General features: G+C 33.8%; 2 protein-coding genes across 2 annotated transcripts; one reads left to right on the forward strand and one right to left on the reverse strand.

Annotated features, from left to right (window-relative positions):
- Window positions 1-14,050: 14,050 nt before the first annotated feature.
- LOC141683670 (uncharacterized) lies at window positions 14,051-14,593 on the forward strand. Its single transcript, XM_074488419.1, has one exon. The coding sequence runs from the start codon at window positions 14,051-14,053 to the stop codon at window positions 14,591-14,593; it is 543 nt and encodes a 180-aa protein (XP_074344520.1).
- Window positions 14,594-37,705: 23,112 nt separating this feature from the next.
- On the reverse strand, window positions 37,706-40,266 carry LOC141686857 (uncharacterized). The gene is made up of 6 exons (XM_074491950.1): window positions 40,183-40,266; window positions 39,765-39,852; window positions 39,607-39,662; window positions 38,652-38,722; window positions 38,065-38,253; window positions 37,706-37,964 (listed from the first exon to the last, which is right to left on the reverse strand). Exons 4-6 carry the CDS (start codon window positions 38,687-38,689, stop codon window positions 37,778-37,780), a joined length of 414 nt encoding a protein of 137 aa, XP_074348051.1. The 5' UTR covers window positions 38,690-38,722; window positions 39,607-39,662; window positions 39,765-39,852; window positions 40,183-40,266; the 3' UTR covers window positions 37,706-37,777.
- Between the last annotated feature and the right edge of the window lie 31,823 nt (window positions 40,267-72,089).

A 72,089-nucleotide genomic window follows, 5' to 3' on the forward strand; every position in this document is an offset into this window, starting at 1 on the left:
GAGCGAGTAAAATTTTTAAGAATCGCGAGAGGAGCCGAGTGGTAAAAATAAACGAGATTAATAGACATAAAGGATCGTGAAAAGAAAACGAATTTAATGAATACTCGTACTTTATTAAAATGACGAGAGTAAAGCGAGTCGTGGAAATCGATTATAAGCATTGCGTATTTACCAAGTGACGATAAATACGATTAGAATCTAACGGAACGATAATGTTCTTGATTATAGATTTTCGTACTAACTCGAGAGCTCCCTCCACCTCAAAACACCCCGACAATTTTACGAACCCTACTTCATATACTGTTATGTTGTGAAGAGTGTTTTACTGTCTTTCGTAGAAATGTCATATTTTTACATGATAGTAAAATATGAGATTTTACGTATTGATATTGATTGAGATTACGATGCATATATCGTAGAATATATTAACGCTACTGAATAAGTGTGATGTATAAATTATAATACCGAGAGCCGGTCAGCTTTTATAAATTATAAATCCGGGAATCATCTCGGATATGTTTTAGACGATTAAAAGTCCGTAATTACTTTATTCCAAGGGACTCGATGTCCTCTTGCGAAGTATTAATTACTTCATATTTATTTTAAAATGATTTTCAAAGATCGTATTCCCTTAACTCTATTTAATTACTCGAACAAATAATATTATTTCAGATATTCATTTAAGAAGGAAGAAGTATTCTCTAACTGTTATTTTATTTTAATATTTTATATTTATTAAAGATTAATTTAATTACTTAAACATAAATTGGTTGAGAAATATTAATTCAAATAATATTTTAAAAAATGGAATTATTCGAGGTTTAAATATTTCATTATTATTATTTAATTATTAAATATTTATTAAATGATTTAATTGATTTAAAAATCATTTTAATACTTTCGGATCATCGAAAATATTATCTTGACGTATTTTAAATATTTTAAATATTGTGTTAAAAAATACCCCCTTAAATATTTATCTGTTCGCAACGGTCAACCCACATTATCATAGTACTTCCTATGAAAATTCTCGGAAGTACATATATATACATATGAGATGAGTTGTGCCTATCAACAAAAAAAATGATTGAGGAACTTCGAATTAATTCTTGTTCCAAATTTACGATATTCCAGTAGCACGAACAACCAGTGCATATCTGACATATCTATTTCTCGCAGCGGTAGCTTTTGTAGCTGATGGTAGCTTTAACGGAGGTGATAATGCATTGTAAGCATTTAGCTACCCAATCATATGTGGTTCCTTCTTGTAGTAAGTCAATTTAATAGTAGAGAATGTTATTTATATCCATCCTCTGAATCGTGGAACTTCAATCATACAACATTTTTGCAATCATACAACTGTTTTTTTTTCGTTGTCTGAAAGGTAGTTTTTTCGTTGTCTATCCAACACTCGTGTGATCGAAGGTTGGACAACGGTTGTTTATACACTTGTAATAAGCGAGACTCAACAACGTTTTTTAATACTGGTTACAATCAAGAATTCACAACGGGTACTCTATACTAACCATTGTTAGGAAATTCTTTAAACAACTGTTTCTTTATTCAACTATCGTCTACCTAACTTAACAACAATGATTTTGTAGAAAAACCATTATTATTAACTTATTCGATATTTTCATAAACAACAGTTTATAAATTTCTTTTAACTAGTTAAAATTGTTGTCATTAATATTTTTTTAAAAAAGATAATGGTGTAAATGATTTAAACCATTGCAAAAAAATATGAAAAGACAACAGTTTTTTTTAAAAAAATATGTGCACTGAGACATACAACAGTTTTCATCATTTTTTAAGTGGGTTTCACACAACTGTTTACAAAATTAATCTCATTATTTAAAATAAATCAATTTTAAAATAAAATAATATTATAATAATTCAATTGTAATATGACAATTGAAATTTAATTTATAATACAAAGATTTTGTACAAGAATTACAACTATAACTTAAAATCTATTTCTAAACATGCTCATTAAGGTACACAATAACTAATTTGCAACATTCACACTAGTCAATCAATGCAGCCATCCTGTGTGGCCAGGTTTACTCTCCTGTGTTGGCACTCCTCCTCTGTCTATCACTCGTCTGTCTATCACTGATTTCCTTCTCTCTCTCGGTGCTTCCAACTCTCTTTTTGTACCCTTTCCTAGTCCGGCAGAATATGGGGACCAACTCTATGTAGGCTTGATGCACGGGTAAATTCAGTTGTGCCACTGCTGATTGTGGCTCGGGAACTATCGAATATGCTGACACTGGCGCAATTCCTCCAGCCACTCTAGCAGAGTTCACGCTAACCCTAAACCCTTTCATAAGAAATGAAGAAATATCCTACAGCTAGCGGAGATTATATGAACATTAAAGTCAGGCACCTACTTTACCATCTTTTCTTCATTTTATTCAGAGTTATTCATAAAAAAAAATAGATACTTAAGAAACTCACAACTGTCTTAAGCTCATGCCATTAGCCTAGATCTTTATAACCAGATCAGGGATATACTTACCTCACTAACAGAAAGAGATTGGGGCTGACCTGAGCTCCAGCACATGCCTTAACAAACTAGAACAAAAGAGTTCTTCTCTTCATTCCAGGCTAACAAAAGAAATTATGTAATAAACTTTTTAAGCTCGTGATATTTTAAATTCTTTTTTTGTCACTACTTAAACAAATTGTCATTGACTTTACATTAATCTTACTTCAAAACGAAGCAAAGGGATGAAGCTAGTGCTCACTTTGTATCATGTAAAGTATGTGAGCCATTATTCTGCTTTCATTGCTCATGTCAAGTTATCAACCGTGCACAATCAAATTTGATACATTAAAATAGTGCAAATTATGCATATAGTCTGTACATACCTAGAAATCATGGTCATTTCAAGAATCACAAAACTAGCACATGGTTAGGTTATAAATGGTCGGGGGAGGTATGTTTCTCACGCTATGTAGTCATACTATTTTATTGCATATATGATTTACAGTATTATATAGTTTACTATATAAGTATTATACAAGTATAGGCATATGTATATCATGCCTTTTCCAAAGAGATATAGATCATTAAACCTTGTTAGAGGATACAACGTATAGTCTGTATAAATTTTGAACCATAATAATTATGCAAGGGTAAATTTGGTATGCTAGGTTTATGGAGCCAAGTATCATACATGAACTTTAGTATTATTTACTCGAATATGCAATTATATTCCCCTTTTTTCAATAAAGTATTTTTTTATCGTAGGTAACCCGCAGCCGCTACCCTTCGGGTGCTCACTGGTTAAACCCTACGGGTTCACGTAATAGCCTGCAAACCACGTGAACCAAGGTAAACCGCATTTAAGCGACAGGCTCTGGCTCAGGAGGCATAATCATAAATTCTCCTCCCGTGGAATTCGAACCTTTGACCAAGAGGTTAGTTTTCCTATCTTTAACCAACTGAGCCAACCCTTGCGGGCCTCAATAAGGTATTTGCTTAGCACAAATTTTCACTCCGCTTCTTTAATTATTTCTTCAAGAAGACAATAGCTAGATGGTGAGTGATTGTTCAAGGGAACAGAATTTGAAAAAAAATATTAGAGAACCGGTCATCTTAGGCTCAGGCTCCTTCTCTTCACGATCGGCTACGGGATTCTTCTTGTTGACCTCACCAGCATCTTCCTGTTCTGTCTGTTTTTCGACATCAACGTTCTTCTCACCTTCAACAACAGGCTCTTCATATACCCTGAATAAATAAATGGAAATACGCATTTAAATAGCATTATAATTTTGTAACATAAAATACTAATTCAAATTTCGGAGCAGAGAATAAAGTCCTCAAGGAGCAATGTCATCAGTAGGAGTTCCCCAGTTACCGTGCCTGCACCATCATGCTTACTGAACTCATTTCTAAAAAACAACATTTAAATTATATATATACAATTATATATATCCAAAGTAAAGCCAAATACACAATTATATATATTCACACACAATTAAGCACTTCCTATAACTACCAATCCTAGGAACAGAGAAGTTGATTCCACATCCTGTACAAAAACAATTAAGTACAAATATCCAAAGTAAAGAGAACTGCTTAAATTATAATAACTATTACTATACTCCAACAATTAATCTCATCCTAACAACAAACAATACCAAGTAACCACAATTAGAATCTACCTTACCAAGAAAACTACACAAAATTTTCAACAAAATGAGCGTGTAAGCAACCAAAGATTTATGTAAAAAGCATTAAACACAAAAACAAACAAAACCCATTAACACTAACTAAAATGAGTCATCAAAGAATCAATCTTTATCTCATTTCCACATACCAACAAAAAAAATTGTTTGCTCTAAATTAGCAAGAAACAATAAAAGCCCATTTCAGATCCACACCCAAGAACTCAAATTGCATGTAAAATAGATAAGCGTTTAAAAAGACAAGCTTACCTAGGAGCACCAAAGGTAACAGAGCTAGGGTTTTTGAGAGAGAATTTCGGAGTCCTGAAACACCAACAAATCATGCTTTCATAGAGATAGGGGGAGAAAGGGAAAGAGAGCATCGACAGAGAAAAGACAACGGTAGAGAAATGACCGCCCAATAATTCACTACAGAAGCCATCACTATGTTTCAATTGAAGGCACGCAGATAAGGGGGAAAAGCAGTGGAGATAAGGGGGAGATAAGGGGGGAAATGAAATTTGGAGAAAGGGGGAAATGAAATTTAATGAGAGGGAATGGGAAAATTGGGTTAAAATGTGTAAATAGGTTAATAAATTTTTTAATTTAAAAATATTATTATTTAATTATATTTATCGTATTACAAATTAGTGTAAAAGAATTAACTAAAATTTTTTATTTAAAAATAACAATTATTTTTGTACTTGAATGTTTTTAATATTATATAATTACCTTGTAAATCGAGAACTAATCTCGTTATTTGCAGTGATACTTTTATTAGATTTTTCTAATCCTGACGTACAAGATGAATTTCAAATTTTTTAATTATTTTTTCATATGACTAAAATTGATATAACTTAACATCTGTACGGTTGGATCGTCGAAAAAGTCATTTTAAAAATTAATCTTGTAAATCAGGAACGAGTCTCGTTGTTGAGGGTGGTACTTTTACTGGATTTTTCTAATCCTGACATGCAAGATGAATTTCAAATTTGTTAATATATTTTTCATATAACTAAAATTGATATATCTTAACATCCGTACGGTTGAATCATCGAAAAATCATTTTAAAATTAATCATGTAAATCGGGAACGAGTTTCGTTGTTGGTAATGGTAGTTTTACTGGATTTTTCTAATCATGACGTGCAAGAGGAATTTGAAATTTTTTAATAATTTTTTCATATGACTAAAATTAATATATCTTAACATCCGTACGGTTGGATCGTCGAAAAAAATCATTTTAAAATTAATCTTTTAAATCGAGAACGAGTCTCATTGTCGGTAGGGGTACATTAACAGGATTTTTCTAATCCTGACATGCAAGATGGATTTCAAATTTTTTAATAATTTTTTCATATAACTAAAATTGATATATCTTAAAATCCGTATGATTGGATCGTCAAAAAAAATCATTTTAAAAATTAATTTTGTCAATCGGGAACGAGTCTCGTTGTTAGAAGGGGTACATTAACTGTATTTTTCTAATCCTAACATGCAAGATGAATTTCAAATTTTTTAATAATTTTTTAATATGACTAAAATTTATATATCTTAACATTCATACGGTTGGATCGTCGAAAAAATCATTTTAAAAATTAATCTTGTCAATCGGGAACGAGTCTCGTTGTCGGGAGGCGTACATTAACTGGTTTTTTCTAATCCTGACATGCAATATGAATTTCAAATTTGTTAATATATTTTTCATATGACTAAAATTGATATATCCTAACATCCGTAGAGTTGGATCGTCAAAAATTAATTTTAAAATTAATCTTGTAAATCGGGAACGAGTTTCGTTGTCGGTAGTGGCACTTTTACTGGATTTTTCTAATCCTGACGTGCAAGTTGAATTTTAAATTTTTTAATAATTTTTTCATATGACTAAAATTAATATATCTTAACATCAGTACGGTTGGATCGTCGAAAAAATCATTTTAAAAATTAATCTTGTCAATCGGGAATGAGTCACGTTGTCGGGAGGGGTACATTAACTGGATTTTTCTAATCCTGACATGCAAGATGAATTTCAAATTTGTTAATATATTTTTCATATGACTAAAATTGATATATCTTAACATCTGTATGGTTGGATCGGCGAAAAAATCATTTTAAAATTAATCTTGTAAATCAGGAATGAGTTTCGTTGTCGGTAGTGGTACTTTTACTGGATTTTTCTAATCTTGACGTGCAAGATGAATTTTAAATTTTTTAATATTTTTTTCATATGACTAAAATTAATATATCTTAACATCAATACGGTTGGATCATCGAAAAAATCATTTTAAAAATTAATCTTGTCAATCGGGAACGAGTCTCGTTGTTAGGAGGGGTATATTAACTAGATTTTTCTAATCCTGACATGCAAGATGAATTTCAAATTTTTTAATAATTTTTTCATACGACTAAAATTGATATATCTTAACATCCGTATGGTTGGATCATCGAAAAAATAATTTTAAAAATTAATCTTGTCAATCGGGAACGAGTCTCATTGTCGGGAGGGGTAAATTAACTGGATTTTTCTAATCCTGACATGAAAGATGAATTTCAAATTTTTTAATAATTTTTTCGTATGACTAAAATTAATATATCTTAACATCCGTACGGTTGGATCGTCGAAAAAATAATTTTAAAAATTAATTTATCAATCGGGAACGAGTCTCGTTGTTGGGAGGGGTACATTAACTGGATTTTTCTAATCATGACATGCAAGATGAATTTCAAATTTTTTAATAATTTTTTAATATGACTAAAATTGATATATCTTAACATCCGTATGGTTGGATCGTCGAAAAAATCAATTTAAAAATTAATCTTATCAATCGGGAACGAGTCTCGTTGTCGGGAGGGGTACATTAACTGGATTTTTCTAATCCTGACATGCAAGATGAATTTCAAATTTTTTAATAATTTTTTCATATGACTAAAATTGATATATCTTAACATCCATATGATTCGATCGTCGAAAAAATCATTTAAAAATTTAACTTGTTAACCGGGAATCTCATTTTATACATTAATACTTTTACAATGGTTTCCTTGAAACACCATTGTGTAAAGATAAACTAAGACAACACTTTTTTTATTATAAAACCGTTGTTTAAGCAAATCAGCTTTTTTCAATCTAACGGCTAATATCTAATCTCATTTCAATCAAGGGCAGTCATTCCGACACTTCTGCAATCCGAGTAAAATGTTTACAACCTATCATCAGGTGCCACCTCATCAGGTGGTGCCCATTGAAATTATAAAATAACTATTTTAGACAACTGTTTTATTCCGTTGTATGAAGGTATCTAAGACAACCCTTCTAAAAACTGTTGTATGAATTACACAACGTAATATCTAAAAGCTTGTATGATAGCAACTAAGACAACACTTTTGTTTTAACATAAAACCGTTGTATTAGAATATCATCTATTTTTTGATCTAGCGGCCCATATCAAATCTTATATCAATGAAGGGCTCTCATTTCGCCACCTCATCAATCCTTGTGAATGATTTACCACCTATCACGTGCTGCCACCTCAATACGTGGTACCCACTAAAATTCCTCAGATAACTGTTTTATTCCGTTGTTTGATGGTTTAGAGGACAACCTTTTTGAAAAACTGTTGTCTGAATTACACAATGTAATGTCAAAACTGTTGTCTTTTATCCCTATACGTTAACATAGTAACAACGGTTTGTAATCGTTGTGTTAAAGATCTACAACAACACTATATTTAAAAAACCGTTGTCTAACTCGATGAGATGATACAACTTGTACAACAGTTTAAAAAAGATGGATATCCGTTGTTTGTTCTAGAGCTCACACAACTGTTTTTTCTGTAAAATCAATTCACCGTTGTATGATTTTTTAGGACGACCATTTTTTTTAACCATTGTATGTCAAGTGTTGTCTGATTGCAAATTTCTTGTAGTGAATGCACATGTCCAGTATGTAAATACGGCATGTGTAAGCTTTCATGATCAGTTCACTTTTCCTTTTATGGTTTAAAAGAGATCAATATCAGTTAAAGCTAAAACTTGTATTCATTTTGCAGGTATATAAGGCCTCAATTCTTTTTCAATAACCCTCTTCTTTCGTTCATCCAATTCGTAATAGGCCCGTACACGGATGACCTAGGGAACGTGTTACCTTATGCAGTTGAAGGTGTTGGAGTCCCCGTTGATCCGCTTGCTTTTGCTGGACTCTTAGGTCAGTTTTAAGTCAGAGGCGTGCCTATGTGTAAGCGGGCCTAGTTATTAATGATTATGACACTGTTTAGTAGATAGAGTAGATAGAGGTAATGCTAATCAAAATATTTTGGAGTACTAGATCTAAGATTTAATTTTTCATTTATCTATTCATACAACATGGATCCATTTAAAATTTAAGCGAGATGATTACACGAGTTATGGTTTCGTTGAACTATAAGAAACAGTACAACAGTCACAATAAAGTTATATATTTAAATGAATTGGCTTTACGTAATAGTTCTTCTACTTGGTGAAGGAATGGTGGTAACATCATTGAACTTGTTGCCATATGGAAGACTTGAAGGTGGGCGCATTGCTCAGTCCATGTTTGGAAGAAACACCGCCAGTCTCTTATCTTTCGGGACTTCATTACTCCTTGGCATCGGTGGCCTCAGCGGGAGTGTTCTCTGTTTGGCATGGGGATTATTCGCAACATTCTTCAGGGGTGGAGAAGAGATACCAGCAAAAGATGAGATCACTCCACTGGGAGATGATCGATATGCTTGGGGTCTCGTACTCGGTCTCAAATGTTTTCTTACACTTTTTCCGAATGGGGGAGGGACATTTTCTAGCTCATTCCTCACTGCTCCTTATTTCAGGGATGGTGTGTGAATAGAATCGTCTAATATTGATATATATGTAGCTAATAGTTGTAACAAAGGCACATGGATGTGACCCTGGCCCAACGTTTCTTTGTTTCACTTGTCAGTTGTCTCTGTATATATCAAAGTTTTCTATAGGATTTCCAAAGTTTCTTTTGTTTCACTTGTAAGCTCTGTTATAAAAGTCGCCCGATTTTTCAAAAATCGCCGATAAATCGCTGAAAAATCAGTCAAAAATATTTGTACGATTTGACCGATTTCTGATAAATCGCCGATAAATCATCCAATTTTTTAAAAATCATCCGATTTTTTAAAAATCATCCGATAAATCATAAATCGATATCTCTACCGAATAGTTCCAATTTGCGAAATCTGTAACACTGCTTGTAAGTATAAATATGAAAGTTTTTTATAGCATCTCCAATAGACTCTAACGGGCTGTTGAAATCACTAGGTTTGCTTGGTTCGTGAGTTCATATGTGTATATCACATTTTTCCAAATGAGTTACTTATTAAGTGGTTATCTCGACTAAAGATTTAGTTTCAATACACTTGATAAAAGTAATCAAATGCGTCACAATAAAAAACTCCTCTCAAGCCTAAGAATACATTCCCTGCATAACAAATAAAATTGGCGAATTGATAAATGTAAACATCTATGATGGCCGCTTGATATACCACTATCTTTTTACATAAGCATTGGCATCGGTTTCCGCATCTGCTAACATACACTACACCATATAAGGGCTATTGCAACACCAAGAAAGTGTAGTATAAGACCCCAAATATGTTACAATAGAAGTTTTTGCAATGTTTTTGCTAAAATTCAGTGTTGCATTTGCTACCGTTGCAATAGACCCCTGTAGCAACATTTTTTGGAGTTATTGCAACATTTTCAAAGTATTACAATAATCATTTTGCTGCAACACTTTCCTCTATTTTAGTAACACATTTATGATATTGCAATAGACCTCTGCAACATTTTTTTGTAACATTTATTGGGGTAAAAGTGTTGCAAGAAAAATTTATTGCAACACTTAGCTGCAACATTTTTTTGCATATTGTAATGCTTTTTAATTTTTAGCAACATTTATCTACAACACATAGTTTTCTATTGTAATAATTTCACATTATATTAGAATCACATATGTGCTAACACTTTTCATTATTCCATATTTTACTATCACGTTTTATTTTTCATATAATATCACAAAATTATACGAAAAAAGCATCCACATTCCAAATTTTTCTTACTATCGAATCGAACAAAATAAATACTAATACATCCCAAACAAAGTCGGCTTATTCTACATCATCCTACATCTAGTACTTGAGTCTAAAGCCCAAACATATAATGGCAAATATTCAATAACTTTCACTATTGGCTACAGCTCCCGTGTAAAATTTTAATACAGGCTGAATTGCATTTCAACATAGGAACTTGTATGTCGTTCCCATTCACTTGGCTTCTGTTTCCTTTTCCGACAAGAACCTGTACATGTTTATATATTGAAATTTTGAATTCTTTATGTGCAAGATGCTCAGCTGGTCTTACAAGTCTTTTCCATGGGAGCCTTCCATATTGTTCACAAGCTTTGTGCAGGCCTGCAAGTTCTCGTGGGACAGCTAGGGAGAGTGCACCACTACCTTTTAGAGCAGCATTTCCATCATACATATTCTACAGGAAGGAAACAAAATCACAAAACTTAACAAGTAAAAATGAGTTTCTCAACAGAACTAAAACATGAATATCGATTGTTGCTATATAATTTTGTAATCTCATAAATTATAACTGAGATTTTGTTTCACATTAATGTACATCATATAATTAGTGAGGTTGAATCATTAAAAATGTACATATTACTCCATTATCAATTATCATTACTTTAAATAAAGCCATAACAACAAATTTTCAAGGATACATTTATCCATAATTTTATGTGTGATATGCACTTGCCTTAAGAATGTTATGCGTTAGAGCTGACGGGCCTCTGGATGAGAAACTTGGGATTACACATGTTGGTGTATAATGAACAGATATTTCTGACTTTAATATTATTGCAGTTGGAATCCTGTAAAACTTATTCTGATTAATAAGTTGCTACAAAATAGAAACTGTATATGTAATCAACAATATTTTCTTACCTATCTGACTGTATAAAAGAGAGAATCGCATTTCCTTCCCTGAAACTTACTGCAGTAAGCGGATAAGCCAGATCGGAATAGTCAGTGTTTGGTTCCAGATATAAGTCACCATCTACCAATACCACTCCAAGTCGACCTAAGTTCATAATATTCATTGCCTTTCCAAATGCTTCTTCATCCTTATTGAAGCATAAAACAATTTTCCCTTTAACCTTGCTTGCATCTAATGAACCTGATTGACAGTTTCTGAAGACATCCCAGATATTTAGTAAGGAAAAACTGAGTGTGCATGTATTGATGGCCCAAAGAGTATATTTGTTTTACCTTGATGCACAGTCCTCAGATCCATTAACTTTGGCCAAGACACCATCAATCAGGATTATATACTTGTCAGCAGGATTGGAGCTGAAACTTGGGAAAAGCCTGTGCACCAAAAAAAATGTAAATAAATTTAGATCATATGCAAATAATATTTGGAATAGCTAGTAGCAGTTCAAAATCAACAAAGTGAAGATAGTGAATTCAGTTAAAATTCCGGCTTAAACGATTATATACTATACAAATATTTATCTTGTTCCTTCCTTAAAAAAGAATCAATATTGATTTAATTCCATTTTATATCTTTTCTAAAGGTATGCATAACATAATTTGAAGCTGATCCACTAATAGGGAATAAATCAAACTGACTTATCACTTAAACACATATCAGATACACAAATTTTGCTAACCCAGCTATTTCAAGTTAAAATCAGGATATTTTAGTTGTTAACATATTGGTCCCATTACACATTGTAAACTCAAAAGGGCATATATAAACAGAACACTTATTCATCCCCGCCTCCCATGTGTTCATTTCCTAGAACCAGTTTGGAAGATTTTATACGATAAGTATTACTAGGTGAAGGCAACAGACTGGTTTATGAGAGAAATCCTTTTCCGAGATGATATGTTTACATTCTAATGAGTTACTATAGCATAAGAGGACTTTTTTTATCAAAGGCTATCAGGTTTTTACCCATTGTACGCTGCTATATTATTATAGCAAAAAGTTTATATTCATATTGAACTATCAATTTTTTTTTGAAAACAATTCATATTGAACTATTGTTTATATTATTTAGCTAGCATTGCATTAATATTGTTTTAATTACCCTCAAATTACCTACTAATGTCTTTTTATCAGTATTAGAAAGGCTTTAATTTGCTAGATGATTTTCACTAACTGAAACTATTGTAGTTGCTCTGTATCTTATTAAACTACCATTTAAGGATATGTGGATGACGATTTCGCAGTTTCTTACATCGAGCAGCACAAGAAGCACGTTAGAGTAAAGGATTAAGATAACTAAGAATACAGATATACCATCTACTATTTTCTACATTTGAAAGTCCTTTTCTAATCTTTTATTCAGTCACTTTTATATTTTTCTTATGTCGGATCAGATGGTTAATTTCTCCTTCAATATGCACATGGGAATCAAAAGACTTGCATTAATTCAACTACCATCATGTAGATTCATAGTTAATTTATTTTTGGAAAATAGTCTATTCATTGTCATTTTTATCATGTCATTGTAATTAACTTTGACAAGAAATGTGAATTCTAACACATCCAAGTGAAAAAACAGAGAACCAAATAAAGCATAACTGTTGTGAATTGACTGTCACATGGTCAAATATGTAATAGTAGGGCTAAACTTAGGTGTAGAATTTTTACAATTTGTATTAATTGCATGTCTCCTTTCACTTGCTATAAATATAGCTTGAATCAGTGAATGAAAAATGCACCTAGCGATTCTTTCTCTGCTTCTCATATTGCTCTCTCTCCGGTTAAATATATTAGTTATTTAGCAACTCTTTTATTATTATAACCAGTATTTTATAACACGTTATCAGCACGAAGCCTTGTCGAAACTGAGAGGTATAATTTTAATTTAAATATGCATATATATGAGTAGACGTGGTTACACCCTCTACATATAATTTTTATATATCTATGACCGAAGTAGACGTGGTTATACCCTCTACTAATAATTTAAATATATATGGCCGGAGCACCGCCTATTAAAATTATTTTACGGTACCATTTAATTTTGGGTAATACCGAAGTATAGTGGGAACCTTAATTTATAAATTGCATAACTATCGGATAATAAGTTTTTGCCCCTAACTTACTTATGCAGGATTGTCCATTTTAATTTATTATTGGTCGGAGATAATCTGCATACGCAGACGTCCGTATGGCGGGTGAAAATCCATTTGTCATTTTATATATAAATTTATTTATAATATCAATGATAATAATGATATATACATTGATTATTGCGTATTTATTAACGCACCCGATTAACTAGGATTTTATGTAATATTTACATTGATGAATTAAAATTTGATAATTTTTCGTGTTAATTCAGATTTAGTATGACAAATATTACAAACTTGTCGTTCGTTGCCTTGGACATTTCTGGCGATAATTATTTATCATGGGTATAAGATGTAAAGTTGCACTTGGGTTCAAAGAAATTAAGCGATACAATAAAGGCAGAAAATAAATCCACAGCCGAAGAAAACTTTACCTCTATAATTTTTCTCCGACACCACATGCATGAAGATTTCAAATCTGAGTACTTAGAAGTCGAGGATCCCTTTATTTTATTGGAAAATCTAAAGGATAGGTTCGATCATCAGAAACTAGTTTATCTACCTGCAGCTGAAAATGATTGGGCTAATTTAAGACTTCAGGATTTTAAGAGTGTCCGAGCATATAGCTTTGCTTTGTTCAAAATAAGTTCTAGGCTTATTATTTGTGGTGAGAAAGTTACTAGAAAAAAAAATCGATAAAACACTATCAACTTTTCACCCCAACAATATCAACTTAGCAGAGATGTACAGGGAGCGCAAATTTACTAAGTTCGGGGATCTTCTATCAACTCTCCTCGTTACTGAAAAGAATCATGAATTGGTGATTAAGAATAATCCATCCCGTCCAACAGGATCTGCCCCATTACCTGAAGTAAATAACATGTCATTCCAGCAGAATGTACGTGGAAAAGGGTATAGAGGTGGACGGGGCCAAGGGCGGTACCGTGGACGAGGTCGGAGCCACGGGCATTTTCGTCCATATAACAACTCTGGTCACCGGAAGTGGCAATCTGAATCACAGAGTAAAAGAAAGGCACCACGAGGAGGAAAAACTGAAAATGTTTGCTATAGGTGCGGCATGAATGGGCACTGGACACGTAATTGTCATACCCCAGATCATCTTGTTAAGTTATACCAATCTTCTCAAAAATCAAAAGAGAAAATGGTAGAAACAAATTTCGCCAACAATAACATAGATGATTTCCCGAGAATCACAATTGGAGGAATAAGCATTAATGATCCGAATGAACCTAACGAAACTCCCATATGGGAGGCTGAAGATTAGTTTCATATAATTATTATAGTAGTGTGTATTGTGTGCTTTATTTTGTTTGAACTATGTAGTGTGTTATGTTCTTATCAAATAAATTATATTTCTTAATTATATACAAAATGGACTCTGAAGATATATGCATTGCTGATTATGGTACAACTCATATGATTCTACAGAACCAAAAGTATTTTACCCAAATAACCAAAACCAAAGCTCAAGTCGGAATGATTTCTGGCGTATCTAATATAATCGAAGGTTTTGGAAAAGCTAGTTTTGTCCTACCTAACGGTAACCACATACACATTTCAAATGCATTATATTCTAGTAAGTCTACTAGAAATCTTCTTAGTTTTAAAGATATCCGACTCAACAATTTTCATATCAAAACTACCTTTGAGGCTGATAAAGAATATCTTCTTATTACTTCCGCTAATCCTAGCAACAAGAAAATCTTAGAAAAGTTTCACTCACTTTCCTCAGAATTATATATAATGAAAATTAAAACTATTGAGTCACACAATGTCGTTGCTTCCAAACTCGTAGATCCAAAATCTTTTACACTTTGGCATGAAAGATTAGGTCATCCTGGCGTCTCTATGATGCGTCGTATTATAGAGAATTCTAGTGGTCATCCTCTTAAAGATTTTAAAGTTCTTTCCAACAATGACCTTCCATGTTCAGCATGTTCTTTAGGAAAATTGATTACTCGACCATCCCCTACTAAAGTTTAGCTTGAAAGCCCAATTTTTTTAGAAATGATCCAAGGGGACATATGTGGACCTATACACCCATCATCTGGCCCATTTAGGTACTTCATGGTATTAATCGATGCCTCAACTAGATGCTCTCATATTTGTCTTCTCTCAACTCGTAATGATGCTTTTGCAAAACTACTTGCCCAAATAATCAAATTACGAGCTCAATTCCCAGATCATTGCATTAAGTCAATCCGTTTAGATAATGCCGGCGAATTCACATCTGCAACTTTTGTCGACTATTGCATGTCTGTAAGAATCTCAGTTGAACACTCAGTTCCTCATGTACATACATAAAATGGGTTAGCCGAGTCCTTTATCAAAAGACTCCAACTTATTGCAAGACCGCTGTTGTTGAAAGCAAAATTACCTACATCTATTTGGGGTCACGCAATACTTCATGCTGCTAATATTATTAGGATTAGACCAACTTCCTACAACCAACATTCTCCCCTATAACTGATACTTGGTCAAGTTCCTAATATTTCTCACTTCAAAATTTTCGGAAGTGTTGTATATGTGCTGATTGCTCCACCACAAAGATCGAAGATGGGAGCTCAAAGAAGAATAGATATCTACGTTGGTTTTGATTCCACATCTATAATTAGATATTTGGAGCCTCTAACCGGAGACCTATTTACCGCAAGATATGCAGATTGTCATTTTGACGAGTTTATGTTTCCTCCTTTAGGGGGAGATAAACATTTAAACAAGGTTAATCCTGATATAACATGGAATGCATCAGGATTATATTTTCTAGATCCACATACCGGTCAATGCAAACTTGAAGTTAAAAGAATTATTCATATACAAAATATCGCAAACCAAATGCCTGTCGTATTTAACGATTCTAGAAATATAACTAAATCTAAAATACCTGCAGTAAATACTCCAGCTAGAATATATATACCAATTCAAAAATCAGATACAAAAGAATTGGTTACAGAATCAAAGCCACGCCTGAAGCGTGGTAGATCAGTCGGTACAAAAGATGTTGCACCACGAAAAAGAAAAATAAAGAAAATTGCCCCTGAAGTGGCACATGCTCCAGAAGAAGTAAATACCCTTAAAGTGGTATTATCTCCTGAAGAGATTCCAGTCCCCGAAGATACGGGATTAAACAATCATGAAATTTCAATAAATTATGTGCATGATATGAAATTATGGGATCAAAGTAAAGCAATAATCGATGATGTATTTATGTATTCAGCAGCATTGGATGTAGACATAAATTCTGATCCTGAACCACAAAGTGTGGATGAATGCCATCGAAGAAAAGACTGGCCAAAATGGAAAGACGCAATCCAAGCAGAATTAAATTCATTGCGTAAAAGGGAAGTATTTGGACATGGTGTCCAAACACCAATCAGTGTGAGTCCTATTGGAAATCAATGCGTATTCATAAGAAAATGAAATGAAAAGAATGAAATTATCAGATATAAAGCCCGACTTGTAGCACAGGGGTTTTCTCAAAGGCCTGGCATTGATTATCAAGAGATATACTCGCCAGTGATGGATGGAATTACTTTTTGTTTTATATTAGGTATGGCATCTAAAGAAAAATTGGAAACACGCCTTATGGACATCGTTACTGCATACCTGTATGGTTCACTTGATCGTGAATTTTTTATGAAAATCCCAGAAGGGTTAAAAATGGATGAGTTCAAGAAACCTCGTCATAAATACTCCATTAAACTTCAGCGATCATTGTATGGACTTAAACAATCTGGTCGTATGTGGTATAACAGACTTAGTTGTTATTTACAAAAGAATGGGTATATTAGTAACCAAATTTCTTCATGTGTTTTTATCAAAAAATCACAATCTGGTTTTGTGATTTTTGCTGTATATGTGGATGATTTAAACCTTGTAGGAACATCTACAGAGGTTGATGAAGTTGTCATATACCTAAAGACAGAGTTTGAAATGAAAGATCTTGGAAGGACAAAATATTATTTTGGTATACAAGTCGAGCACTTGTCATCGGGAATTTTCCTCCACCAATCTACATATACATAAAAGGTTTTAAACAGATTTTACATGGATAAATCTCATCCATTAACTACTCCAATGGTGGTTAGATCTTTAGAGCCTGATAAAGATCCATTTCGACCATGAGAAGATGATGAAGAAGTTCTTGGTCCTGAAATCCCATATCTAGGTGCAATTGGTGCACTTATGTATCTTGCAAATAATACAAGGCCAAATATTGCTTTTGCTGTGAATTTATGGCTAGATTTAGCTCTGCTCCGATGGATAGACATTGGAATGAGATTAAACATATATTCCGTTATCTTCGGGGAACAACAGACTTTGGATTATTTTTCCCGAAAAACTCAACATCTCAGTTGATCGGATATGAAGATGCTGGATACTTGTCAGATCCTCATTTTGGCAAATCACACACTAGATATGTATTTACATATTGCGGTGCAGCCATTTCCTGGAAATCCACGAAGCAAACTACAGTAGCAACCTCAATAAATCACTTAGAACTAATTGTAATTCATGAAGCCAGTAGAGAATGTATTTGGTTGCGGTCTATCATCAAGAATATTCAAGAATCATGTGGATTTCCAGACATCACAAGAAGTCCTACTGTCATATTTGAGGACAACACTGCATGCATTGATCAACTCAAGGAAGGATATATCAAAGGGGACAGGAGGAAACACATTTCACCAAAATTCTTCTATACTCATTAGCTTCAAAAGAATGGTGAAATTGATGTAAAACAAGTTCGGTCATGTGACAACCTTGCTGATTTATTCACGGAATCATTACTGAATTCAACATTTGGGAAGTTACGACATAACATTGGAATGCGCCGACTCAAGAATTTGTTTCAACAAAATTCAGCGAATGATTAGTTTTTCCAAGGGGAGATTGTACTCTTTTTCCTTCGTTAAAGTTTTTATCCCACTGGGTTTTTTCTTTGACAAGGTTTTAACGAGGCAGTCTATGATCCATACCACAATGACAATCAAAGGGGAGTGTTGTGAATTGATTGTCACATGGTCAAATATGTAATAGTAGGGCTAAACTTAGGTGTAGAATTTTTATAATTTGTATTAATTGCATGTCTCCTTTCACTTGTTATAAATATAGCTTGAATCAGTGAATGAAAAATGCACCTAGCGATTCTTTCTTTGCTTCTTCTGCTTCTCATATTGCTCTCTCTCCGGTTAAATATAGTAGTTATTTAGCAGCTCTTTTATTACTATAACCAGTATTTTATAATAATAACACTATTGTAGAACTGACCTGATATGCATAGAACTTGATACATTTTCGTTATAGAAAAAAAATGTACAACCTTGAGCAACATACCTATATCATTAAAGCTCTTGGATTCAGGCCAACACCTGATAACCAAACAAATTTCTAAAAATTAATAATCTGAAAATTCTGAAAATCATAAAAACACAACAAAAAAATGAATGCACCTGAATCTACGACTCCAATTATAACATCCACTCATATATCAGTGGAATTCGTGAATGTAGAAGTAGCAAGCAGCTCCTGATTCTCGAGAAAAGACCACGACCTGGTGGTATGGAGTTTCAACATTCTGTTCTGAAACACAGATACTACTCCTGGTACTTGAGCTACCAGGTCAACTTCAGTTTCAGACATGTGAACAACAAATCCTGAAAATCCATATCAAAATTTTTTATTGTCTTTGACCAAAACCATATCTTAATTCCACTAATTGAAAAATTCTACTAATATAACCAAACACAGGAGCTTTAATCAAACAAAAATTAAGAATACATAATCCAATATATAATCAAAAACTTTCACTTGTATACATATATACACATAATAATCATTTATAACAAAAAATAAATGGGTAATCAAACTCTAATCGAAACTTGAATTGAATATTTACCCAAATCTTCGCTCAAATCAGTTCTGGGTTTTGGGGTTTTACTCTAATCGACTTTACCTAATCGACTTTACCTAATCGACTTTACCTAATCGACTTTACCTAATCGACTTTATGGAACAAGGAAATATGTATGGGATGAGTGACATAGATGATTGATTCAGATGGGTGAGAGATGGCTGAGATAGATGAGCGAGAGAGATGGGGGAGAAAGAGACAGTCGAGGTAAAGATGAGCGGCTTAGAGAGAGATTTGCGAGATAGAAATGTGTTGATTTCTAATATAAAATTTAATTTGAGTAAAAAAATATTTGGTGCCAATTGTTATCCCGCTCATTGAAAATTTTCAACTCCCGCTTACAAATTTCAGTCAATTGGATTAGAATGTAGCATGTATTGTAACACTTTTTTAAAAATATTGCAATTCTTTCAAATTATGAAAAAAACTTTTTGTTTGCAACGCTTTCATAATTTTTGCAGCACTTTTTAAAAGTGTTGCAATATACTAGCAACTTTTGTGGATATAGTAACACTTTATGCAACACAAATGCATATTGGGCTTGCAATAAGTCATATATGGTGTAGTGATATCAAGCAAATAAAATTATAGTTGAGCTATTTTGTGAGCAAGGGCTATGCCCCTAGTGTTTCTCATAAATTCCTTTATGGTCGGTTTGGATTCAATCATTTCATTTGAAATGATATATTTGGTCCAAATTTCCAGTTTGCATAAATATAGAATTTGGATTTGAATTTGGGCCAAATTCTACTCCCTTCCCTCCCATTTGTTTAGACTTTTCTTTTTGTGATATTCTCTTCAATTGTTTATATTTCAAATTTTTTCAAAAATAGTAGAGTTTTTATAATTTTTATAATAACTACATCCACTACTTCCCTCCACTATATCCACTTTATACATATAATATTAATCGGTCCCACTACTTTACTCATTTTTTCAACTTTTCTCCACTACTTTTTAATTTTTTTAAACTCCGCGCCCAACCCAAATGTAAACATTTGGGAGGGACGAAGGGAGTACTAATTAAAAAGAGAGCCCAAAAGTGAGAATTTCAAATTACTATTTTGTACTTGACATTTGGAATTAAAAATACCCAAATACTAACCTAAATATTGGGACACTCCCCTCTCCCTCCAAGTCTCTCTCTCTTCCAATTTCGTTACTTCACGAGGTATGTATGTATCCATATGCATATAACATTTAATTAATTTAAATTGTATCACACACATAATTAGTTCGAAGGAGAAATCAGCTTCAGCTTAGAGTTAAGTAAAAATATTTTTAACCTTGATATTTTACTTTTGTTGATTTGTACCCTGTTTATGACAACTAGGTTTGATGATTAAGTTTTTTGATGTAGTATCTTGAATTGAATTAATATTATTATTAAGAGTGAAAATGTGAAAGAAGTTTGTGATGAAAAAATAAGTTTTTATTATTAAGAGCTTCATTGTTACAAACCTTTTTTATTTTGAAAATATATGTTTGAAACCATGACCGCTTAGATCTATTAGTTTACAATTATTATTTCTTCAGTTTCTATTTCTAGTTTTGCAAGTTCAGGAGACAAGAAAGACAACCGATGATTCAACCAACTAGTCAGCAGCCAAATGCTCAAGCTTTCCAGGCTTATTTTAACCACCTGATGAGTGATCTCACATATGTTGTTTTTAACTTGATTATTGTATTGTAGCCGTGTATACATTTATGCGTTTGTAATATTTTGGTGGGTATTAGGTTCTTGCCACTTGCAAAATTATACTTTATTTAGACCTTGGTATTGGATTTGACATAAGTTCCTAAAGTTAAGAAGATTTTCGTAAATTGTGATATTGGTGATGCAGCTCAGAATTCCTAGGGTCTGGATGCAGAAGTTAACGAGTCGGCATTGATTACTGGCATCTGGACTTGATTGTTTTGACGATGATAACTTTTGATGACTGTTTAATCCTGCCCAGTCTGCTACAATGTCTGCACAAATGAGATTAGAAGATGAAATTTAGTGTCCTGTAAATCTTGTAATATGGAGGAAGAAGAAATTAGTGATGTTTTTGTTGCAGAAACAGGTGGACCGAGGATCTGGAAGCTTGAGGAATTTTAATGATTCATGTTAATAGGTTTTAACGGAAGGACTGCAATAGGAAAAAAATCAAAAGTTGAATTACCTGTGAATTTACGTTTATAGTTCAGGGACCTAGAAAAAAAGTGTCTATAGTTCACAGACGTTACAATTAATTATCCTTTAATATTTTGTTACCGTATCATCTCATCCTATTTTTCCTCTTCTTGTCTTGGGGTATCTCTGCCTTTACCAATTTCTTGTTTGTCAATGGCGCGTTCAACCATTAATTTAGTTAATGCTTGAGATTTTTTTACCATTCAAAGCTTATACCTGATATAGCGCATTTTATCAATTTGCCACGACCCTTGTGAATATGCATTATTCTTTTCCAAAGTTAGTCTGTTAATAATTTAATCTCGTGTGCATGAAAATTTGACGGTATATTTCTTGAAGCAGTAGTCATGGCTAATGTAAACATTTCACCAGTGGAGTTGTTCAACTCTACTTCATGCAATACCCAGTACAAGAAATTTCATTATTACCAACGTCATATTTTGTTGGAAAGTCAAGAAAATCTTTTTGTAAATGAGATTCTTAACGGAATACCGACTGAACTGGATCGTCGGAGTAAACGTCGTCGGTAAGTAACTTGCTAGTCGATTTATGTAAAATTTTAACCAAAAAACTATTTGAATTTTGACAACCAAATATGTTGGTGTTAACACACTTTTTTACGATAATGAATCTTTTGTCAAAATATCTTGTTAATCAATTGTGATCACCTTCCTATTTATCATAGTTTCTAATATGATAACGTGCACAAGAATGAAATGTACAGAAACTTTAAAAATTTTATAATGAATTAAATGTATCGTACAAACATTAATTCTAACACAAAAAATCAATAGTACATACAACACTTTCAGGGGTCGTTTGGTTATAGAACACTGTCAGGGGTCGTTTGGTTCGCTAGGTGGTATTGGGTTGAAATAAGGAATCGGGTTAAGCTGGTATAGGTTTGCAACTTGATACTTAATATTACCTGTTTAGTTCAAAAATACGATGAGAATGATAACCTTACACTACAAGAAAACAGGGTAAAACCGACTGGACATAACCGATCGACGTCGATTTGATCACCTTAAAACTGACTGACGTCAGTGGTCGGTTATATGCCAACTAAACGACACTGTATCGATGACGTGGTACACATAAATTAAACCGACCATAGACAGGTGGTCGGTTTTACTGAAAAAAAATGACACCGTTTTGCTGATGTCTCACTTTTAAAACGGACCACATGTAGGTGGTCGGTTATATCCACAAATTCAGCAGGTTAAAACGGACCATATATGGTGGTCGGTTTTGTAGAATAATATAAAATTAATTTAAAGTACAAAAAAAAGTACCCGTTACAGAGAAAACGGTGTCGTTTTATTATTCTACCTAAAACCGACCGCTGACGGTCGGTTTTAACCTATTTTTTTTAATTTTTTTGTTATATCCCTCATTTTTTGATTTTGGGCAAAAAGTTAAAAAAATAGAGGATTGAAGCGGAGGAGATTCAGAAAATTGCAAGTTATTTCCATATTTTGTAATAATGTGTGTGTGTTTATGTTGGTGTATGTATTAAATGTTGTTGTATGTATTTAATGTTTTTATTTTTTTTATATAATGTTTGTTGTGAGAATTGAAGTTTGGTAGTAGATAATTTGTAAGTTAGTTTCATTTATTGTAATTATAGTGTGTGTGTGTGTTTTATGAAATACATGAATAACTATGAGATTAATAATAAATTATTAGTTAAACATATATTTTTTTTAATTTTAAAAAATATTATTGTAGATGGAAACCATTGATCGGAGTTGGATTGGTAATCAATTGCAAAGCGATAAAATTTCATTGACCCCGGAATATAGAATTGGTGCAGAATTTTTTTTAAAATTTGCTAGCGAAAATGGAATGGAAGATGGTACAATGAAGTGTTCGTGTAAACGTTGTAAAAATTTGAATTGGTTAAAGATTGATGATGTTAGATTTCATTTGCTCGCTAAAGGGATGCTTGAGGGTTATACTGTGTGGACGTCGCACGGTGAAAAAGTAGGAAGAAAATGTAGTCAAACATCACATCACCGTTATTATGTTCGGGAACCTTCGAGAGTAGAAGAACTGGTAGATTTGAATACGATGTTACATGATTTAGCCGATGAAAATTATCAATTTTATGAAACTATGGATACGGGAACTATGAATGTAGAAGAAGCTCCAAATGATAATGCTAAAAACTTGTACGAGGTTATTGTTGAAAATGGAGCACCTATTTATCCCAGCAATACAAAGTACATAAGATTAAGCTTTACAACCAAATTATTGGAATTCAAAAATAACTCGAATTGTAGTAATAAAGCTTTTGATAGTTATTATGCAATGAAAAAAATTATGAAGGATTCGAGGGTTGAATATGAAAAAATTGATTTATGTGAGAATGATTGTATGTTATTTTATGGAGATGACAAGGATAAAGTTGTGTGTGATATATGTGGTGAAGATCGTTATTAGGATGTTTCTAGGAAAGATGGTAAAAAAATAGAAAAAAAAATCTTAAGACATTTTCCTTTGATCCCTCGATTACAACGCTTATATATGTCGGCACATACATCCGATCACATGAGATGGCACAAAAATAGAGATGTGAAAGATGGAGAAATAAGTCATCCCGTGGTTGGAGAAGATTGGAAAAATTTTGACCGTAGGTATCCTTCATTTGCTCAAGAGATTGGTAACATAAGGCTCAGTCTTGCGACCGATGGTTTCAACCCTTTTGGCCCTACCGGGAAAAAAACATATAGTGTGTGGCCCGTGGTGATAGTTGTCTAAAATCTTCCACCATCGATGTGTATGAAAAAGCCTTATATGTTCATGACCGATATAGTTCCGGGTCCAAATAGTATTGGAAAAGATATTGACGTTTGTCTAAGGCCTCTCATCGATGAATTGAAGATATTGTGGAATACCGGGGTGAAGACATACGACCAATCTTTGAAACATAATTTTACAATGAGAGCGGCTATTATGTGGACAATTAGTGACTATCCCGCTATGAGTATGATAAGTGGGTGGTCGGGCAAAGGATAGATGTGATGTGAAGTGTGTCTTGGAAGCGTGGAAGGGTTTCAATTAAAATATTATGGAAAATGTAGTTTCTATGGCACAAACCGAATATTCCTTGTATCAAATGATCCACTCCGTCAAAAAAAGTAATTTGTTTGATAATGAAGAAAGAAAATTGTTTCGTGATCGTTCGTCCGATGAGGGTGTTAAGAAATTACTTGATGGTTTAGTTTTTCCACCAACCGGAAAGACTAATTCGAAGGTAATGAGTGTCGGATAAGGGGAAGAGGATCATTGGACTCATGTCCCAATCTTTTACGAACTCTTTTATTGGTCATCACATAGTTTACGATATTCAATTGACGTCATGCATACGTAAAAAAATGTTCTTGAAACCATTTTTTTTACTATTGTCAATGCGGCAAAGTCAAAAGATCATAAAAAAGCATGAGCGGATTGCAAGCATTTTGGGGTGTTACCACATTTGTGAATCGATGAGAAAGGAAAGTCACCTAAAGCACCTTATTCCCTTACTAGAAAACAACGTAAACTTTTGTGTGAATCGATTAGTTCACTAAAACTTTCGGATGGTTATTCCTCAAATATGTCACATTGGTACAATGTTGAGGAGTGTACATTTTATGGATTCAAATTGCACGATTGTCACATTTTTCTTCAAAAATTATTGCCTCTCGCAATTCGTGAACTTCTACCGGCGCCTATTGTCGATGCAATCACGACAATTTTTAACTTTTTCCAAGATTTATATTCATCCGTGGTTACAAAAACCGACTTGGAAATAATGGAAAAATCGGTTATCAAAGCGTTGTGTTAGTTGGAAATGATTTTTCCTCAAAGTTGATTTGATTCGATGGAAGACTTGGTTGTACATTTAGCCGAAGAAATTAGACTTGCTGGACCTGCTTTTTGGCATTGGATGTATCCGATTGAGCGTTTGTTGGGCAAATTAAAATGAAAAGTCGGTAATAAAGCAAGGGTTGATGGGTCAATTGTCAAACGATATATGGAGGAGGAGATTCTTAATATTTGTTCCTTTTATTTTGCCTCTGACACAATCCATAATAAGGTATGTCGTAACGAAGTTTTTTTTGATGTGCAAAATTCCGAGAATTTATAAGTGTTCAAATATCCAATTCAATCTCTTGGAAAGGAAGGAACTCGATACATGAGTGATGATGAACGAGAGTTAGCGGAAAAATTTGTTTTTTTAAACTCTCCTGAAGTTCAGCCTTATCTAATTTTTGTTAATGACACATGCATGGTTTTTGTTAATTTCTGTTTATATTTTAGGAAGTACCAAGATCGTGTTATGCGACAACCCGTGGAAACAACACCTCAAGATTTAGATCGTATTGTCAGAAGTCGATTTGAAACTTGGTTTAAACAAAAGGTATTTATCTATTTTTAATTTTCTTGATTTATTTTTGTTTTAAATTTTTATAATTACAACGTCTCATCGATTTGAATTGTTTTTAGGTTGTTAAAGATGAGATGGAAGGACCTCGTTTTAGGGACTTACTTGAAGGGCCGGTATTAAAAGTTATGACTTTTGAGACTTGTCAAGTTAATTTATATAAATTTTTAACAAAATTTGTATCCAGTTCTGGTATTGTTGTTAAAGGAAATTTGCATGGAAATAATCTTGATTATTATGGTCAACTACAAGAAATTATTAGACTTATTTATCAAGGATGAAATCATGTATATTTGTTCAAATGTATACGGTTTGATAGTGTTGGTAATGGTGTGAGGATTGATAAGAATTGTGTGATTACAATTGATATGAGTTCAAGATTGAAGTCAAATGAGATTTTTATTTTAGCTAGTCAAGCCTCTCAAGTATATTATGCTCCTAGTGTATTGGATCCAAAAGCGAAAATATATACGGTGGTCAAATCTAAAAGTCGCCCAATTGATGAATCTATCGTTGCACAAAATGATATAGAGGACGCTTTTCAGGAAGATAGATCCAATGCATCGACCTCGTTTTCGCTCTTTCTCGATTTTGCACAATATGGACAAATACCGTTTATTCGGCGTACAGAAGAAGAAGAAGACGAAGAAGGTGATTTTAAGGATGACGAAGATGAAAATGAAGGAGAAGAAGAAATAAGTGAAGGTGACAATGAGAATGATGATGATGACGAAGATGATGATGGTTTTGACGATTTTGAATAACGTCATTTGTATTTTAAAGATGATTTTTAGTAAATTTTGTAATGATTAGGATACTTTATTTATAAGTTATAGTAATTTTTTAATGGATTTGTGAATTTTTGGTTTTAATGCTAAATTTTTATGCGTTTACGTCCGGTTAGGGCCAAAAAATCATAATATTTGACCATAATATTTCCCAGAAAACCGAACGTCTCCTTGCCTAAAATCGACCACCTTCTTGATAAAACCGATCATCTCCTTAAAGGGGTGGTCGGTTATAGGAATTAAATTGGCTTCTGAAATAAAACCTACGGCTTTGCACATTTGACCTAGGTCGGTTTTAGCAGTCTTGGTTAAAGTACATTTTTAATACTTATTTTCAACGATCGAACCGTACGGATGTTAACTTCATGTCAAAATATGCTTATGCACAAAAAATTAGCACTTATGAACAAGTACCATTACGTTTTTATAAGTAAATTAACAAATTTATTAAAAATTAAAAAAAAATGAATTCGATGTGAAAAGTATAATTTAAAACGGTATATTTAACAATCGAACCGTACAGATGTTAAATTCATGTCAAAATATGCTTATGCACAAAAAAATAGCACATTTTAACGAGTACCATTACGTTTTTATAAGTAAATTAGCAAATTAAAAAAATGACAAATATAAAATACACATGATTGAACCGTATGGATGGACTAACGCGGTGAAAACGAACAAATGTATGAAAAATTAGGCTTTTTAAAAAACATTATAATCAAAATCATATGGAATATAATTATTTTAGTAAGTATGTCGGCATTCTATAGACATAATAAGTTGAACATACCATTCGATACTATAAGTATAATTTTAAAATTTATTTTTAATGATCGAATCGTAAGGATCTTAACTTCATGTCAAAATAGGTTAATGCACAAAAAAATAGCACATTTGAACGATCACAAATACGTTTTTATAAGAAAATTAGCAATTTTGATTGAAAAAGTGAAATAATTAATAAAAAATAAAAATTATGAAATACAAATGATTGAACGGTACGGATGGACCAATGTGGTAAAAATGAGAAAATGTACCAAAAATTAAGCTATTTAAATAATAATAATCATGTTTTTATAAGATTTTTTTAAATTTAGGGGTTTTTAACCCCTAAACCCTAAATTGATTCGAAGTTAATTATATGTTTTTTGTGTTTGTTAAAGTATTATTCTCACTTAAATTGATGTGTTTCACTTCAAATCAAACTTCATTGATTTTTTCGTTTTTATGTAAAGTTTTGCATTTAAAACATTCGTCGGTTATGTCAATTTGTTGAATATAGGTTAAAGTCATAATTTTTGGGTGTTTCGTCGGTTTGTTTACTTTTTTTTAGGGTTAATTTTTAGGGGTTTGCTCTCGTTAACACATAAAAGTACTCGAAATGGATAATTCTCACTCACTACAAGAAAACAAGTCTAAATACAACCGCACAAAGACAACCGACATCAAATTCAACCGTTTTCGGTTGAATTTAAGGGCGCGGCTAAATTCAACCGCATGCGGTCGTATTTATATACCGTCGTATTTACGCGGTCGAATTTAGTATTAATTACAACCGAATAAATAAAACCGTATTTATATACAACCGTATACGGTTGAGTTTAGGCGTGCTCCTAAATTCAACCGCATTCGGTCGAATTTAGCCTTTCTAATTACAACCGAATAAATACAACCGTATTTATATGCAACCGTATACAGTTGAGTTTAGCCGTGCTCCTAAATTCAACCGTATTTGGTCGAATTTAGCCTTGCCAAAAAATGGAGGGAATTTTCCCGCCAACGAATTATGTACTAAATTCCACCGATTTCGGTCGAATAATTTTTAAAAAACGCTGAATATTTTTTTTAAAAAATATATAATAAAATTTACAAGAAATTTATATTTTAGTTCTTGCAAAATGGATTATTATGGTAGTTAGATATTTATAGTTCAATTAATAATTATAGTTTGAGTTTCAATTTATTTTGTATTTATTTTAAATTATAATCCAACCATATGATATGAAAATTGTCAAAAAGAAAGTTTACGGAAAAATGTAAGTAATTTGAATATTTAAATTTTAACTATTTTTACAAATTGAATTTAGCGGGTGAGATCCTTACACTAAAGTAGTTCGACTAGTGTTTCTTAATAGTGTTTAGACTCATACTGATATTTTGATTTTTTCAAAACTTTTGTGAATGATCCAACCTTACAAATGTCAAAATCTATATATTTTAGTGATATCATAAACTTTTTAGAAAAAAAATAAATTTATTTGGTTTGCTATTTTAACAGTCAACAAGTAATTTGACCAGTATTTCTTAATAGTGTTTAGTCCCATATTAATGTTTAGATTTTTTTTAAAAAAATTTATGAATGATCCAAATATAAGGATAAGAATATCTATATATATTAGTGATATGATAAAAAGTTTAGAAAAAAATAAATTTATTTGGTTTGCTATTTTATCAGTCAACTAGTAGTTCGTCCCATATCGATGTTTCAATTTTTTAAAAAATGTTTGTGGATGATCCAACCTTACAAATGTCAAGAACTATATATTTGAGTGATATAAATAAAAAATTTAGAAAAAACTAAATGTATTTGGTTTGCTATTTTAACAGTTTGACTAGTATTTCTTACTAGTGTTTTGTGACATAACGATGTTTTATTTTTAAAAAAAAAGTTTATGAATGATCCAACCTTATAGATATCAAGATCTATATATTTTAGTGATATTATAATTTTTTTAGAAAAAATAAATGTATTTGGTTTGCTATTTTAACAGTGAACAAGTAGTTTGACTGGTACTTCTTATTAGTATTTAGTCTCATACCGATATTTCTAAAAATAGTGAGTTCTTAAAAATAAATATTAAAATTCAGAATATTATAATATTTGAGGAAAATATTATTAATATTTTTGTCCTATAAAAGTTAACAAATTATAAAATAATAATAATTATTATAATTATAAATATAATTATAATTAAAAAAATTAACACTCCTAAATTCGACCGGATACGATTGTATTTAGAGCCAAGTCAGCAATCCGCATGAATTATATCTAACGGACCAAATTTAACTACTATAACAACGATCCAACGGTTAGAGTTACATTTTATAATAAATATTTATCCACCAAAGCAAAATAAAATTATATATAAAAAGAAACTTAACCCTGAACCCCCCACTCCCCTTACATGTGCGGACCCCCCTATCCCTTCCCTTCCCAGACCTCCCCTTCCCAGACGTCTTCACTGATTCACCAATCGGCTTCGCATCCATCACAACTTTCTCCTCTTCTTTATTCTCCTCCTTTTCGCTTCCGAAAACTTCCTCTTTTTTCGGTTTCTTCTTCTCCGGAGTATTTTGTGTCTCTTCTTCTTCGTCTTCTTCATGAATTAGTTTGATTTGCTTGCGCTTCCGCTTGCTCCGGCGGTGATTGTCGTCGGAAGGAGGCGACGAAGATTATATCATAATTTTAGCGAAAATACCAAACTAGTAACTTGTGACATGGTTAATGTTAAACGAGGGTTCGCGATAATATAATGCCAGGAACATATGTATACATCGCTCCAAAGGTGATAAGACGTGAGCCTTACAATGAAAAAATGATATATATAGCTTTGGAGTTATATTTAACGAACTCATTAATGGTGAACATCCCTACATCGAGAAAGATTATGGTCCTTCGAGGGTACACATTTTAATTCCAAACAATTTTTTTAATCTGAAATTTTGTTCTTTTCCGGCTATTTGGATATTTTTCGGTTTCTGGCGAGTTTTTTTAAAAAAATTGTTGTGCATAAATTCAACCATATATGGTAGTATTTAGAATCTTATTTTTGACCAAATACGGTTGAATTTAATAATTGGGCGGGGTTTTTGAATTTTTTCATTAAATGTAATTATTTGGGCGGGATATTCGAATTTTATCTGAAAAATTAAATTTGACCGGAATCGGTTGTATTTAGCCGGTCATATTTAAGCGGTTGTATTTAGCCGCTTGTATTATTCGGTCGTATTTAGTACTAAATATAACCAGTTTACTAAATTTGACTCGAGCGAATACAACCGGTCCAAAAACCGATCATATTTAGCTAAATACAACAGAAAACGGTCGAATTTAGCTAAATACAACCATTTTTCCTCTGGTTATATTTACCCGTTTTTTTTATTATTAAATTGGATATTTTCACTTCCAATTGAAGTTCATATGATTTTTCAGTTTTCATGTAAAATTTTGAATGTAAAAGATTTGTCGGTTTTGTCAATTTGTTGAATATATGTATAAGTATAAATTTTAGGTTTTTTGTCGGTTTGTTTACATTTAAGTAGAAGTATAAATGTATTTTTAGGGTTAATTTGTAGGAGTTTGCTCTTGTAAACATGATCCGTACTCGAAAATGGATAAATATTGCACTTTATATGTGAGTTTGGAACTTTAATTTGTTGTATATATAAATTAAGTTGATTTAATGGTTTAATTTGCGTAATTAAACAATGCTCTAATTAGTTGTGTTTATTTTTATCGTTAATTTGTGAAATGGATACGTTTATATGCATTTTATAATCATTTTCTGTGATTTTAAATGCTTTTTTATGTGATTTTCAAATCATTTTCATGTAATGTGATTTACTAGCATATGTTTTATATGTAATGTGATTTAATATGCATTTTATGTGGTTTTATATGCATTTTTTATGTGATTTTAAATGTATCGTTAATATGTAAATTTATATGTATCTCTAAGTGATTTTAAATGCATTTTGATGTAATGTAATTTTAAATACATTTTGATATAATATGATTTTAAATACATATTGGCTAATATATTCTTATTATTTATTTTAGGATATTTTTGCTTGGTTGTTGACGTTGATGATGATTAGCCTCGTTGTTTTGGAAATGGCGAGGAAAGGGAAGGGAAAGGATGTTGAGAAGGATAAGGGGAAGAAGGATAAGGGCAAGGGCAAGGCCAAAGCCACTAGTACTACAAAGGGTAAGGGCAAGGCCAAGGGTAAGGGCAAAGGTAGCGTGCATTTGTGGGATGAGCCGACGGATTCAGATTCAGACCTGAATGATCCGACTCGGCACATAACAATTGCGGAGGAGCGAGAATGGCGAGGAAAGCGACCTCGATCACATTCGAGTAGCATATATGGAGAGAAACTGCCATTGAAGCCATATCGCATTGATATCTCCGATGGACAGTAAGTTAAGAAGTTTTTAAATTACATTATTCTTATATGTTTATATTTTTGGTTCATTGTTCAATATTTTTATGTGAATTGTTAATGTTTATTGTTTTCTTTTGTTTAAATATAGTATTGAAGATGATACGGCTAAGAAAACGCTTTTGGCTATGATTCGGGAGAAGTGGCCTCTTGGGCGTTACACTTATACCGATATCGAAGAACGTCACCCGGGTTGGTTGAATGCATGAGTCGAGGAGTTTCAAGTAAGTTAAAAATTCGTTTTTTTGTAATTGTCATTTATTTCTTGATTTTATAATGCATTTATCCTCGTTTTCTTTTTTTTGCAGTTTTAGAAATATTATAGGCATCTTAAGGGGCAAAGTCGTTCAAAAGCCCGAAAAATTGTGGAGATCACATTAAAGTGACAATAAAAAGGACTTTGAACCAGATTAAGAAGAGGGTGTAGCGAAAAGCAAGGGAGTAGGGCGTGAGCAAGTTGTCTTTGAAGCCACCTTATTGGTCCGTTCCTTTTTGGAAGGACCTTTTGGAGTATTGGGAGAAGAACGAAGGACACTTGCACCAGTCATCGGTTAGATCCGCCAACCGAAAACAAGTTGAAAGATTGCATAGTGCTGGTGCAAGGTCATTCAATAAAGTTTGGGAGGTAATATTATTATATTCCATCACACAAACATACATACATGTTCACCATATTTAATATAATTTACTAATTATTAGGACGTGCTAATATAAGTTATTTAATATTTTAAAAGGTAATGACGAAAAAAAATAAGAAAAAGCCGACGAGACTCGAGGTGTGGGATAAATGTCATAGGAAAGTTGGATCCGATCCAGAAAATCACGTCTACACTACACTGGCCGCCATGCGTATTGAGGTAATTTTTATATGCTTTTATGACCATTTTATATGATTTTAAATACATCTTTAATAAGTGAATTTTTATATATTTTCATGTGATTTTAAATGTAATTTTATATGCATTTTTATGTGATTTTAAATGCATCTTTAATAAGTGAATTTATATGTATTTTCATATGATTTTATATGCATTTTTATATGATTTTAAATGCATGTTTAATATGTGATTTTATACATATTTAATATGATTTTAAATGCATTTTTATGTGATTTTATATGCATTTTTATGTGATTTTAAATGCATCTTTAATATGTAATTTTATATGTATTTTAATGTGATTTTAAATGCATTTTTATGTTAATTTATATGCCTTTTTATGTGATTTTAAATGCATCGTTAATATGTGATTTTATATGAATTTATGTGATTTTAAGTGCATTTTTATATGTGATTTTATATATATTTTTATTTGATTTTAAATGCATTGTTAATTGTTTTAAATGAATTTGTAGGAACGATATGCCGCCATTCTGGAGCGCATGCCCGTAGAGGTTACACAAACGGGTGATCGGGATGAGCCGTGGGATTGGTGGATGGAAGCCTTGGAGGTCCCCCAAGGTTCAAAGCCGAAAAAGAATTATGTGGTGGGGTTCCTCAATGCTCGGGCCACCGATCTCTTGCCTACACTTGCTACCCGATACCGAGATTCCATACGGAATGAAGCCGGCTCATCCTCATCCGCTCCAACACAACGTGAAGCCATCCCCGATAATGTACATCTTGCCATCGTGAGGAATGTGCTTACGGAGATCCCTGCTAATCCAAATCGGTTTTCTCGCCAACTTTCCGATGTGGAGATAGCTACATTCGCACGTACCGCTCTCGAGGCCTCGGATCCATCTTCCGATCCTAGCCAAAGGTTGCAATGGAATAACCTTATCGGTGGTGAGATCGTGCATATCATGGGCTCCTTGATTGAAGATATCGTCCAAAAGACAGAAGCTCGTGTTACAAAGGTATAATTTTTGACCCTCTTGTTTATTTATTTGTTTTCAGTCACATGTAAATTTTGTTTCTTCTTTTTAACTAGTTCAATTAAACTTGTGTATCTAGGAAAACAATCGGCGTGCTATGGAAGAAAATAAGGATTACACGTCCGAGGATGAGACCTCCGATGATGAGGACTTTGATGATGGTGGCGGTGATGGCGGCGGTGATGGCGGTGGATCATCCGATGGTGATTTGTCGGATTAGTTTACATTGATCAGTTTTTAGACTATTATAATTTGCTACTTTGATGGTTATGGGATGTAAATTTAATACGTTGTGATGGTTTGATACTCTGTCGGTTATTTGAGATTGCTTATTATGTAATGATATGGTTTGATCCTCCGGTTATCGGAGTTTGTAAATGAGTTCGTTGGATTTAATTACTATTGTTTAATCATTCAATTTACTAGTTTGGTGGAATGATTTTGAGTAGTATAGGTTATTGATTGGATTGGAGATTTGGTTATGAATATTGTTTGGTTGTGAATATTGTTTGGTTGTTTGGTTGTTTGATTTGGTTTTGTATAGGGACTGCAGAAAAACCTGCAATTTTTTTTAAAATCAGACTTTAAAACCGACCGACAATAGATATAACCGACCACTTTTGACCATTACAAAAACCAGAAAACCGACCGTCAGGTGACATAACCGACCACCTTCTTCATAAAACCGATTGTCTTCTTTAGAGGGTGGTTGGTTCTAGGACGGTCGGTTATGACATTTAAGTCAGCTTCTGGTGTAAAACCGACCGATGTGCACACTTTGACAACGGTCGGTTATGAGTTCCAGTCAACTTTTTAAAAATAGACATAACCGACCACCAACGGTCGGTTATGACTCAGTGACGTGGTGACACGTGTGCACACGTGTAACCACGTGTACACAGTGACCCCATATTTCAGTAAAATGCCCAGGCACTTAACCGACCACAGTGTTGGTCGGTTATGAGGGTTAAACCCGACCAAAAGTCATAACCGACCAGGCTAAAACCGACCATGCCCTATGGTCGGTTTTATCCTGTTTTCTTGTTGTGTTACATGTTGTTTGGTTGATAAGCTAATTGGAATCAAAAATCAAAAGACACTTTATTATTTTTTTTGTTAATTTTTTATTTTAATATTAAAAACTAAAATTATACACTATCACTTGGTTTAATCATAATTATTAATAGAGCTTTATTAAAAAAAAATACATAAGGCTAAAAATACTTTTACAGAAATTCTATATTTTTTAAAAAAAATTGCAAAAAAAATGTTTTTGTGCAACTCGATTAAACGAGATGCAACCTTTGACAAATTTATGCAGCTCCATGTAACCCCATCTAACCTCAAATACAACAAAAAAAATCGATTCAATTACTTAAATGTCTGCTTGATTTTGGTTGATTCCATATTTTTGCAAAAATATTCAGAAAAGAGTAAAATTGCATAACAAAAACTAGGAAAATTAATATTTTTGGTAATTTCTCTTATTAAAAAATGAGATTATATATTTTAACCTAATATATAAGAAAATAAAATATACATTTACGTTTTGTATTCGTGAATATTGAAATTTGAGCTAAAAAAGAATCAAACTTTAGTTCAAAAGAAAGGAATGAGTCATGTGTGATAAATGATACAAAATGGTTTGGTTAGCCCATACTCACCTCTCCAAATGGGTTTGTAAAACCTATAACTCATGGATTTGAGCAATGGATTTTAGAATAAAAAATTACAACCAAACACATGGTATGGGTTTTATCCATTCCAACCCCATACCTCATACCCAATATTGTTGAACCAAACACCCTCTCAATACAGTCTTCTAAAACTTAGGACTTCATCAAAATATGTACATATTTTATACAAAACCGGTTCGCCCATTTGATAATGTTTCCAACCTTCATAGTTTCCCCAAACTAGAACTTACTCCTTTGCCACAAAACATTCTTGTACAACCTATATACAGAGGTTAACACATACCAGTATTGTTATATAATAAAGTACCAGAACAAAATTCCTAAATCCACTACCTAATTTAAAGCTACATAAGAAAAGTAAAGATACAAGCATGAATTAGTCAAGTACCTAATTTAAAGGCAAAAGTATTGAATCCAAGCCTCAACTTAAATTCTTAAATCACCTGCAAAATTGTAAATTTAACGGTTCAAAATTGTAAGCACCAAATTAAAAATTATAATAAATAAATGATAAGTGAACAGTAGTATTAACTAAAACTCAAGCCCCTTCTTCAGAATATAAAAGTCGAGACATGTGACTTCCGTATTTTTTTTCTACTTTCACTGCGTGACTCATCCTCATTGCTAACACAAATTAATGAGATTACTAATGTAAATTAAACCAAGTTAATCTGCTAATATATAAATATGAATGGTTGGAAAAATAAGACAATGTGAAGTAAATCGACAAAGTATGATATAAGCTAAGCATCACATAACAAATACAGAGAAAATAGCTAACCACGTCTAGTAGCACTTCCCATACATGTGAAATATTTAAATTCCAATTAACACAAATAATACCATTAGATGGATTAAACCCCAAAATTAACCTTCAGTTAAAAAAGGTTATATATAACAGTTGTATTTGGAGCCACGTCAATGATTCACGTGACTTATATCGACGGATGATAATATCGACCGATGATGATATCAATGGATGATGTATTCAGTATTTGTCACGTCAGTTGATCTTCGATAAGAAAAAGGAAACAGTAACTCAAGGCGGTGAAAGACTTTATCTTAGAAGCATTGTATTAGGTTTCCTTGTTAATAGAATAGGATTCCTTATATATTGTATAGTTGTGCTCTATATAAAGCACAGATTAGGTTCATGCTATAAGAATTGGAACATTGTTATATCTTTCGCATAACCTAGAAGCTCTCAAGGATATTAGTTCATCCTTTCGAGAGAGTACGTTTGTAATCAGTTTTTATCTGCTAATATAAAAATTGTTGATTCTGTTGAAGCTTTGTCGAATTGATTGTATTAACTGTATTTAACCCCCTCTATAGTTGATTAAGGGCCTAACAATTGTATCAGAGCTTGCTGTAGACGTACAAACAATTTAAGATATGAAAATCAATCAACAATGTCAGACAAAGAAGAAGAAACATAAAATCCAAAACCTCCACTCCCAGCCATATCACAGATTAGCAGCAACATGAGTCGGTATGAAGCAATCAAGGTGTGAATCCTGAAGATACATGAATATCCAATCTAGAAAGTCAGAATGGCCATGTGTTTGGAAGCCACATATCCTGAATATCTAAACAGGATTTATGATGGTACTCATAAACCGATAAAGGTAGTTGTTTCTCTTAGAGGAGAACTAGAGAAGATGATAGACAAAGACAGGAAGGACTATACTCCTGGAGATCTCTCATCTATTATGAAGGATGTTATGGTCAGACACATCCTGCACAGCAGTCTTGATAATGTTATGTACAATAGAGTCATTGAATGTAAGATGACAAAAGAGATATAGGATGTTTTAGAAGTAAAGTGTCAAGGTACAACCGCTATCAAGAAGAACAAGAGGACAATACTTACTCAAGAATACGAGCACATTACTAGAATAAAGACCTTAGACATCGGGTAAAAACCGATATCTATGTAAAAAATAGTGATGTCTTCGCGACTAATGTTAAAGATAGTTTTACATAGACATCGGTTTTTACCCGATGTCAAAAGGTACCTCAGACATCGGTTATATATGTAACCGTTGTAAGAATATGCAATTTAACATCGGTTCAAATATGTAACCGTTCTTATAGTTGTTCTATAACACCAGTTTTGATTAACTATATATTGTCAAAAGTCAATTCTAACATTAATTTTTTGTGGAACCGTCATTAATATTCATGTAATAGAGTTCTATAACATCAGTCTTTTTTAACATATATTTGGATTTTTACTGATATTTTTGGTAATATTAGACAATACATTAACCAAAATATCAAAAAACTTAATTTCCAAAGCTGAACGAGTACATATTGAAATTATTACCCAATTGAATTCAAATCAATAAACAAAATAGCCTAGTTTGCACAAATACATCAATTGTTCTAAACAAACTATTACAATAAAGTATTGGCCTTGTTATAAATATTCTGTACTTCACAATATTCAAAAAAGCCTTGGATTTTTTTAGCTGCTGACTGTGATATGCCACCACCCCTTCCAGGATGTCCATTCTCAAATATCTAGAACCACAAGTTCAGACAACAATTCAATACTTAATCTCCTATCTAAGATTTTAACATATAAAAGGACAAAATATAGCCTTAGCCATAATATACTCACAATGGAAGCTCTGGGCAGCGACCTCTTTGGAAGATTCTTACTCGGCTGGATTCTTTACCATGTGCACGCTCAATCCCGACTCTAGATTTAGCAAGGCGTACTCCTGCCAACGAGAGCCAACTCATATCTCGAAGCATAAAATAGCACCATACCATATCAATTTGTAGAATTGGGGACATTATCCACCACCTAAAAGACAGGGAAAGAAAATAAATGAAACCAACACATTTTGTTAATAGGAATTTGTGATTCAACTCAAGTACAAAAATATAACTAAACAGACTCAAATGCAATAACGAGTCCCATAATTAGTAATCTTAGGAGCGAATAAAAACAGTCTCAGATTCTCAATTCTTAAACAATATTTTTCCAGGTGCCTATAATGTTCACAGATGTTTTTCACTTGAACATGTAAACTTGATATCAAGATTTTTATGCAAAAATTACATGCAATATGAAAATATTGCATGAAACTTATTACAGAAGCGCTATTCTTTTTAGGAATGACAATTCTAAATGAAGTGTTTACGGCAGAAGTGTTAAACTTTTCATAAATGATAACTTTAAGTAAAGAGTGGCTAACTCGCCTCAATGAGCTTCGGGTCACAGAAAGAAAAAGCCTCATGTACCATGAAAATTCAGCATTAGACAAAGTAACCTGTTTGGATTTCAAATAGAGTCCATGTACCTATCAGGTTATCACTTTCTACAACAGGTTTGAGCACCTAGATCATGATAATTGCAAGGGAAGAGTAAAGTAAACTCCAAAAACAGGATAAACAGAATAATACAGATACAGTAGACATGGATGGTAATCAACAAAATTCATGATTTTCTACAAAAGCATGGGAATTTAGCCACAAAATTTCAAGACTCACATACGATATGCATAAAATTATGTCGAAGTTGAATTAAACATGTTCTTCTAATTTGCAAAAATCCATTTTTCCAGAGAACCAAGAGGACCCTATCATCTATTTTTTCCTTCCTACCAATGAGAGAGTAAAACACACTGAAAATACCAATGAGAGAATAAAATATAATGGAAATTACCGTATGATGTTCCCTTGCTATGTTCTTACTATTAATATAACAGCTCTCTGCAGTGCACCTTTGTACTCCTTGCTAAGTTCTTTGTCCAAAGTTTTCTATCGCTCAATTGACATTAAATAACTCTGTTTCATTATTTCGGTGAGAAGTAACAGAATAGAACTACAAAGTAAAAGAGCAACCTACCTTTCCTAACACAGCACAACAATCACTGATCACATAACGACTTGGAGAATTATCAGTAGCATCTAATATAGCATCATATCTAAGAAAGTGAAGGAAATGCTATTTCCATTCTTCTAAATTAAAAACAAAGAAGAACCGTCACTGTAACACACACAAAAATGTAAAAGAACCATCTACAATAGACCATAACAAAATAAAATGATCAAGATAAAAAACCATTTAATTAATGTAGCCGCACCTTACTTGATTCCTACAAAACATCAATTAGAAATAGTACACAACCTAGAAATTAAACAAAAACTCTACCTGTCTGTGCAGATTATTAAGCTCCACAACATCGTGATCCAAAATACATAATAGACCTAGAAATAAACGTAACAACAACATGGTTACTTTAGGAAAAACATAATGTGGCCGCAAATACTAGAGTTAAAACATCGAAAATAACAATTACAAAACATTACCAACACCACAGGCGGTGAGATACAAAAGAGCACGCGAGCCCAAACCCCCACCACCAACCACCAATACCGCAGAATTCAACAGATTTGCCTGACTTGTATCCACAAAATAATTAGCATTGCCTTTAAAGCTCTAGTAAGTTCTACATATGTTGAAATAAGAACAAACAAACAACACAATCAAACTCGAGTCACTAACAAAATCAAGTAGAAAAAAAATAAAAATCGAAAAAGAAAACCACCAAGCTTTGTCAAGAAATTGAAGTTTCTCAAAAATGGGGTTGAATTAATCGTAGATACTCTTTAATTAGGGTTTTAATTCGGACTTCTTTCATAGACATGATAAGATGATGATGAAGAATTAAATATTAGTTACAGGGAGATGGTGAGAGAGAGAGATGTGAGAAGGGCGAGAGCGCACCAAGAGAGTGAGAGTTGTGCAAGAGACCAAAAGGAAGTGAGAGGAAAGAGGAAAGGGGGGAATAAATTTTTGGTTAAGAAGGGAGGGTGAAATAACTGTGAAATAAGAGGGGAAGTAAGTCCGAGTCTTTTTTTCAGTTTTTAAAATTAATCAGAGACATCGGCAATTATTTAAACCGATGTCGAAAAAAATTGAAAACGGTTATGTTTCAGAACGATGTCTAATTCATGTTTCTTATTTAAAAAAATAACTATTAACATCGGTTATTTTATTGACCAATGTCTAATAAACACAGTAACATCATTTTAGAAATAACTGATATCTAATATACCTTTGGCATCGGTTGTCTGAGCAATCGATGTATAAGGACCGATGTCTATTGACAGAATTTTAGTAGTTGCACTTTGACTCAAGGGACAATGAGTCCTTAACTGAGATCTATGACAGATTTCAGAAGTTGCTCAATGACTTATCCCTTGTCAATAAAGAATATAATTTAGAGGACTCAAACTTGAAGTTCCTACTTTCTCTTCCTGAAAAGTGGGATTTTAAAGTCACATCAATAAGGGATAACTATCAACTTGATGACACACCTCTAGATGAGATCTATGGAGTTCTGTAAATTTATGAACTAGAGATAGAGCAAAGAAGGAAGCTGAAAAGATCTAAATCTAGAATAGTTGCACTCAAGGTTGAAGAGAAGCCCAAGGAGAAAGCTAGGAGGAAAAGCTACTCTAAAGGGACAGTCATGATTGCAAAGTCAGATACTGAATAATCAAATTCTGATGATGACTCAAATATTGATAATGAATGAGATACGAACAGTGATCATGACAACAATGAAGACTTGGATCAAATGGCTGCCCTACTGATTTTCTAGAAAAGGTTCCAGATCCTCAAACTCTGATAAGAGGAACAACAGAAGAAATACTGATTGGAAGGAATCATGATCTGGAAAACCTGACAAGTCAAATGAGAGATGTTACAACTGCGATGGAATTGGACACTTTGCAGCTAACTGCAGAAAATCCAGAGCTGAGAAGAAACAAGATTTGGTCTCAAAGAAGAGAAACTATGATGATTCATCAGATTCAGATGATGGGATCAATTATGCTCTCATGTAAAATGTTGATGTTGAGGCTGGAAATGCTGAATTAAAGGTACCTCAGACTATTCTTGCTTTTGATACTGATGATATCTATGAATTAAGATCATTTGTTAAGACTTTGCATGTTAGTTATAGGGATCAAACCTTAGAGAATAATAGAATCAAGAGTGAAAACTCTGAGTTAAAGTAAATGAATGATTACCTAGAAATTGACCTGCTTTCCATGCCAAAAATTCAAAAAGAAAGAGATAATATTGTTTATGTTAAGGAAAAATTGTTAGAAAAACATGCCTATCTAGATAATGAGTTAGCTAAAGAAAGAGAAGTTATTAAACTTTGTACTAAGTCACGAAAGACAAGTCAAGAAATTTTAGAGAATGTCTGTTGGGGATCAGGATTAGGATATTCTGCTAGATCTAATTCTGATAAGAAAAGTGGAAAAGAAACTGAGAAAACCGAACCAATAAAAATTGATAGCAAGGTCAAACTGAAGAAGGTTCAAATAAAGACCATTAAGTTTAATCCACGTGCTAATACTGTTAAGTCAATCTACGAGGAAGGTAGAACCTCAGCACCCAGATCAAACTTAATTACTGATAAGAATGAACAAGTTCACATAAAATCAGTAAATATTGGTTCAATGACTCAGAAACAGCTTAAGCAAAAGCTGAAGGACTTACACATGAAAGACAAGAGAAAAAGGTCTAGGAAAAATAGGAATGGCAAGGTAGGTGTTAATAAGAATGGAAATTATGTAACTCCTCCTAATGCACCTAGAAAGACCTGTTCAAACTGTGGTAGCATAATCATCTTGCTAATTCATGCAGGAAGAATAAATAGATAAATGATATTCCTTCCAAATTAGAGTTTAGGAATAAAATAGTTAGTTATAAACCACAAAGTCCTTGTTTTTATTGTGGTAGTGTTTGACACTCTATTTGTACACGTAAATAGTATCACAGTTTGTATTATGATTATTATAAACTAAAACCCTCTTTAGTTAAAGAAAACTCTTGTTCTGCATGTATAAATACTGATAGTAAGAATGTGAACAAAAACTCTGATAAAAAGTCTTCTGCTACATATGTTAACAAACTTAAAAAGGCCAAAGGATCCAAGCAAGTATGGGTCCTTAAAAACACTAACTAATTCAAATTGTTGATTGCAGGGTAACATGAGAAATACTCTAGTCGTGGACAGTGGATGCTCAGGATACGTGACTGGTTATAAAATTCTGCTAACATAATTTGAGGAGAAGGCTGGCCCAAGCATTTCTTATGGAGATGGCAAGTTAGGAAAAATCTTATGATATGGCAAAATCAAAATTGGAAATGTCCTCATTGAAAATGTAGCTCTAATTGCAGGACTCAAGCATAATCTGATTAGTGTGAGTCAAATTTGTGTTAGAGGTTACCATGTCAACATCTATGAGGAGCATTGTGAAATTGTCAGCATGTCTGATGGCAAGATTGCATTGACTGGTGTAAGATATGGTAGTTTATATTAAGCCAGGTTCTTCACAAGTACTGATAAATCAGAAGTTTGTCTACTGAGTAAAGCATCTACGGAAGACAGCTGGAACTGGCATAAAAGACTTTCTCGCCTCAACTTCAACAATATCAATGAACTTTTGAGGAAAGATCTTGTGAGAGGATTTCCCAATGCAGTGTTTACTCCTGATGGCTTATGTGATTCATGCTAGAAAGCCAAGCAAAGGAAAACTTCATTTAAGAGTAAAACTGAATCCTCCGTTCTTGAACCATATCATCTACTTCATATTGATTTCTTTGGTCTAGTGAATATTATGTCAATTACCAAAAAAAAGTATGCACTCATAATTGTTGATGAATATACAAGATACACAAGGGTCTATTTTTTGCACACCAAGGATGAATCTCCATCCATTCTTCTTGATCATGTGAGGGAGTTGGAAAAAGGATCAACATACAAACTGAAGCTCATCAGAAGTGATAATGGAACCGAATTCAGGAATAGCTCTATGGAAGAGTTCTGCAAATCAATGGGATAAAACAAGAGTTTTCTGCTCTTGGAACTCCACAACAAAATGGAGTTGTTGAAAGAAAGAATAGAACTCTGATAGAAGCTGCAAGAACCATGCTAGAAGAAGCAAGATTGCCTACCTACTTCTGGGCTGAGGTTGTGCAAACTGCTTGCTTTACACAAAATGCAACCTTGATCAACAAGCATAGAAAAAATACCATTTGAGATGGTAATGGGAAAGAATTCAAATTTGAAATACTTTCATATTTTTGGTTGTAAGTGTTTTGTTCTCAAAACTCATCTGTAGCAGCTGACCAAGTTTGATCTAAAAGCTGATGAAGGAATCTTTATGGGATATCCATTGTTCATAAAAGCCTTCAGAGTTTACAATCTTAGAACAAGAACAGTCATGGAATCCATACATGTATCTTTTGATGACAAGAAGATAACAGGTCTAGAAGATGCAGATGACCATGATAGATTGAGATTTGAAAAATGAAGTACATTATGCTGAACTTTTAAGTCCTGATCCTGATACAGTAAATCTTGATATCACTCAAAGCTCTAAGGTTCCACAGAATAGTGGAAATTATTCTAACACTAAAGCATATGTTGAGGGGGTGCAACATGACTCAAATCCAAAGACTACTACAAGTAATTCAACTCAAGAAACATCAGTAGAAAAATCATCAGACTCATCTTCCTTAAACTCTCATAAGTCAAAGTCAAATACTGATAACAATGGGAACACTGATACAGGGGGAGCATCAGGAATAATAGTGGTACTAATCAAAGAAATAACATAGAGTTCATGGATCAAGGGGGATGTTCATCTTAAAGGAGTCAATCACTTCCATCTGCATAGAAGTGGTGTAAGAACAAGAAAAGACACTCAAAATGAATGTCTCTACCATTCTTTTCTATCTCAAACTGAACCTAAGAAGGTTGAAGAAGCTCTGCAAGATGCTGACTGGGTCACAGCAATGCAAGAGGAGCTCAGTGAATTTATAAGGAACAAAGTATGACTCTTGTGCCAAGAACAAAGAACAGATCTGTAGAAGGAATAAAGTGGGTGTTCAGAAACAAAACTGACAGTGAGGGAATTATCACAAGGAATAAAGCAAGACCGGTTGCAAAGGGTTACTCACAACAAGAAGGCATTGATTATGATGAGACATTTGCTCCAGTTGCAAGGCTTGAGGAAATTAAAATCTTTCTTACCTATGCTGCTCACAAGAAGTTTAAGGTGTTCCAAAATGGATGTGAAGAGTGCATTTTTAAATGGAGAACTCGAAGATGATGTTTATGTTGAACAACCTCCAGGGTTCATTGATCCAAAGTATCCAGATCATGTCTACTTACTGGATAAAGCACTCTATGGACTGAAGCAAGCTCCAAGGGCCCGTTATGAAACACTTGCTCTATTTCTTCTAGAGAGTGGTTTCATATGAGTTACAAATGAGAAAACTCTATATTATAAATAACATAGTAAGGACTTGTTATTAGTATAGATATATGTTGATGATATCATTTTTGGATCTACTAATGATAAACTCTGCGGGAAATTTGCAAAGCTAATGCAGTCCATGTATCAAATGATTATGATGGGATAATTGAGTTACTTTCTGGGGTTACAAGTTAAACTGACTGATGAAGGGATCTTTATAAATCCAGGAATTTACTCAAAATATTTGCTCAACTGCATCAACCCCCATGGCCACTGCAACCAAGTTAGATTTAAATATTGGTTCTTAGTAGATATAACTAACTACAGAGGTATGATTGGAATACTCCTATATCTGACTGCTAGTAGACCTGATATCATGTATGGTACCTGTCTCTGTACAAGGTTCCAAGTTGATCCTAGAGAACCTTATCTATTAGCTGTAAAGAGAATTTTTAAGTATCTCAAAGGCACTATGAATCTAGGATTATGGTATCCTAGAGATTCACACTTTAAGCTAATTGGATATTCAGATGCTGATTTTGCAGGATGCAAAATAGACAGGAAAAGCACTTCTGGAAGCTGCCAATTTCTAGGTGGCAGATTGGTTTCTTGGTATAGCAAGAAACAAAAGTTAATTTCCACATCAACTGCAGAAGCAAAATACATTACTGCAGGAACCTGTTGTGATCAGATTCTATGGATGAAAATCAGCTACTGGATTATAGGTTAGACTATTCTTCTTTTCCTATATATTATGATAATCAAAGTGTTATTGCAATGACAGGAAATCCAGTGCAACATTCAATGACTAAACACATCAGCATTAGGTACCATTTCATAAGGGAACATGTGGAAGCAGGTACATTGAAATTGGTCTTTGTTCCAACAGATCAGCAAGTAGCAGATATATTCACCAAGCCTCTATGTGAAGCTACTTTCACAAGATTGGTGAATGAATTGGGAATGATATTAGGACAATTCTCAAATTCTCATAATTAAGACTGCTGATATATTGAAGTATGGTATCTTATGATGTGTTAGGACTTGTTAGATGCTGATTATTGTGCTAAACGTTGGTGCCATGATAACATGCAATTATCTTCCCTGATCTTATGTGAAAACTGCATGTTGAACTACTTATTATGCATAAATTCTCTGTTATTAGTTAAACTTGTTTTGACTAATAGATTTTATCACTAGTTAATAAATTCTGATATTGGTCAAATCATTGTTGACTGATAAATCCTGATATTTGTGATTGCATACTGATAAAGGTCAAACTTTGATTGACTATTTTTATGAAGATATTGCTTTAGTCAGTATTGTAATTACAGGGTTGAAGTTAGCCACATATGGGTAATTTTTCATGGTTATAGATGTTTACATGTTGAGTAAGGATATGAAACACGTTCGTTTAAATGCATAACTTTATTCTCGGGAACTGTGCATGCAGTAACACACGTTTACATGATTACTTTTACAATCAATCGTATATTGCCACGTGTCCCATTAAACTGAATTGTGACTAAATTAGTGGAGAGAAGTGTCACATAAAATCAATTTTTGATTTTAGATAATACTTTACTTATTTTCATTATTCTCTCTTGAAAGGCATATGTCATAGCCTATTTATTTATTTGAGGATTTAACTCAACTCAAATAAAAATGTAACAAGTAAATAGTGGTTCTATCGTCAAAGAGATCTCTCAAAGTAACATATGTCAAAGGATTAAGAAACATTGTTCATCTACAGACTTGAGGAATTACTTCACTGGAAGAAGTTCAAGAAATTGATCAAGCCTTAGTGATATAAATCAAGCTTGTGGATTTAATCAAGTGTCAGAGATCTTGTGAGGGTATCAATTAATTACAGGGATTTAATCTGAAGAAAATCAAGTTATTAAAGTCAAGACATGAAGAAACGTCACGGAAGTTAGTCATTCATGAACCAGACAGTACATCGAATGTCAACATTGAAGTGGTGGAATTGATTCATAATTTTCAGTGATTTACAGAAGATTGTCAGAAGAGTGGTTGCTGTTCAAGAATAATATTAATTCTCTATTAATTAATTTAGTCATATAATTTAATTAAGAAAATAAATTATATCTGTAAAGATTAATTTATTGATTAATGGAATTAATTGGTTAATTAATTCTGAATTAATATTATGTATTTTCAGAATTGATTTTGAATTAATATTCAATATTAATTCAGCAAGACAAACATTTAAACTGGTATGACAATTCAATTGTCATACCGAAAGTCTTTTCAGTTCTTTTAAATTGTCATACCGAAAGTATCTCCAGCTCAAAGGATTGTCTTGCCGATAGTCTTGCCAGTTCATTCAATAGTCTCACCGGTTGTCTTACTAGATCAACAGATTGTCTTCCTAGTACAATTCAATTGGATTTATTGATTACTTAAGTGAAGAGAAGAAGATAATTCAAGACATTTACATTAAATATTCAACGAACTCAAGAACATGGAAAGAAAAGAAGCAGAGAACTTAATCTCAAATTGCTTTTAGCATTTGATCTTTTTATTTCAAAAATAGAAAAAGTTCATGTCGAATTTATTCTAGATTTGGAATAATTTATTTGAGATTAATCCCTTGTAAACCATACCGTTGTTGTAACACCTTTCAAGTTTAATAATAGTTTTATTTAACTTGAATTTTATTTCACTTTTTTATTCCGCATTATATTCGATTAAACGGTATAGTTTGTATTCAACCCCCCTTCTACAAATATATTGGGACCTAACAATTGGTATCAGAGCCTTCTGATTAACGAACAAATCAAGATCCTAGACTTTTGTGATTCTTCCACTCCTTGAATTTTTATTTACTCAAAAATTCATAATGACTACACAAAAAGTTGGAACCGTTAAAATTTCACTGTTCGATAAAGAAAATTATATTATGTAGAAGAAGAAGATGCTCTTGTTTTTACAAGTTACAAATCCCAAATATCTGGACATGTTAAAGAAGGGTCCGAAAATTCCGATGGTTATTGAACCAGAGGTTATAGAAGATGATGTTGTAAATACCAAAGCTAGAACCTATGTAAAAGATCCTGAGGATTTTTCTCCTGCTGAAAAAGAATAAGCCTCATTGGATGCCAGCCTTTAATTAATTTTAGTTGATTCCCTAGATCCCTTGATGAATAGACATGTGATGAACTGTAAAAATTCCAAACACATGTGGGAAACTATTGAGTTGATTAATGAAGGCACAGAGGAAGTTCAGGAGAACAAGTTAGAGATCCTAACCTTTGAGTATGAACATTTTAAATCCAATCCAGGAGAAGGAATTACTGAAGTGTTTGAGAGGTATAATGTATTGATCAACAACCTGAACATAAAAGAAAAATATTATTCAATCAGTGAGGTCAACAAAAAGTTCCTTTTAACACTCCCAACTCATCTTGAACATAGAATCACTGTCATAAGAGAAGAGAGAGATCTGAATGAGATTTCTTTGGAAAGGCTCTATGGTGTGCTAAAAACCTATGAGTTGGAGCAGATTCAGTAGAAGGAAGTCTACGGGAAAGGTAGAGTGGTCAGCACGTCTACTGCTCTAGTTGCTGAAGAACAACAATAACAACCACAACAACAACAACAATCTCAACAGTCAGAGAGAATGGTACAGTCTTCCAAGGCTGAGGAAAATATGATAGTAGCAGAATTTGATCCTCCTACTACAAATCAATCAGGAGATGAGTTTTACTCCTTGGAAGAACCGGAGCAATTGGAAGATGAGTCAATGGCACTGATTGTCATGAGATTCTCCAATCTCAGATTCAAGAGGAATCCCAAGTTCAAGTACAAGTCCAACTACAACAGATTCCAGAAAGGTGGATCTTCATCATCTAACACCAGCAGTGGTGGATACAAAACAGGGATGGTTGATCGGAGCACTATTCGATGCTTTAATTGCAATGAGTTGGGACACTTTGCCACATAATGCAGGAAGCCAAAGCAAGTAAGGAAGAACTCTTATGATTCTAATCAGAAGAGTAAATCTGAAAGGGCTTACCTGGCAAAGGGAAGGAGTTGGGATGATACTGACAGTGAAGATGAAGAATTTGGGAATCTTGCTCTTATGGCTATTGATGGAAATAATTCATCGTCAAGAAAAGAGGTAAAATTTACTGATGTTGAATTAGTTTGTCATCTAGGAGGCTCCTTAGATTGTGCTCATCGTGATAATGAAATGTTAACTCAACAAATCAAAGACCTTGAGAAAGAGGTCAATGAATTAAGACTTGTGTACATTAATCAAGACAAATTAAAAGAACAAGTATCTTTTCAAGAGAATATAGTTGACTGTTATAGACAACTCGAAACTATTCTCAAAGACAAGATCACCGATCTTGAGACTAAGGTTAAAGCTTACTTTAATTCTTGCTCTAAGGCTAAAAAGTTCTACAATAAGCAAGCTATTAATCAAACATATGGAGTAGGTTATGATTACAATGTTTCTATTGGAGAATTAGGCATAAACTCCCCTCCTCATGTTTGTGCTAAAGGTAGGGAAGTACCACATGTGCTTAAGGGTGTTGATAAACCGCTCTATAAAGAATCAATTACTGAACCATTTGATGAGACCTCCTTTATTATTCAAGAAGAAATACGTGCTGAAGATCTTGCTAATGAGAAGGTTGTTTCCAAGTCAAGTGTGTCGAAAGTTCCAGTCAAAGTTGTGAAAGCAACTAAAACTAACTCAGACACACCTGAGTTGGATAACAAAAATGCCATGCCTACCATGCATAATTTTCCTGTTGCTAATTCCTCTCATAAAGTATGTGGTGTTCCTAATTGCATGTCTTGTGCTTTTAATTTGATGTTTGCTTATTTTAATGGAAAGCACGTTTCTAGTGATAATACTACTCCTCGTCAGCATGTGAATAATAGGAAGCATAATAGGTCTAAGATTGCTAGTCCTCCTAAAGCTATAAAGGAGACATTTGTGCCTAAGCCTAAACATAAATTTGTCAAGGCTATTTACAAGGTCAAATGTCCAGTCGTTGAGAAAGTTGAGAACATAAAAGTTAAGAATGTTGTTTTGCCTGATAAAGGCCAACTCTACAAGTATGCTGGACCCAACCAAGTTTGGGTTCCGAAGAAGGTCTAATCCATTTGTATTGCAGGGCATTAAACAGGTGGAACCGGTAGTGTGGATTCTTGACAGCGGATCATCAAGACATATGACCGCAGATAGAGCCATGCTATCAAATGTGGTTGAGAAAGCTGGCCCAGTGGTTATCTTTAGAGATAATAGCAAAGGTTTAACTGAGGGATATGGCTATTTACAAGCTGGAAATGTTATCATTGAAAATGTGTATATTGTGCAAGGACTTAAACACAATCTGCTTAGTATAAGTCAGTTCTGTGACAAGGGCTACTATGTTTTATTCGACAAGCTAAAGTGTCAAATCATGCACAAGAAAAGTGAAAAACCCTCCTTGATGGGAATCCGAAAAGGAAATCTGTTTGTAGCTGACATGAACTCTGAAAGCAGTCCTAAAGTTAGTTATTTCTATGCAAAGGCATCGTCAAATGAGAGCTGTCTATGGCACAAGAGACTTTCCCATCTCAATTTCAAAGCAATGAATTATCTTGTTAAGAGAGAATTGGTTAGAGGTCTGCCTCAACTGGAATTCTCCCCAGAAGGACTGTGTGAGGCATGACAGAAGGAAAGTCAAAGAAAGCAAGTCACAAAGGCACTGACACATCCTCCATAACTGGTATTTTTCAATTATTGCACATGGATTTGTTTGGACCAGTTAATGTTCTTTCGTTGTCAAAGAAGTGTTACTGTCTTGTGATAGTTGATGACTATTCCAAGTATACATGGGTTTTATTCCTTCACTCTAAGGATGAAACACCACAAGTTGTGATTGATCATATCAAGTTGATCGAGTTAGATTCTAATGTCCCTGTTAGAGCAATAAGGTTAGATAATGGAACAGAATTCAAGAATTCACTTCTCAATGGATTTTGTACAGACAAAGGGATTACTAGACAATATTCAACTCCTAGAAGCCCTCATCAGAATGGAGTGGTAGAAAGGAAGAATCGTACATTGATTGAAGCTGCAAGAACTATGTTAAGTGAATCAGGTCTTCCAATGTACTTTTGGGCTGAAGCTGTCAATAGTGCATATTATATTCAGAATCGAACTCTAATCAACAAGGACCTCATGAAGACTCCTTATGAGATTATGAATGAACAAAAACCTTCTATCAAATACTTTCATGTATTTGGTGCCAGATGCTTCATGCTCAAGGATGGAGATGATCGTCGTGGTAAATTCGAGGCAAAGGCATATGAGGGTATTTTTGTTGGTTATGGAAGAAGATCATACAGGGTGTATATCATTGATCAACATAAAGTAACTGAAAGTGTCAATGTTACATTTGATGATAGTAAACTCCCTAGTATCCAAACTGAAGATCCTTCTGAGAAACTGAAGTTTGATGATATGTCAGATTCAGAATCAGAAAATGATCAAGAACCTGAGGTTGTTGCTGGTGAAGAACCTATTAATCATGATGATTCTCAAGGTAATGGTGATGGAAACATTGGCAACAATGGAGATACCACTGCTACTGACGAAGAATCATCAAGTCAACTTGGCAACAACTCAGGGGGAGATGCTGAAGGATCAACTAGTAGGACACAACATCCCAATGTATTTCAAGGTGAGTCATCAACATCAAATCTTCCAAGATAGACTGTCTGGAATAAAGCTTATCCTTTTGAGTTGATTATTGGTGATCCAGATGTTGGAGTTAGAACTAGACGTGCTACTCAAAATGAATGTATGTTCTCAGGATTTCTTTCTGAGATGGAACCTAAGAAGATCGAGGAAGCACTGACTGATCCAGATTGGGTGATTGCTATGCAAGATGAACTCAATCAGTTTGAACATCAACAAGTCTGGAAACTAGTACCTAGACCTACACACAAGAAAACTGTTGGTACTCGGTGGGTATTTGGGAATAAACTAGATGAAGATGGTATGGTTTCTTGTAACAAAGAAGACTGGTAGCTAAAGGGTATTCTCAAGCTGAAGCATTGATTATGATGAAACCTATGCTCCAGTGGCTAGACTAGAGGCCATCAGGATATTTCTGGCATTCGCAGCATTCTCAAACTTTAAAGTTTATTAAATGGATGTCAAGAGTGCATTTCTGAATGGAAAGCTGGATGAAGAAGTGTATGTAGAGCAACCTCCTGGTTTTGAAGATCCAGATCATTTGGACTATGTCTACTTTCTTTTCAAAGCTATTTATGGTCTCAAACAGTCTCCGAGAAAATGGTATGACACTCTTACTGAATTTCTTATTGAAAATGGTTTTATTAGGGGTGTCATAGACAAAACTCTCTTTTCTAAAAAGCATAAGAATGATACTTTATTAGTCCAATTCTATATGGATGATATAATATTTGGGTCTACTAATGATAGTCTCTGTAAGAGATTTGCTAAGTTAATGCACAACAAATTTGAAATGAGCATGATGGGAGAGCTGAAGTTCTTTCTTGGATTACAAGTAAATCAAAGGTTAGATGGAATATTTATTTGTCAATCCAAGTATCTTAAGGAACTCCTCAAAAAGTACAATCTAGAGGATTCTGCATCAGCAAGGACTCCGTTATCTACAGCTGTCAAGCTTCGACCATATGAAAACTCCATTAAGGTAGATGTCACAAGCTACAGAGGTATGATTGGCTCATTACTCTATCTTACTACAAGTAGACCAGATATTATGTATGCTACATATTTATGTGCAAGGTTCCAAGCGGATCCTAGAGATATCTTAAGGGTACACCAAATCTAGGTATTTGGTACCCTAAAGAATCTGGTTTTAACCTTGTTGGATATACAAATTCAGATTACGCAGAAAGTGTTGTTGATAGGAAAAGCACCTCAGGGAGTTGTCAATTCCTAGGTAGCAGGCTAGTCTCATGGTACAGCAAGAAACAGCAAACAGTTTCCAACTCAACGGCCGAGGCTGAATATATTGCTGCTGGAAGCTGCTGTGCTCATATCTTGTGGATTAGGAACCAGCTACGGGACTATGGCTCTGTATTGAACAAAATCCCTATTCTACGTGACAGTACAAGTGCAATAGCCATCACCAACAACCCTCTGCAGCACACAAGGACCAAGCACATTGACATCATGTATCATTTTATTAGAGAACACGTCATGAATGGTACTGTTGAACTATTTTTTGTTCCAACAGAAGAGCAAATAGAAGATATTTTCACTAAACCACTTGATGAATCCACATTTACCAGATTAGTTGATAAATTGGGTATGTTGAAAGCTTTAGTGATTAAACTAGTTAACATCTGAGATTTGTTCTTCAATGAATTTACAAATGAATTTTTTCATGAATGAAAAATTCATTTGCAAATTTATTTTATCATGTTTACCATATTTCTTGCTTATTCTTATGTAATTTTTATTATCTTATCTTCTTTATTTATTCAACTTGTCAATTTTAAATATCTCAGAATATCTTATTTTCTCTAAAAATATTTTTCTATGAATTTTATTTGATAAAATTCAAAAGAAATCTATTTTTGGACTAAAATAGAATTATTTCTGAATATTTCATTTATGTAAATATGTTCTACATTTTTTTGCCATATTTTTATTACTCTTTATTTGTCTATTCTGTAATTATTAATATTATTTAGGTTTTCTGTATTTGTTAATAATTTCTGTATTCTCTTTTCTATTTTTAAGTTTTTTTTATATATATAACTGCAATGACAATCGGCAAGACTATTGGAATTGTCTTGATGAAAGTCATTCCAGTTTAAATGTGTTTAGTTTAAATTTTCAATATAGTTTTATACTAGCAAGACAATCGGTATGACTATCAATTGTCTTGCCAGTTATAAAACTTATATTATATATATTTCTTTTTATTTTGTACTAGAATGACAATCGGTATGACTATCGATTGTCTTTCTAGTTTATTCGCTTTAAATTCTTTTTATTTTGTACTGGTATGACAATCGGTATGACTATCAGATTGTCATACCAGTTATTTCAGTTTCTTTTAAAATTCAACTGTTTGCCTGGTATGACAATCAGTATGACAATCTCGGATTGTCATACCAGTTGTACTACTTAGGCTAGTGTCTGTCTGTTTTTTAATTCTCATCCCAGTTTATAATTTCAACAGTCTCTTTCTCTCTCGTTTTCTTCCGAACAAACACTCAACCGCCGTTGTTACTGCTTCATTGCTCGAGTTCTTACTCAGCATAACTTTCATTCTCTCCTGTTATATATACATACACATATATACATACAGGAGTGCTGCCCAATTTTTATTTATTTATTTCAGTTCTTTATTTCAAATCAGTTCGTTATTTTTCCCCTTTTTCTCTTAAAAAACGAATCTGCTTAATCGGGTATTGTGTTGTGTGTTAGCTTAATCTGCACCTTCAAGTGGTTTTTGGGACTAAAAATCAACAAGACACAATTTTTTTAATTTTTTGGATTTAATTGAATTAATTCGGATTATTTTTTAATTCGAATTTACTTAATTTCATTCTTAAAATTCTGAAAGTGCGTGTTTTATTGAACCTTTTTAATGGCTCTCAATTTCCAAATTACGCATAATCATGTTGGTTATTTTAATCCTGGAAAAGTGTGATGTGGAAAAATTTAAGCCGTGGATTAGATTTTTAAATGACCATTCGATTTTTAGCTCTGCTATTAAATCAAATGTGCTATTAAATGTCGATCTTCTTAGACTGATTTGCACAACCTATACTGTGGCCGCTGATTCTAAATCTTTTTCATTCACCGTGGCAAACACACAGTATGTAGTTGATGAAACAATCATCAATCGAGCGTTAAATTTTCCAATGGACAATTTCTGTAATTTAACCTCTGACAATGAGATTTCAAACTTTTTCCATGCCATTCACTATCAGCGGGTGATTAATTTAACCAAGCTGCCTAAATCCAATTTGGTTTCTGAATGGGATATTTTCTTCGATACACTTTCCAAAGTGTTTTCCAACTGCTCTAAATCCAGTTTTCACAACATCACTTCCACTCTGCAGTATATTGGTCTTGCGGTTATTTTCAATCAAAGGATCAATTTGGCAAACTACTTTTACCCATTCTTCTGAGACTGTCTCACTGCAGCTTTGTGTGATCATTCTACGAATCATAGGGTTTCGTGCTACTACGCTTGTTTTCTTATGCTTATAGCAGAACATCTTCTCTCACCTGAGCATAAGGCTCTTTTTGCTAACTCATCAGTAGATGAACCCCCTCCGGTAAGCAAAAAGATCTACACACGCCAAGACACTACCTTCAAATTCATGCAAGTTCCAGTACTTGTATCTGCTTTCATGGCCACTTTCATTCCTTTACCAATTTTCAATCTTCCCGGTCATGAACAGCAAGCACAACCTCCAGTGATTCAAGCCACCCAGGCACAAACATCTGATGCTCTTCCACTGCAGGTAATATTTCCTCACTCTCAAACTATTCCTACTTCTGTTGAAAGACCCCTAGTGGTTGATAGGGCTGACCATGAAGTTGTAGAACCGCAGCTTCAATCCCAGGTCATAGAGCCAAACACAGAGTCATGACTTGTCTCAAACTCTCCCCCACTGTCAAAAATGTTACCGAGAAGGTTAGTAGGAAGTAGTGTGTTTTTGGATGTGAATGAACCCTCAGCTCTGCCTCCTCCCAAGAAAAGAAGAACATTTACTGAGGCATCTGAAAGCCCATACTTGTCCTCCCAATAGGACATGGACTTTGAAATAGGCCAATGAACAGTTAATAGAGACATTCTCTCAACAGGATGAATCTATTGAAATTTGCCATAGGGCCATGGCATCTTGTACTGAGTCAAGCACACTTCCATTACTCACAATGGAAGCATACATACCAATAGATGATAATCAGGACACAGAGAGAGGAGTGCACATTGAGTCGGTTACAGTGCCTGCCATAGTTATGGCAGAAGAGCAGTCACATGCTTCAGAGGAAAAATATGACTCTCAGCCACCTCTAATAGAGTCATTTTCTCCCCTCCCAGATCCAACACCTCTGGCTCCCTCACGGGATTCTCCACTCACAGATTTATCTGGAGAAAGTGGAGGGCAACTCGGATCAATCTATCCCTGAAGCAATTCAGACATCTATTTCACATGAAAAGATAAATTTGACTGAGGATCGGGACTCGCGAATTCCCATTGCACCACCACTAACCTCTCTTGAAGAGGCTAGGGTGATTTCAATTGCAGGTACAGAAGACCAGCAACAGGATGGCTCCTCACGAGCAATTATATTGAGAGAAACACAAGCACGTGAGATGAGTGAACCAAACACGAGAGATATTCTGGTGAGCGCACACACAGACATAAACACTGAAAACCTATTATCTCAGATTGCTACTCTGAAGGAATAACTTGCTAAAAGTCAGGCTGAGGCTCAAACATTTAAAGCACAAGTGGTTGAACGGTCTTCTTCTTCCACCTTTGTCAACAATCAGTTGGCATTCATCAGGAATGATATCTCATATTTGAAGACCACTGTGATACCAAAGCTTAACTCGAACTTTATCAGCCGAAGATATTGCAAACTTCTGCTCTCTCCATACTAGGATGAATTCTCTTGAAGACCTGGTTGAAATGAATCATTCACTGGACTCTTCCAGATTCGTGAAGATAGAAAAGGGCATGGGACATCTCAATGAAGGGATGAAGTACTTGTATTTCATGATAAAAAATTCTCACTGCCCTAATGAAGAGCAAATGACTTTCTTTGAAGGGCCGTTTGGTGGAGGCTCAGGCTCTGGAGGTAATGGAGGTCATGAAGGGTCTAAAGGAAAATCTGTAGAGGATTCCCCAACTAAGGGGGAGAAGCAGGGGAGAAGTTCAAAAGGAAAAGAAAAAGATTCTTCCGCTGGAGAGACAAGAAAGGCTGATGATATCTACTACAGTGGAGAACAAGATGACTTCGATATTCTTGATGTTCCCACTGAACCAGTCTTGGAAGATAAAGCTGGTATCTTTGAAGCAGAGGAGCAGAGTAATTTTGAAGAATGGGAAGAGGAAGCTCAAGTGGATCCTGTTTTTGAGAAAGAGTTCCTGCAGCAGCAGTCAGAGTTGAAGAGAAAAGAAGCTGAACTTAAAAAGATATTTCAGATCATTGACATGAGGAAAGACATCCAAAGAACAGAAACTCTTCAAAAGCAACGTCTTAATGACATTAAAGATAAAGAAATGAGAAGAGATGTCAAGCTGAAGATTGGTGTTAAATGGGATGAAGCAAGAAGAGTTCTTGATATACCTCAACTGAGTACAAACAATGATAGGGAGTTTCTTCATCTTCTCGACAGGCTGGAAATTTCTAATCCAAACAATGACGTGTACATGAATGCTATCAAGACTGAAATCTCAAGGATCTCAGCTGCTTTTGACAGATCACTAAATGAAATGAGCATATTTGTATATTGTCAGAGTGAAGGATCTTTCAAGGTATCACTTCATCTGTTTGAGAATCGTTCTTTATCAGAGATATGGGTTCTTCTCAACAAAGTCAAAAGAAGCTCAGAATTGAATGAAGTCCTTCGTGAAAGGCTAAAAGAGTTTGCTAATAGGGCTAGTCCTCAAGTGGTCAACTTGTCCTTTCAAGTAAGATTCTTTAAGTCAGAATGTCTTCAAATCTGCCAGCTCGATTCACAATCTCTTAAAGACTACTCTGCAAAGCATCTTGTCTGGATGGAACATCACTTAAGAACTACTGGATACTCATATGAGTTGAAATCTAAAGCTGCTGATCTGATTCAAGCTTACTGTGAAAAGAACATTAAAAGGTAAAATCAGTTGAAGAATAAGCTAAAGTCAGTTGGAGTTCAAGCAGTTAGACCAGACAGTTTCACTTCAGAAAGGGATCGTGTCTTTGACAAAGAGTTGATGCAAGAATTGGAAGAAGGTGAATTCAGAAGGGAAGACAACTGAATTCGAATAGCTTAAAACTTAATGTAATATGCTTAAAGCTTTATGAATCAAGATAGACAAATGTATTCATATGTTCAGTCTAGAGGAACATCTATCTTGTATTCACTTGTAAATTTCTTTTGGAATCTGGAAAATGTTGAATATAATCCAGAACTTTTCTGCTATTTACTTTGCATTACTGTTTATATCTTTTTCTTATTTGTTAGTTGAGTTATTCTCTAGGTATTTGTTGTTATTTTCTAACAAACAAATAGGGGGAGATTGAAAGGCATATGTCACAGCCTATTTATTTATTTGAGTATTTAACTCAACTCAAATAAGAATGTAACAAGTAAATAGTGGTTCTATCGTCAAAGAGATCTCTCAAAGTAACATATGTCAACGGATTAAGAAACATTGTTCATCTACAGACTTGAGGAATTACTTCACTAGAAGAAGTTCAAGAAATTGATTAAGCCTTAGTGATATAAATCAAGATTGTGGATTTAATCAAGTGTCAGAGATCTTGTCAGGGTATCAATTAATTACAGGGATTTAATCTAAAGAAAATCAAGTTATTAAAGTCAAGACATGAAGAAACGTGACGGAAGTTAGTCATTCATGAACCAGACAGTACATCGAGTGTCAATATTGAAGTGGTGGAATTGATTCATAATTTTCAGTTATTTACAAAAGATTGTCAAAAGAGTTGTTGTTGTTCAAGAATAGTATTAATTCTCTATTAATTAATTAAGTCATATAAGTTAATTAAGAAAATAAATTATATCTAAATCCCTAGAACTTAATCTCAAATTGCTTTTAGCATTTGATCTTTTTATTTTATAAATAAAAAAAGATTATGTCAAATTTATTCTAGATTTGGAATAATTTATTTGAGATTAATCCCTTGTAAACGATACCGTTGTTATAACACCTATCAAGTTTAATAATACTTTTATTTAACTTGAATTTTGTTTCACTTTTTTATTCCGCATTATATTCGATTAAACGGTATAGTTTGTATTCAACCCCCCTTCTACAAACATATTGGGACCTAACATCTCTCTGTTGTTTTACCCTTCTCATAGTCGTAAACTCTGAAACCTTAAATCATGTTGGTAAATCTTTCTTAAAAATTTAACATGACTTCACATGTTGCTTCTAAATCATTTGATTATGGTGGTGCAAAGTTTGTGACTAACAACTATTCAGCTATCCTGACTAACAACAGTGTGAAAGTTGATTTTCACATTTATCATGACTTTCTTAGATCCAGCGAGATTGGGTTTACTCTCACAGCTCCACCCACAATATCTGGTGACCAAGTACTTGCTATCTTGAGGACTGGAGTATTGGATGATGGAGGAGTTAATGGATCTCCAAGCCTGGTATTTGAATTTGACAATACAACAAGGATTGTAACTCCTTAAACTGTAAGGGATGCATTAAAGTTGCCTACTCATACCTTCTACACAAGTCTGGTAGGTGATACTGAAATGAGGAGATTCTTTACTGAGATTGGCTATGACAAGGATTTGAAGAACCTTGGTCAATTAAAAAGGAATGGACTAAGGACGGAATGGAGTTTCTTCTTTGATTACATCACAAAGGCCTTCAACTACAAATCTTCAAATTTTGTTGCCTTGCCAATTATGACACAACATATATGGTTCCTCTAATTCAGTGGTTCATATTATGATTATGGTAGAGTAGTTCTGTCTTTATTGGTGATATGATAAATGCTAATAGACATATAGTATATTATGCTAGATTCTGTCAGTTAATTTTCAATGTTTGTTTTCCTGATATCCCTATCCCTTCTAATCAAATAGTTTCAGTGTTTAAGTTGACAAAAAGGGTTTTTCCGACTTAATTTCCCAAGATGAAAAGCGGTTGAATTTAGCTCCTTTGAGATTATCACTAGTTGCAAAAAACATGTTTTTAGCAAGGCTTCCTGAGACTTATAGTTTGCTTAACATCCAGAGTGCTAAACTACACGAAATCACTATTGGAAACCCCTCTAGCTCACCCCAGCACACCAACTCAAACACAAATCCAAACACAAACTCAACCACCAGAACAATCTCAACAAGAGGCCACCTCAGGTGTCTCTCAAAAGACACTTGTTATAAAAAGAAAGAAAGAATTGGCTAAAAGAGCTACAAAAATTGTTATAGCTAAGTCAAAAGATGAAGCATCTCAAGTTCCTCATTCTTCAAAACCTTCAGAAATTGTAAAGAGGAAACTTGTACTTACTGGATTAGAATCAGATTAAGATGAGGACAATGCTAACTTATCATCCATATTTCCAAACCTTTAATCTGATTCTTCTCTAAGACCAGTTGTTCCGTCAACTACAAAAGACACAGCTGCTGATACTAGTGCAAATCCCAGACCAAAGAAAAGAAGATTGGTCAAAACCTATTACAATCAGCACTTGCTCCAGATTAAACATGAAATTGTTGAGGAGAGATAGAGTGCATTAAACCTAAATTCTAACATCCAGTTACTGCTGAGGCGCTTGTAGAACTGTCTGAAACTCCAGTCATGCAATATCACAAGAGAGCGAGGGAAGTCTCTCATTAGCAAGTAGAAGCTAGTGTCAAGAGGCTGCAAGGCAAAGGACTTTTCCCTGGATCAAGCACACAAGAACATGTATCTCAAAGGGGTACATCAGCTACATCTCCTGATCCAATCCCACACAAACCTGCACCTCAAAGTGGTGTAGTAGATATTGAAGAACAAGAGCCTCTGATTGAAACTGCTCAGGAGTCTATTACTGCAATTATGGAAAAGAGTACACAAGAACCTGGTTGTCAAAGTCATCCAGCAGCTCCTGATTCTCCAGCTACACAAGAACCATTGCATCAAAGTTGCAATGCAAGCCTTACTCCTGCTGTAGTGACTCTTATTATAGATGCTGAAGGCAGAGTTAATCTATCTCAACTGTCTACTGATATTTTATTAGTACCACAACTGAATGTCTGTATGAAATTTGCATCATCAAATTCACAAGGTATAAATACTGTAATTACTTTATCAACATTTATTCTAAATACTGATTTAGTCTTTTCAATATTTATTTTCACATAATATAAATCCTGTAGGTATGATTATTTCTATACCTTATTTAAGGACTACCTCTAGTTATATGACCACTGATCACCCTTCTTTAGCCACCTCTTATTTCTATAGGACAATCTTTATGAGCTTTTTCTGTGAGATGTGTGAAAAGATTGAGAGAAAGACTAGAATTAAAGAGAAGCGGGATCCAACCTGGCAAAAGGAGAGGTAGATGAGAGATAAGATTTAGTAATCCTTGTGAGGAAGCTCTAACTATTAAAAGTCATCATATATGTGGTGTGAGGAGTAGTGAGACTACTTTAAAAGAATAGAGAGATTAAGTTTTATTTGCTATATATTTGCAGGCGCACAGAGTACTAAAGAATCAGATGTTGAACAACAGTCTGTTGAACCTCAAGTAAACTCTAATGTACCAAGTGCTATTAATCTCCCTTCAAGTCTAAGTATTAATACTTTTTTACTAGTCCATACATTCTACTATTCCACCACAAAAGATAATCCATGTTTTTATTGAAAAATAGTCCATTTACTCTACTTTTCCATCACCTGAGATAATCCCCTGTTGTTGCTAAAGATGTATTAGCACAACAGTCCATTCATAAAGTTTCATCCATTTCAGAATTACCATAACGTTCTACAGGAACTAAAGTTCTGCAAGTTAATCTCAAAGCTCCAATTCATTTATCTACAATACTTGAAGATGTGAAGTTAATTGCTGAAGGTCTGGAAGCTTCTGAAGCTGCTGGATCACATACTTGTACCAATTTCTAATTTTATTCTACATGCTGAAGCTGGTGATGAAGTTCAGCAATTAGTGCACAATCCAGTTAATATTGAAGAATCTCATGATGGTGAAGAAGCTAATGTTTCTAATGCTATTAAAGATCCCGAGGATGATATTTTCTTCCCTGAAGATATGCCTATGTATGTGAGACAACAGAAGTTGAAAGAGTTATATGCTAAGAAAACAAATTATTATTTTGATAATCTCTGGAATGCTCATTGGAAAAGTGATACATATCCTATTTCCAGAACGAAAGTTGTTGCGCATTCTGGAAATAATGAAATAGAAGATTTAGAATCATGATATGCTGAATCATCTAAAAGCATAAACTTTAGTTGTCGGATCCTTACATACAGCTCAAGAAGCAACTACTACTCAAATCAATCTGATCAAAGAATCATTGATTGCTTCAAAGCTGACTACTCATCAGGAAATTTAGAAACAAATTGCACCAATAGTTGTCAAGCAAACTGTAATTGAATCCAGTCAAGCTAGATTGGAAGCTAAATAAGTTCAAATGTCTGATCAACTTACAGAAGTAATAATTCAATGGAGCTGATTATTTCTCTACTGCTTGGTGATGATGTCAAAAAAGGGGAGAAAATTATTAAATCTAAATGCAAACAACTGACATTGACAAATACTGATGATGAAAATCTTGATGGAGGTGATAAGGAGGGACAGAAGGATAGTGAAGGGAGAAGAGGTGAAGAGCTAGTTGGAGTTAATGGTTCATCAAAAAAAATCACTAGATTTCAATCTAGACAAGGTGGAGAGAGTAAGAAGAATGAAAAAGAGTAGAAGAAGTGACTATGACTACAAATATGCAACAATCTTTATAAGTCACAACTGTTGCTAATGAAGACCAAGGTATTCTGGATTTAGAAGCTGGTGCTGAAGCAAGTCAATATCTTCAAACTCTGGAAGTAAAAGAAAAAAAGACAACTCTGTTCTAGAAAGATCCAAAGATTTAATTATGTGACTCTGAGGTGAGTAGAAGAATCTTTGCTAGAGAAAATCCTGGAGTTGATCTTGAACAACTAAGGCAAATGGGGGAAGACTTCAAGAATTCCATTAAGACAATAAATACTGATATTGTTGTTATTTCTTAAGTACTTTATGAAGACGATCCTTCTAACAAACCAACCAGAGGTGTAGTTATAAGGGAAATCAGTCAGGCAGAAGATGAAAGATCTCTCAGATCACAAATTATTGTAACTTCTGAAAAGAAGCTTAAAGGAAAAGAGAAGATTTGAGAGAAGTCAAAGATTTCAAAGTCTAAAGCTAAAGCTGTTGTAAAGAAGAAATCAGTATTTAAGGAAACTAAATCTCAAATACTGATAGATCCAATCTATATAGTAGTTCAAGCTTATGATACAGAAGAAAAATGTGAAAAAGAAGAAATCAGCTAAGCTCACCAAAGAAGGAAGATTTATGGAGCTAATTGAGCTGATAAACTGAAATTAACCTCTGACATTGCTCAAGTTAAGGAAGAGTAAAGTATGATATTCCCTGAAGCAAGAATGAATATGCTTACTTGATTCCTGCATTTAGATAGTTTTGACATCATTAATTGGAACTTGTCCATATTTCGATAATGAACAAGTTGGGGGAGATTGTTAGGAGAAATTGATGATATCAAGCAGAAACTATCAGAAGTTCACATCAGAACTTATATCAATGGATGATGATGATATCGATGAATGATGATATCGACGGATGATGTAATCAGTATTTGTCACATCAGTTGATCTTCGATAAGGAAAAGGAAACATGAACTCAAGGCAGTGAAGGACATTATCTCGAAAGCATTGTATTAGGTTTCCTTGTTGTTAATAGAATAAGATTCCTTATATATTGTGTAGCTATGCTCTATATAAGCACAGATTAGGTTCATGCTGTAAGCATTGCGAACATTATTATATCTTTCGCATAAACTAGCAGCTCAAGGATACTTGTTCATCCTTTTGAGGGAGTACATTTATAATCAGTTTTTATCTTCTAATATAAAAATTGTTGATTCCGTTGAAGTTTTGTCTAATTGATTGTATTAACTGTATTCACTCCCCATTTATAGTTGATTAAGGGCCTTACAGAAAGATATAGGTGGAGCTTCTCTTTTGGATTGGTCTCATCAGGAGGGGAGCATTAGTCAACTACCCCTTCACTTGGTCAAAGGTTGTCAAACATTCAGGTCCCTTTTCAAAGTTTTATAAACCTTAAAGCATGGCGAAGAAAGGGAGTTTCTTTTCGGCTGACCTTGATATAAAGCGCCAAAGTGCATCAACCTGGCCTGTCAGTTTTTGGATATCCCTGATGCTCTTTGGGGCCACCATGTCCAATAATCCTTATATCTTCTCCGGACTGGCTTCTATGCCTCTGTCACTAACCATATATCACAAGAATTTTGCACTTTCTACTCCAAACGTGCACTTGCTTGGGTTAATTTTCATGTTATTTCTCCTCACGGTTTCGAAACATCTCCAAGATATTGAGCATGGTCTTTGAAGAGGGACTTGACGATCATGTCATCTACATAACATTCCATGCTTCTTCCGATTTATTTTTTAAAGACCTTATTGACCATTCTCTAAAAGTTTCTCATGCATTTTTCAAGCCAAAAGGCATTTTGGTATAAGTATATGCCCCATTTAGTGTGATGAAGGCAATATTCGGGATTCCGCAACGTTCATAGCGATATGATGTTCGCCTGAGAAGGCGTCTAGAAAAATGAGAACTTGATATATGGATGTGGCGTCTATCAACTGATTAATGCTCGACAGAGGATAGTGGTCCTTCAGACAGACTTTATTTAGGTCAGTTTAATATACACACATTCTCCATTTATTGTTTGACTTTTTATCCACCACCAGGTTAGTGAGCCAGTTCTGATACTCTATCTCTTCAATAAACATAGCTTCTAGCAATTTTTCCACTTCGGACTTAATGACTCCTTGTCGCTCCAGGGCAAAGGTTTTTTCTTTTTCTTTACAGGATTAGCCTCGGGCTTCACATTAATACAATGATTCACCTCTTAGGATCTAGCCCAGGCATATCTTCGGGACCCGAACCGAAGATGTTGTGTTATTGCCTTACCATAACTATCACTATCTCTTTCAGCACAGGTTCCATATTTTTTCCTATACGGACCATCATCCCTGAACATCCAGTGAATAACTCAACTTCCTCCAGTTCGGCTACAGGCTTCGCAATTGGGCAAGATAAATTTGCTCTAAAAAACTTTAGCCCAATGTTCAACAATTATTTACTTCCACTTGGTTCAGCATCCAAGCGTTTTCTCTTCATAGTGGTGTCATTCTCTTCGTAATCCTGATTCTTATCAAGATTTTCCATCATGATAATTTTTGCTTTCTTTTGGTCTCCTCTTATTTCTCCCACCCTTTTCTCATTTGGGAATTTTAGTTTGAGATGGGGGACCGACTCAACTGCTTTGAAGGCAAACAAGAATGGTCGTCCCAGGACTGCATTGTAGGGGCTTTTGATCCGTAAAGTGTAGAACTTCACCTATTTTTCAGCAGTATAGGGCATTTTACCGATAAACATAGGTAAAGTAATGATACCTTCACATGGGAGATGTTGTTTGCTGAAGGCCTCAAAGGGTGCCTCATGACATGGCTCCATTTCTTGTCTGGAGCGGTTCATCTTTATATATGTCCGGATATGATGTTGGGCAAACTCGCTCCATCTATCAATACCTTCCATATCTTGTTCTCTCCGATGACATGGTGGATTATCAATGCATCTTCATGAGGGTATATCACATCTTCATAATCCTCTTCAGTAAAGGAGAGAAGCATAGACTTTCTAGCAGGGCTGAACTGGTATAAATTATAAACTTGATGAACATACCTTTTTCTGGCTTTTTTGTTATCCAGTCTGAGGGTGCTACGTCTAGAAATAGTTTTTACTTCATCCCGTTATCTTTTTTCGGGCTCCTTGTTCGTTGCTTCACTCGGCCCCACATTAACCCGGAAGTCTTTTATAAACCCATTCCGTTCTACGGCTTATATCATTTTCTATCGACAGAAATCAGAATATTGTATATTACAACTACGGCTTACAAGAGATATCCTTCTTAAACTCCCCATACAGAAACTGACATTTTTCATTACAAATATTATACATATAAGCACCACAGATCCTTCTCTTCTTTCACCTTCGTTGCTGGAGCTGCGGCGAAGTGGCGGAGATGCAGCAGCGATGTGATCGGAGAACGAACGAGAGGAAGAAGAAGAATAATGGAGAGAGAGAGGGAGGGAGGGAGGGATGAAGGATTGCTAGAAAAAACAGGGGAGGGGGAAGGAGGTAGTGCGGCGTGAGGGTTAGGGGGGACGCGTAAGGGGGTGGGGGTTAAGGGTTATGTTTTCTTTTTATATATAATTTTGTTTTGTTTTGGTGTAACTCCAAGCGTTAGATTGTTGAGATAGTAACTGAATTTGGTCTGTTAGATATAGTTCAAGAGGATAGCTGACGTGTCCCTAAATATAACCGTATCTGGTCGAATTTATGAGTGTCAATTTATTTATTTATTATTATTATTATTATTATATTTTATTAACTTTTATAGGACATAAATATTATTTAATATTTTCCTAACAAAGATTATAATATTCTAAATTTTAAAAATTATTCTAAAATATATAGATCTTGAAATCTGTAAGGTTGGATCATTTAAAAAATCACAACATCAGTATGACATTAAACACTAGTATTGACTACTGGTTAAACTACTAGTTTACTATTAAAATAGCAAACCAAATACATTATTTTTTTCCTAAAAAAATTATCATATCATTAAAATATATAGATCTTGACATCTGTAAGGTAAATATTTTTTAAATAATCAAAATATCAGTATGAGACTAAACTACTAGTAAGAAGTACTAGTCAAACTACTGGTTGATTGTTAAAATAGAAAACTAAATACATTTATTTCCTTATAAAATATTTATCATATCACTAAAATATATAGATCTTGACATCTGTAAGGTTGGATCATTCACATTACATTTTTTTAAAAATCGAAACATCGGTATGGACTAAAAACTAGTAAGAAGTACTGGTCAAACTACCAGTTGACTATTAAAATAGCAAACCAAATACATTTATTTTTTTCTAAAAAATTATCTTATCACTAACATATATATCTTGACATATGTAAGGTTGAATCATTCATAAACATTTTTTAAAAAATCAAAACATCAGTATATGACTAAACACTAATAAGAAGTACTAGTCAAACTATTAGTTGACTGGTGAAATAACGAACCAAATACATTTATTTTTTTATAAATTTTTTATCATATCACTAAAATATACAGATCTTGATATCAGTAAGGTTGGATCATTCACTTACATTTTTTTAAAAATCGAAACATCATTTTGGACTAAACACTAGTAAGAAGTACTGGTCAAACTACTAGTTGACCATTAAAATAGAAAACCAAATACATTTATTTTTTCTAAAATTTTATAATATCACTAAAATTTATATATATATTTACATCTTTAAGGTTGGATGATTCATAAACATTTTTAAAAAAAATTAAAACATCTATATGGGACTAAATATTGATAAGAAGTATTAGTCAAACTATTAGTTGACTGGTGAAATAGCAAACCAAATACATTTATTTTTTTCTAAAATTTTTATCATATCATTAAAATATATAGATCCTGACATCCTTACGGTTGGATCATTCATAAATATTTTTAAAAAAATTGAAACATCAATTTGAGACTAAACATAAGTAAGAAGTACCGGTCAAACTATTGGTTGACTGTTAAAATCGAAAAGCAAATACATTTATTTTTTTCTAAAATTTTTATCATATCACTAAAATATATAGATCTTGACATATGTAAGGTTGGATCATTCAAAAAAATTTAAAAAAAAATCGAAACATCGGTATGGGACTAAACACTAGTAAGAAGTACTTTGATAGATATATTTAATAATGTCATGTCTAATATGATTTGTGTTTAGTTTTGAGATCTTACTTAAACAAGACAAATCAGTATTAACTGGAAATCAGCACTTATACTGAAGTCGGTACTTAAGATATCAGAACTTAAGTGGTCCGAACTTAAGTTATCAGGAGATATTTATCAAGAGATAATATCAGGACTTAAGGGGACTTTCAGATAAGGAAGATGGCTGATTGAAAGGAAAGAAAATCAAGACAAATGCAAGAAGAGATATGCATGAAGAAGGAATTCTATGAAGAATAGAATACTTGGAAGAAAAAGATAACTGATTGATAGATTTTAGGAAGCGGATTTATATTCCATATCAATTAGCGATTATCTTGTAACAGTGTAGTATATAAACACAGACATAGGGTTTACACTATAAGTGTTATCATTATCGAGAATAATATTCATTGTAACCCTAGCAGCTCTCGTGATATTTGTTCATCACTGAGAGATGACAGTTCCATATTGTAACAGAGTTTAATAAAGCTTGTTTTTTGTTACTTGTGTTCTTTAATTCGATTTGATTGTGATAAACACTGTATTCAACCACCTTCTATAGTGTGTGTGACCTAACAAGTGGTATCAGAGCAGATTTATTAACACACAAACAATTTAACATCCAAAAACAATCATGTCTGAACCAGAAACTCCAACCAAGTCCACCAAAACTAAAGAACCTCCAAAGACTCAAATCCATAGTCGATATGAGACTATTAGAGTTCCCATACTGAAACCATCTGAATATCCCATATGGAAGGTAAGGATGTCTATGTTTCTGGAAGCTACAGATCCAGAATATCTCGACAGAATCAATGAAGGACCACACAAGCCAACCAAACTCGATGTTATAGTTCCAGGTGAATCAACAAAGTCTATACCAAAGGAGAAGAGTGATTACACTGCTGAAGATGTCGCATCAATTGCTAAGGATGCTAAGGTACGACACTTGCTGCATGGTGCCATTGATAATGTAATGTCAAACAGGGTAATTAACTGCAAGACTGCAAAGGAGATATAGGATGCCTTGGAGACAAGATGCCAGGGAACTGATTCAATTAAGAAGAACAGGTAGACTATACTCACTCAAGAGTATGAACACTTTGACTCAAAGCCTAATGAGTCATTGACTGATTTATATGACAGATTTGTTAAACTCTTGAATGATTTGTCACTTGTTGATAAGGAATATGATCTTGAAGATTCAAACCTTAAATTCCTATTAGTTCTTCCTGAAAGTTGGGATTTGAAGGCCACAATTATAAGAGACAACTATAATCTTGAAGAAACAACTCTTGATGAAATTTATGGGATGCTCAAGACTCGTGAACTTGAGATGGAACAAAGAAGCAAGCGGAAAGGAGGAAAGTCAAGGACAGTTGCTCTTAAGGCTGAGGAGGAATCCCCCAAATCAGCTACCTCAAGGAAGGGAAAGGGAAAAGCTCTCATCACAAAGTCTGATACTGAGTCATCAAGTTCTGATAGTGATGATGACTCAGAAACTAAAAGCTTACCTGAGATGGATGCTGATGAAGAGATGATGAAGTTGTGTGCTCTTATGGTGAAAGGAATCACAAGGATTGCATACATAAAATTCAGGAAGGGAAAGAAGTTTTCTAAGAAAGGTGCAAGTTCTGATAAGAAGAGTTTCAGAAAATCTGAAGGCAAAGGAGGGAAGTCTGGCAGAGGAGATTACACAAATGTCAAATGCTACAACTGTGGTGAGAAAGGCCACATATCTCCTGATTGCAAGAAAGTGAAGAGTGACAAAGGCAAGGCTCTTGTCACAAAGAAGAAAAGCTGGACAGACACTTCAGATTCTGAAAGTGTGGAGAACTATGCCTTGATGGCAAATGCTGATAGCAGTTCTGATGCTGCTGAGTTAAAGGTACCTCAAACTACTTATGCCTTTCATACTGATGAGATTAATGAGTTGAGAAGATATCTTAAAACCATGTTCATTAGTTATAGAGATCAAACTTTAGCATGTGAAAGATTAACTTCTGAAAATCTTGCTTGTAAAAAGAGGAATGATTATTTAGAAAAAGAGTTAGTCATGTTCCATCAAACTCAGAAAGATATAGATGATGCTTTCTATATTAGGGATGAAGTACTTAAAATAAATGAATCTCTAAAAACTGAGTTAGAAAAGGAAAGACAAATTATCAGGACTTGGACTAACTCTGGCAGAACAACTCAAATTTTGTTAAGTAGTGGAAACTGGAAAGAGGGCTTAGGTTATGGAGATGATAAGAATGATAAAGGAACTGTAGAAATTGAGCCTATAGTTCTTAAACAAAAGCCAAAGGTAAAACCTGTTAAGTTTATAGCTGTAAAGTCTGATACTGATAAATCAGAAGTTAAAGAGAAATTAACTTCTGACAAACCAAAATAGGGTAAGCCAGCTGAAGTAAACATAGGCTTAATGACAAAGAAGCAGCTTAAGCATAAGCTGAAAGATGTTAAGAATGTAAACAAGGTAAAGTCACCTAGGAAAAATGGGAATGGAAAGGAAGGTGTGAATAAAAGTAATGATTATAAGCCTGTTCCTAATGCTCCTAGAAAAACATGTCATAACTGTGGAAATTCTATCCATATGGCTTTTTTTTACAGGAAAAATAAGAACATAAACTCCTTACCTTCAAAGTTAGGAGTTAAGAGTCAGTCTGTTAGATATAAGCCACAAAATCCTTGTTTTCATTGTGGTAGTTTATGGTATTCCATTTATACTTGTAAGGAATATCATAGTTTATACTATGATTATTATCAAATAAAACCTTCTTTTAAGAAAGTTAGCATTGTTCCTTCTAGTCTAAGTTCTGATACAATGTCTGATAGTGTAAATACTGATAAGAAAAATGTTAACATAAACTCTGATGCTAAATCCGCTGCAAATGTTAACAAACTTAATAAGGCCAAAGGATCCAAGCAAGTCTGGGTCCTTAAAACTAATCATTAATGGTCTTTGTGATTGCAGGGAAACAGGAAAAACATCTTAGTTCTGGACAGTGGATGTTCAGGACATATGACTGGAAATAAAGCCCTGCTATCAGACTTTGTGGAGAAAGCTGGCCCAAGTGTTTCTTATGGAGATGGAAACATTGGAAAAACCTTGGGATATGGCAATATCAATATGGGGAATGTCATCATTGAAAAAGTAGCTCCGGTCTCAGGAATTAAACACAATCTGCTGAGTGTTAGTCTAATCTGTGACAGAGGATATTATGTGGATTTATTTGAAGAATACTGTGAAGTTGTAAGAAAATAAACATGGAAAGTTGTTCTGAAAGGATATAGGCATGGTAAAATTTATGAAGCCAAGCTTTCAACAAGTACTGATGGTTCTGCAATATGTCTTTTGAGTAAAGCATCAATTGAAGAAAGCTGGAATTGGCACAAGAAACTCTCTCATTTAAATTTTAACAATATAAATGAACTAGTCAGGAAAGATCTTGTGAGAGGATTGCCAAATTCATTATTTGCTCCTGATGGCCTTTGTGATTCATGTCAGAAGGCAAAACAAAGAAAATCTTCATGCAAGAGCAAGACTGAATCATCAATTCTTGAGCCTTATCACCTACTACATGTTGATCTATTTGGTCCAGTGAATGTCATGTCTATTGCAAAGAAGAAATATGCTATGGTCATAGTGGATGAGTTCACCAGATACACATGGGTGTATTTCTTGCATACAAAAAGTGAAACTGCATCTATTTTGATTGATCATGTCAAGCAACTGGATAAATTTGTCAAAGATTCTATGAAAATCATAAGAAGTGATAATGGCACTGAGTTCAAGAATTTGATCATGGAAGAGTTCTGCAAAGACCATGGAATAAAGCAGGAATTTTCTGCTGCTGGAACTCCACAACAAAATGGAGTTGTTGAAAGAAAGAATAGAACTCTTATTGAAGTTGCACAAACTATGCTTGATGAAGCAAAGCTACCAACCTATTTTTGGGCTGAAGCTGTGCAGACTGCTTGTTTTACTCAGAATGCAACACTCATTAACAAGCATGGAAAGACACCATATGAGATGGTGAAGAAAAAGAAGCCAAATCTGAAGTATTTTCATATATTTGGATGCAAGTGTTTTGTTCTTAAAACTCATCCTGAACAGCTATCCAAATTTGAACTAAAAGCCGATGAAGGAATTTTTATTGGATATCCCCTTTCCATAAAAGCCTTCAGAGTCTACAATTTAAGAACAAGGGTTGTCATGGAATCTATCAATATCTCTTTTGATGATAAGAAAATTACTGGACTTGAAGATTTCAATGATCAGGATCAACTGAGATTTGAAAATGAAGATTTAAATTCTGATACTGTAAATCCTGACAGTCTAAATCCTGATACTGCAAACTCTGATGGATTAAACTCCGATATTATTGAAACTTCGGTGACTACGCCAAAGGAAGATGCACATATGCAGGGGGAGCATACTTAAGATACAACCACATCTCAAGAAGCATCAGAATCTACAACAGACTCTTCAA

Source organism: Apium graveolens, chromosome 9 (assembly GCF_009905375.1).
Source record: "Apium graveolens cultivar Ventura chromosome 9, ASM990537v1, whole genome shotgun sequence".
NCBI classification, from domain to species: domain Eukaryota; kingdom Viridiplantae; phylum Streptophyta; class Magnoliopsida; order Apiales; family Apiaceae; genus Apium; species Apium graveolens.

Bases quoted from the DNA above. Each gene is read 5' to 3' on its own strand.
- LOC141683670 (XM_074488419.1), top strand. From the start codon at position 14,051: ATGTACAGGGAGCGCAAATTTACTAAGTTCGGGGATCTTCTATCAACT.
- LOC141686857 (XM_074491950.1), bottom strand. From the start codon at position 38,689: ATGAGGCTTTTTCTTTCTGTGACCCGAAGCTCATTGAG. The intron at 38,254-38,651 runs GCGAGTTAGCCA...CCTGTCTTTTAG, and splicing joins GTGACCCGAAGCTCATTGAG to GTGGTGGATAATGTCCCCAA. The intron at 37,965-38,064 runs GTGAGTATATTA...TTGTGGTTCTAG, and splicing joins CGCTGCCCAGAGCTTCCATT to ATATTTGAGAATGGACATCC.